The sequence below is a fragment of the Quercus lobata genome, chromosome 11 (genome assembly GCF_001633185.2).
Source record: "Quercus lobata isolate SW786 chromosome 11, ValleyOak3.0 Primary Assembly, whole genome shotgun sequence".
Classification (NCBI taxonomy): domain Eukaryota; kingdom Viridiplantae; phylum Streptophyta; class Magnoliopsida; order Fagales; family Fagaceae; genus Quercus; species Quercus lobata.
The window spans coordinates 48,144,466-48,206,590 of NC_044914.1; the positions used below are offsets into that span (position 1 = coordinate 48,144,466).

The window sequence follows — 62,125 nt, forward strand, 5'->3', positions numbered from 1 at the left end:
CTCTCTTCCCATTACTATCAGATGGAAACTCTGTCACTCTGTCTTCGTTCTTTAAATTTTTTCCCCTTGTACTGTTCTCTCTCACTCGTTACACCAACTCTTCCAAAACATGGTTTTGTAGACAAGACAACCTCTTATCCATTAGAATTAGGAACATAGTAAAAAAAAAAAATTTGATTATGATATTTCCCTACATTAGATATATTAGATTTAAACTCTATACACACGATAATTATAATTAGAATTTGGAGCCTCTCACCTTTATTGTACTTCTACACATGACGAAATCATCTTAAGAAACTTTTCCTCGTCTTTTTTCCAATAATTATAATTAGAAAATAACTTCCAAGGTAGATCTCTCTAGCATAAAACCATATTAATTCTCTGACATTAAGTTTCATTTCGTGTCTTAACCTATGTTCAATCACCCTCACCCAAAGTTCCATAATGTGACTTACAAAAAATATGTTATATCTAGAATATAATTTTTATAGCCTCAGACAGAATTAAGTTAATTAACTTATATACACATTTATGTAGCACCAATACCTTCTTTTGTAATGATTCAATAACTGCCTCTCGAGCTTTAAATCGTGGCATCCCTGCAAACTCTGAGCCACCACTGCTGTTTATTTTCCCATCATCAGTAAAAATGTTGATGGACTCACAATTATGACACTCTTTAAATTCAAAATCATTCAGGTCATGAGCCGGGGTAACCTGTAGGATCATTCATGGAATATGAGTTATTGCATCCTAGAAACATAAAATTTAGAAGGAAATTTTAATGCAAGTTTCGATAGCCATTAAAATAATTTTACCTTAACAGCACCTGTCCCAAACTTCGGATCAACAAGAGTCGCATCACAAACTATAGGAAGCTTTCTTCCATTAGAGGGATGAATGGCAAATTTTCCATGAAGATGATTGTACCTTGGATCATCAGGATGTATAGCAATTGCTGTATCTCCAAGCATAGTTTCCACTCTAGTAGTAGCCACAACAATTTCACCAAGCTCCCCTTCCAAAGGGTAAGCAAATGAAGTTAAAACACCAAATTCCACAGGTTTCTCATATCCTGGAACATTTAGTAAAGTCCTTTCTTTGATTTCAATATGCTCTACCTTCAAGAACAAGTAACTTCAATAAATTCAGAGTCCATGAAAGGCCTTTTTTTTTTTTTTTAATTTAAAAAAAAAAAAATCTAAAAGAATTCATTATAAAAACTGCATGCTAGAGGACATGACTTACCTCAATATCAGATATAGCAGTCCGTAACACACAATCCCAATTCACTAGATGTTCACCTCTGCGAGAAAAGGATGTAATAGAGAAACTTCAAACAGCAGACAAATAGCATTATAAGTCAATGAGAGATTCAAGGTTTTGAGGTTACACCAGGGTTCAACTAAAGAGCAAACCAAGATTCAACCGGAGTCATACCATGATGACATAATAATAACTAATTAATACGAAATTAAATTTGAAAAATTAGCAATCTTGACCAAGACAATATTTAGATAGGTTCAACCACTAGGCTTCACCCTGATGGGTAAAGGTGTTGTAAAGTTAAAAGAAAAATATGAATGCTAGGAAAGTTTAAAATTATTAACTTAAGAATTAATAACAATCATTTATACAATGAAATATGTAAAGCCCTCAAAAGTAAATTTAGCATATTTAATATTTCTTACAAACAACATGCAGTAAAAAGGCCACTTTTCTTTTATTTTCTCTTATTGGGCGATTTAAAAGGGATGGGGTTGGGGGGGGGGGGGGGGTGTTCGGAATCATCTCAGTAGGAAGCTTCTGATATTATTGTTGGCCAACACTAATTTACTATCTGTATCCAAATTTAGGTCAGAACTTTGAAACAGAACTTAATTCAGAGGCAGAACACATTTCAAAAATTATGAATAAAGCTATTTCAAAAAAAAAAAACATGGATGACCACCATGATAAAGAATACACAAGTTCCCCTGATGTCAAAGCATACCTATAAACAAGTTCTTCCTTGTAAAGCCTAACAAAAGCTTCGGTCACAGCTCTTGATCTTTTCTCATCCATTGTGAAGCACTGAAAAGAAGAAAAATGTGCAAAATCACTCAGAGAATGGGGGAAGAAGAAAGAATAAGAGATTCGTGACTGAATCTGATAGAAAAAAAAAAAAGAAAATCATTAAGAATGGTATGCTTTATCCATAGATGGTAGAGCAGAGGACTGAATGTCCTTGTTCACCAGTTCAGATTTGATTGCTGGAACATGATTAATTTGTATGAGTATCCATTTTACAGATTAATTGATATGGGCCAACATATACATTTATTAATATTATATATCACGATACATAACTATCTATGGACAAAGTAAAAATGGTTATATCAAACTGAACCCTTACCTCACAAGACCAATCTAGAGAGGCACCCAAACAACGTAATTGTTGTAAAATGGTGCCACCGTACTTGTTTTTCCAATCCCAGACCTTTCAACACAATATAATGGAAACATCAGGATAAATGTGTGCGTGTGTGTGTGTGTGAGAGAGAGAGAGAGAGGGAGAGAGAGTTTGAACTCACTTCAGATATGAATTTCTCTCGACCAATGTCATGCCTGGTTAATTTTCTTTCACGAATTATCTTCTTTTCCACAACAACCTAAAAAGATTAAGTAAAAAGAATAAAACACCTCAGATTGTGGCAAATAGCCTGTACTGTAAATAACATTCAAATTCATTTACAACTTGCAAGCATAAGTATATATTTGTTGGAAGGGTAAAGCAAGCTTGAAAATGGGCTATTAGCCAAAGATGCTTATTGAAAGGCATATGACATATAATAAGTTCAAGCCTGACAATGCCATCTAGTCATATGGTTGGACCCATTCAAAGGTCCTCCCTAGACACAGATTCGGTCCAAAGCCAATTCAGATTGATTTATGCAAAACATTGGGCGCAGAATGCAGAGGCCACATATAGCTTTCAGTTTCCTACAAAGCTTCGGGGTAAAAATAAGCAAAAGCAGCAGTCCTGATGTCTCTTTGGGGCTGAATGGTGAGGGCTGAATTCAGTCAATTAAAGGATGATAACATGTGTGAGGGTCAGTGCTGGTAGAACATCTTATAAATAAGTTGGATGCACACAGAGCCTTCTGTGTGCATTATGCTACCGAGTTATATGGCTCCTACCAATCCCCACAAACCTTTAACAACCAAAGATCTCACAGGATGTTGGATGCACGGATAGCATTCATACAGCATCATGCCACTGATTAATATGTGGCCTCACTCTCCCCAACCCAAAAGATGCCCACTAACATTCTCAAAGCTACATGTCATTGAGCAATATAGAACTGCAAAAAGCTAAATGCTCACTGTGATGACCCAAATTTGATTGTGTTCTGTGGGTGTGTAATGAGTACATCGAGCATATACTAGGTAGATCTAGTCTTTATTAACAACCACAAGAAGCTACAGTTGTGTCTAGTCCTTTTTGAGGTATAAGGCAGATGTTGGCACTTTTCCTTGGGTTGTTACACTCAAGGTCAACAGTAAACAGAAATTTTAAAAACCATAATATACTAACAACTTGTTTAAATAGGAAAAGGAATAAGAACCTGTGTTGCAATCCCAGCATGGTCCATACCAGGAACCCACAAGGTATTGTATCCAGACATTCTCCGCCAGCAAATAATCGTATCCTACACGTAGTATATACCAATTCATATTAAAAAAAACCCACAAGGAAGATGGAAGATGTATAGCATAAACATAAAATTTTAGGAAACCACAGGACCTCTACAGCAGCAGTAAGGGCATGGCCTATATGGAGGGCACCAGTCACGTTTGGAGGTGGCAAGATCTGCAAAATAAAAGAACTGAGTCAAGAACAGAAATTATGAGTACACAACCAGGTAATTTAATTAAATATACATACTTGTATCTTACTCCTTTCGGTTAAACTTGCATTTAACTTAATCAATTCGTCTTTACATGTTGCATAGCACGCTTCATACATTTCTTTTACATTTGTACATTTATACTTATGAGAATTCTCAAGATTATAATGCATTCATTTTTTATTTTTTATTTTTTATTTTATAGGTAAGATTATATTGCATTTATCAAATGGCTAAATTCTCAAGATTAAAATTTTTACATACATAATCAATTCATACTTCATAGGAGTTAAACAGACAGTTAGTACCAAAAACTCAAATGGCCAGAATGTATGGGCAAACTTAACCAGTCATAGCTCAAATCCTAATAAACTAATTGACAATGAATTGAGTAAAATTTTACAAGAAATAGTTTTTTGCCAACAAAACTTCTTGTTAGACAGGCAGAAAACAAATCATAGTAAATATTCCTCAGTCTCATCCATATTAGTTACTATTCTCATCTCTGCTATTCAAATCCCTCCAATTTACAACCTCATCCTACATTGCAACCAAATCCTAGGAGCTGGGCTTCAATTCTGTGTTGTCACAATTGCATCACTACTTGATAATTTCTTTGTATTCCAGTCAGTTGCAAAAATATACAAGCCCTTATCAATAGTTTGCTTTGCTTATCAATAGTTTGCTTTGCTTCTCAGAAAAATTTTAACCATATTCTTCAATATTCTAGAGATGTTAAAAACCACCCAAGATGCACATGAAAGTTGTTTTCAAATCTAATTCACACCAAAGTCACTATTTGTTTCTGTTCAAAATTTCCTTTGTGATAGGAAAACAAAAAACATTAACGAATGAAAATGTTCTTATAATTCCAGAAATTTTTTTAAAGAATTCCAGAAAGAAACTCACGATAACAAATGGGGGTTTGGAGCTCTTCGCATCTGCAACAAAGAACCCAGATTTCTCTCACCATGCATACCACCTAGATCAGCAAAATCAAGGATGAAAATACTACAAAAGTTTCAATTATGATCAATTTCATACAGGAAGAGATTAAAAGAAAAACAACACATACGATTTCTCAACTGCAGTAGGACTGTACTGCTTTGCCATTTGACTAGACAGTCTTTTCTTCTCGCCAAAAGGTGTTTCAGGGTCAAAAAAGTCCTCAGAATTCTCTTCCTTCCCCCCACGCTTCACCATTTTCTTTTCACTCTTTTTTCTATTAGTTGATGTTTGTTGCGCCTAAAAATAAATGGAACACACTAATCATTATACACAATCCTCATATGCATCAATAATTCATTAAAGCAAGTCATACAAATATATGATCCACTCTACAAAAAATATGTTCTTGTTACCTGCAGTTTAGCAGCTTTCTCTAAAGCCTTTTGCTTTTTCAATTCTTTCTCCCTTGCCTGCCAGAAAATTATGCATTCAATTTGACCAATAATTATCTTTAAAAAAGGTTAAAAGTTATTCCCACGGAGAAAATAACTTTCAAGAATAAAATGCAATGTTTTACTGCAAATTTAGGGGTCATTTGGTATATGTGTTTAAACACATGTTTTCAGTTCTTAAACAATATTTTATGCATTTTCACACACCTTTTCACCCACACGTATTTCTAAAAAATACAAACAACGCTACTAAAATAATGTTAACAAACGGCCCCTTACTTTCTATCCAATTCTTGTTCTAAAAGAGAAAATAATTGAAGTAAAGAAAAGTTACTATTACAAAAATATAATAAGAAAATGGAAGTAAGAAAACATAATATATACCATACTAGGGTTAAAGATATTAGGTTTATAAGTAAATTATGTGTAATGGTCCAAGAGATCTAATTATGTTGTAAGCTCAAGTAAACCTAACCCTAGCTTCTATATATACCATACTTGGGTTCATTGTAATCTAAAAAGTATGGACACTTCATTTGGAGTGTTGTACCCGCGTCAAATCCATGTCCTACCCACTGTGTCATATTATGATTTTTCAAAAATTGCTTATGCCGCACTGTACCATATCCATGTCCGTGCTTCCTAAATTGGAATGCACAATTGAGAATACAATAAAGATATATCCGCCAGGACTTTATATTGTAAACATAGGCCATAAGGCCAACCCACATATTTGAGCTCACACATCCAACGTTTTCAATTCAAACAAATGGAACCAAAATTACAAGGCAAGTAAACAAATACATCACAATCAGCAACTCACTTAGGAAGCATAAACATTTCATTTGAGATGCCATACACGTGTCCTACCAGTGCCCAAGCTTCCTAGCAACTCACTCTAATAGAAAACAAACTACACACACTCGTGTGTGGGTTGGGTTCAAGTTACCTTTATTGTACTTGTACACCACTTAATAACTTTTTAAATAATCAATATTTCAAAAATCCCACAGTTAAATTACATATTCTCTTTATTCTTAAGATGTTTCATGTGAATCAAATGCTATTTTTATTATTCCATCTACAATTTTAAATACAAAAAATTTAAATTTAAAGAATGATATGGCTATTAATCTTAGATTATTTTGAAATTTTGCAAGCATTTAGAGTATGAGAAAAAAAAGAAAAAAAATCTATCTAACTGTGGATTTTTTAAAATTCGCATTCAATAAAAAACATTGAGTGTTGTAAATATAACTTGCACTCAACCATATATATATATATATATATATATATATTAACAATTAATCAAATACATCACAATCAGCAACTCACACTCAGAGAAAACAAACTACACATATATAGATTAGCAGTTTGTCAAACACAATACAATCACTATCAGCAAACTATACATATATAAATGCATAGTAATATTGCGAATAAAAACCACAATTAAATAAAAATAAAAATAAAAATAAAATAAAAACCTTCTTTATTTTTTACTTCTTCTTCTTCTTCTCGTCTTCAATTTCCTGATTCTTCTCCGAAAGCACCTGAGAATGATAGGAACGAAAGGTGAGGTTGCATTTTTTTTCCAAACATAGAATTCAGAATCATCAAACACAAACAGTCATAGTGACTCCGCATTTGCGAATTGAAAAATTTTACCATTTTGTTATTTGTATTTGACCAATATCAGACATGCGATTGTGTACGCCTTGCTAACAGCCTTTCACAAACCCGCCTGCCTCTGCGTCAATTTCTTTCTTTCTTTTCTATCTTCTCCACTCTTCAGTTCTGTTTACATATATATATATATATATATATATATTCACACATATACATGCATTTTTAAAAAAGAGACGTTAGTGCACATATAACGCACATAGTAAAGTGCACAGAATGGTACATGTCACTTATGTGGCAATGCCACATGGTTTAAATACAGCCATGTCACTTCCCCACCCAAATAATTAAAGCCACTTCATTATCTCATTCTCTATATTGGATAAATCTTAAATGCTAGTATATTGTTACTTGCTGCTGCTGGTGAGAAAAATGTAATTTCAATAGTAAGTTTAAATCAAAATCAATAATAACTAAATTTAAAATTTATTGTAAAAATATTGTAAACATAACACTCCCTTTCGTTAAATCATTAGACCAAATTTGATTGGACAAGTCATTAGTCTCAATCAGCAATCAGGAGCGATTCCATGTTAAAGCAAAAAAATAATTATTATGGTTGTGTTTGGCATGGCTTAAAAAGCCAACTTATTTACTATTTAACTTATTTTTTTCTACTATTTATAAGTCACATAGTATTTTTTGATCCTATTTATGAGTTCATTATACCATTTTAACTAACTTTTACTTTTATTTACCGTATTTTTAACAAAAAAAAAATTTAATTTCAATTAAATAAATTGATCCAAAACGAACACGAGATATAATATTTTAAATTGTTATGATTTCTTTTCTCTTTAAAAAAATTTGTAACCCCTTCAATTTTTTTAAACACAAAATAATTAACTAATCTAAATTAAAAATATTATTTTTTGTCTTTGTCTCTCTGTCTCTTTATCTCTGTCAGACTGTCATTGTTGCCCCACTATCAACAAAAGTCTCAAACACCAGACAGTATTATAACTTTATTCACAAATCAAAACTCACTTCTCAGTTCTCACTATCTCAGACACTCTCAGCAGATGCAAAAACAAATAACACAGAGACTCCCTAACACACACACACACACACACAATCACAGATGACAAATTCACAAACATTATAATTGTACAGAGAAAAATCATACTTAAAGCAGATCGGGATTCGGGATGGAGGCTGGAGGCTGGAGGCTGCAGCGACCAGCGGCGGTGGAGGCAACTGGAGGCTTGTATGAACGCTATAGCGGCGACCGCGGCGGCGGCGTGGTTGGCGGAGTGAGTCACTCACTGTCACCGTCACCGTCACTCTCTTTTTTTTTCTTTTTTCTTTTTTTTTGATGAGGTCTCAATTTTATAGTCTCTCGTTCTCTCTCTTTTCTTTTTCTTTTTTCTATTATTATTATTTTCCTGAATAAGGTTAAGTTGTAACCGACCTTGGGCAAAATTTTGAATAGGGCTTTTAATTATTTTAGGTTGGGCTGTGTGGGCTTTTTCGGGAGAGGACTAAGGTTTTAGAAAAGAAGGGCCAACCCTAAAAAAAAGAGATAAATATACCCAATAAAAATTATTTCTTTTGGGCCAGGAGAGGCTCGGGCCCCGTTGGGCCCCTCTGGGTTCAAAATATTTACTTGAATATGGGCAAAACCTCTTAACTTTTCCACCGCAGTTTATTTTTGTAATTCAGGCTGATTTATTAGTCGGTATTTCTTAATTTTATGAAGTTCTGTCTTGTTTTTCAAAAAAAAAAAAAAAAAAGCCTAAACAAAAGTTAGTCCGGCTATGAGTCCAAACATCAGGGGCGTAGTCAAATTTTTTACATGGGAGGCCGATTTTCGACAACGATGATTATCATTGTTGTATAAACAATCTATATTTTTAGGTTGATATAGACCTTCTTTGAGATAAGCTTATCGGATTCATCTTGTTTGTTGATAGGAAATCCACATATTTGTTTACGTGATCCTAGATCACGATCTATCTCTTCAGATTGAATTCTTGAACATTTGAAAGGGTGTTCATTAGGCATTGAAGTATCAACATTTATTTCTACAGCCACATTCGTTTCTACAATCATAGGTGTCCTAAATTCTGAATTGCTAACATTTTTTTCTTAAAGAATGCATCAATTGTTTTTTGTTTGCCCAAAATTCTTTAAGATTTAAGAATATAACTCAAAAATTAACCTGAAAAGAACTTACAAAATAAACTCTTAATTATATGGATGTTATTCGTACTTAAGAAAAAAACAAAATTTCCATTGTAATTTAAACAGTCAACCTATCATCATTCCTATTATTAATTATATGGATGTTATTCATATCTCCCCATGCCTTCAATCATATATTTCTCTAAAAATCTATGAAAAATTAAAGTGCATGTAAATATTTAAGTAAGCGTATATAGTTGAGGAAAAAAAAATAAAAAATAACACACACTTAAAAAAGAGATGAAGGTGTAGTGCTGAAGAAAGAAAAGAAAACTGAAAACCATCTAAATGATTTATTTTAAGAAAGTAAGAAGAAAGAAAATAATGGTCAGTTTTTTTTTTTTTTTTTGGGATCGTGAGGACTGAGTTTGAAAGGAGGGCTAAGCTGAGGTTTTGTTTTGTTTGGGGGCTGCTGGTACCAGTGGAGTGGGCAGTGGCATGTACACAGAAGACAAGAAGAGAATAATAAAAAATAAAAAAAATGTTATGTCTACAATATTTTCACAACATTTTTATAACAAATCCTAAGTGGCAGGTTGTTAGTGATTGTTATTGTTGGAGCAAAAAAGTAATCTTAGTGTTAGATTCAAATTTGAACCAATAACAACTAACCACTTATGATTTGTAAAAATACTGTAAAAATTTTGTAGACGTAGCACCTCTCTAAAAAGAATAGCAAAAGAAAGGGTTCTAGTTTTGAGATTGAGAATGGGTGATAAAATATTATTTTGTTGGGTAGTGCCTTTGGGTATTTAAATATAAGGGAGCATAAAAGAGGCCTACAATTGAAACTAGAGCATGCAGGGGCCTGGGAGTGAATTGAACAAAAATGGGAGGGGGGGCCGGATGTACATCATTGGGGGGGCTCAATTAAAATTTCTATATAGGCTGGTGGACCTTTTTTTTTTTTTTTTGGCAGGGGCCATGGCCCCCCCAAGGGGCAACGTGGCTCCGCCCTTGCCAAACATTATGTCCTATCTTTCCTACTCCACCCCATTCTCCCCTATTTCCTAGCTCTGTCGCTAGATAGAGTATAATCTTGATGCATAGGTGACTCCATATTTAGGACCTTCAGGTGTTAGTGTTACTTTTGCCCTTACAAGTGGGGGCTTCCCTAGAATTAGTGTCCCTGCAAGATATGATAGTAAAAGGGTTTCAATTGGTATTTGTTCTGGGAGACTAAAAGGTTCAGAGCCAAAGTTGATTGAAATTGTATATGGCTTCAAGCAAGCTACTAAGATTAGGAAGCCTCCTTCATTTGAACCTAGTGATGAAGCCAAAAACGATCGTTAGTCGATGACCCCATCTAAGCTTGAATGAGGTAATGTTCCCTGTAACGATGAAAGAAAAAGACACCGAAGTGGCGTAAGCCAATGGTTTTCCAATGATTAAGTCAATAGGATCAATATCATTGATCTCTCAGAATAGGGATGTGTAGAAAACCCACTAACCCACCAAACCCAACCCGACCCGTCGGATTAGGTTGGTTTTTAAGGCTTGATGGGTTGGGTTGGGTTACAAAAAAAAATTTATAGCAGGTCAGGTTGGGTTTGGGTCATAAAATTACAACCCGCCAAACCCGAGCCGACCCAACCCACCCATATTTAATATATATTTAAAATATATTATATATTTAATAAATTTTTTTTAAATAAGCTGTAGGGCACTTATATAAATATATATATATGTATATGTATATATATATTATATATTCAATAATTTTTTTTTAAAAAAAAAAACCACCTGTAGAGCAGCATTTCCTTGATTCCTCCTACTGATAATAATTTAATATATATATATATATATAATATATTATATAATTAATAAAACTTTTTAAATAACCAGTTCTTCTTATCTTTATAAAAGCCAATTAATTCACACAAATCCTAATAAATTACTATTGTTGTTTAGTCATTAATGTTGTTTGCCTTTAAGGAGTTATATTGATATTAATCTTTAGGTTTTTTTTAATATATTAATATTTGTATTTTTTTCTACTCAATTTAATAATAATAATAATAATTTGACAAACCCATGGATTCAACCCGACCCATGTGGGTTGGGTTGAACTTATATAATGGGTTGGGTTGGGTTGAATTTTTTTTGACCCACCATGGTGGGTTAGATCAAAAAATCCCCTCAACCCGACCCAACCCGACCCATGCACACCCCTATCTCAGAGAATCCGAATGTAATTCTGTCTGTTTGTATTTGTGTACCTTTCTGTTGGTACTTGTGGCTTATTTATAGCCCTAGTACAACTATTAGGAGGCTCACTATGAGTGTAACTGATGGCAACCTCTTAATATCTCTTTTGGCTGTTTTGAGTAATGTTTATATAAACTTAAATGGAGGCTTAACTGGATCATGGTTGGCCTTTCTGACCATTGGAGCTCGTTGGTTACGAAACCATTTGTAATTGTGCCATTAATGCTGTGTAATCATCTTCTCATGGACAGTCCTGTGGATTGGATGCTCGTCATATGTATGGAGGAGCATGTAGGTTTAATATTTGTCCATTGCATTGACGAGCATGTAATTTTAGTATTGTCACCTGGTATGGTTGGTAACTTCTTAGACTTGTTTTTTGTTTGAGCTGTTTCTTGATGACAGTACAATTAGCCACGCATATTCCTCAAAAAATTATTGATGGTAGACCGAAGCATTATTGCACTCTGCACATTGGTCTAACTCTATTGCATTTTTTAAACCTGCCAAAAACCCGCCGAAAGTTTGTCCGCCTATGTAGGTGGAAAATATAAATAATGACTTTTTGGTCAAACCATGAGGATGCATGTGAAGAAAAAAATATATTGTATTTAATATTTGGGGAAACAAAAAGAAATATATATATATTTTTTTTTTCTTTTGTTTTTTGAGAATGAATATATATTGTAATTTGATTTGATTCTAAGAATGAAGAATAAACTGATATCATCAGCATGTCGGATTTGATTTTTGACACCAATAATTATAGCGGAGCACAACTCTTTTGACATCTTGATTCATATTAAAGATATTTAGTAACAAACTAAGTAAAAAATATTATCATTCCAATTACAATATGTAATATAAAAACTATTGTGTGCTAAACGTTAATTTTTTTTAATACCAGTTATTATGTTTCTGCTATCTGACACGTTTCAATCAATATTCTTGTGTCCAGATTCTTGTGCAATGTGTTCATAAAAGTTAAAATCGAGAAAATGTTTCTGCTTCTCCAAAATATATATATATATATATATATATATATATCTTCTACTATAAAGAGCCTCCCTACCCTCTAACTTTTATTGTGCGAGTGAAAGAGAGAGAATGACAAAGCTAGCTCTAGTTCTATTGCTTTTTCTCAATAGGCATTGCCATACCATTGTTGCACAGCACCAAAGAAGTAGATGAATGGATCCAGAAGCTGCATCATGCCAAAGAGAAAGTCTCTAGGCTCCATTTTTACTTTCATGACACACTATCAGGCAAAAACCCAAGTGCAGTGGAAGTAGCCGAAGCATCAATGACTAAGAAATCACCCTCCTTGTTTGGACTACTCAACATCTTTGATGACCCATTAACAAAAGGGCCTGAACCCACCTCCATGCTTGTGGGTCGAGCTCAAGCCTCAAGGTCTATATGGGTCCGCTGGGCAACAAGAACTAAGCCTACTTGTGGCCATGAGCTTTGTTTTCACAACTGGGAAATTCAATGGTAGCAGTCTCACTATTTTGGGCAGGAATGCAGCTCTGCAACCACTGCGTGAGATGCCAATTATTGGTGGGACTGGTGCTTTCCGACTAGCTCGGGGATTTGTGATAGCAAAGACTTATTTTTTAAATTTTACCACAGGAGATGCTATTGTCAAATACCATGCTGTGGCTATACATTATTGAGCTATAATAATGGAGTCCATTCTCTTTCAGAGGGTCACATATGTTGGGGGATAAATACCTTGGAGAGTTTCCAGTTTCCTTAAGTAATTAATATAACATATAGAGACATATTTTAACCCAAAAGGCTTAAACCCAATGGGTATGTGCTTAATTATGTTATATTAACTACTCATTCTTCTCATCTTTATTCAATGTGGGATTTCATTCACATGTGTAACCCAACAATCTCCCCCTCACGTGTGAGTCTCTGCCTCTCTATGGGTTTCAAGACCTCTTTGTGGGCCATGAACAAGTCCTACTCACTCCCCCTTGCCTAATGGGCTTTTCACTTCATCAACGCATCATTCATGGGTCTCTCTTACGCTATCCATAGGAACCACGTGTCAACCCTACACGCACATCCATAGGAACCCCACACATCCATGTCCATAAGAACCTCACACCACACCATTATTTAGCACCATTAGCAATATTTCTTTGTTGGGCTTTTTTTTTTTTTTTTTCTCTAGGATCTTTGTGTGTAAGCCACTTAGGCTTTTTCTGTCCCCGTTGGGTAGGGACCATAAACACCTCACCATCTTTGCCACACACCACTATGGGTTCTGATACCACTTGTTGGGGGGATAAACACCTTGGGGAGTTTCCTTGAGTAATTAATATAACATATAGAGACATACTTTAACCCAAAAGGTCTAAATTCAATGGGTATGTGTTCAATTATGTTATATTAACCACTCATTCTTTTCATTTTTGTTATAGGGAATTAACTCGAAATTCCCAACTTGTGAGAAACAAAAATAAAGAAAACGCTCGCCAAAGAAAACAATCACACGCACAAGACAATATTTACGTGGTTCAGCAATTTGCCTACGTCCACAGAGTTACAAGGATTTCACTATTATCAGGGGAAAAAATACAAAGTGTGGCTATAGTGTTTCAGTCTCTCAAGAACAACAACAACAACCAAAAAACCCTAATCACCAAAACTATGTTTTCTACATCCTGCGCACAAGATACACAATGGCGCTTCAAAAAATCTCCCATTAAAAATCACATAACATTATTTCAGGTCAGGTCCGGTCATCAACCGGATCAAACACAACTAGGCTCCACAAAGCCCAACAAATCTCCCACTTTGAGACTAGTTCAATCACCAACATCAGCCACTATCCTCCAAAAGCAATCCCTTATCCCTGCAACTCATCCTCCTGTCCTCAAGCTAGAAGACCAACTGAGGCTGCACACAGCTTTAGCTTCTCAATAGTGTCACCCTTAGTCAACATGTCTGTCGGGTTCTTAGATCTACAAATCTTCTCAAATATTACCAGCTTATCTTCAACAATGTAACGGATAAAGTGGTATTTTGGTTGTATATGCTTCAACTTTGAATGAAAAGCCAAATTTTTTGCAAGAAAAATTGCATTCTAATTGTCACTGTGTAGAATGCCCATCTCTTGCTTCTTACCTAATTCATCTAAGAAGCCATGTAACTAAATCATCTCCTTTTCAGATTCAATTGTTGCAATATACTCAGCTTCTGTAGTAGACAAAGTAACAATCTTTTGTAGATTTAAAGTCCATGATATAGTTGTACCACCCAGAGTAAATATAAACCTAGTAGTACTCTTTCTACTGTCAATATCACTAGCAAAATTAGCATCTACATAACCCTACAGTTTCAAACTTGCACCTGTGAAGCAAAAACACGTATCTAATGAACCCTTTGGATATCTCAAAATCCACTTGACTGCCTCCCAATGCTGCTTTCTTGGCCTATTCATGAATCTGCTCACAACTCTCACTGTATGTGCAATGTCTGGCCTTGTATACTCCATAGCATACATCAAGCTGCCAATAACTGAAGGATAAGGCACCTTGCTCATATGATCCCTTTCTTCTTCTGTCTTCAATGACTGTTCTTTACTTAGTTTAAAATGACTACCCAAGGGTGTGCTCACTGGTTTAGCTTCATTCATGTTGAACCTACTGAGAACTTTTTTCACATACTCTGACTGTGACCGTTTTAATGTACCATTAACCTTGTCTCTAATGATTCTCATACCAAGGATTTTCTTTGCAGCTCCCAAATCTTTCATTGCAAACTATTTTGACAATTGCTTCTTTAGATCATTAATCTCTTCACTGCTAGACCCTACAATGAGCATATCATCCATATACAACAGTATAACGATATAAGAATTGTCAAAGAACTTAACATAAAAACAGTGATTAGTTTCACATCTCTTAAACCCAATTCTATGCATAAAACTGTCAAATTTTTTTGTATCACTGTCTTGGAGCTTGTTTTAGGCCATACAAGCTCTTTCTCAGTTTACAGACTAGATTCTCTTGTCCCTAAACAATGAACCCTTCTGGCTGAATCATGTAAAGGTCTTCCTCAAAGTCACCATGAAGGAATGTCGTCTTCACATCTAACTGCTCAAGATGTAAATTTTCTACAGCCACCATTCCCAGTACTAGTCTGATTGTTGATATCTTCATAACTGGAGAAAATATTTCTAAATAGTCAATGCCCTCCTTCTGCTTGAACCCTTTAACAACTAATCTAGCCTTGTCATTCTTTATTCTGTATACCCACTTGTTATGCAAAACATTTTTTCCTACTAGCAATTCAATCAATTCCCATGTTTGATTCCTTAACATGGAATCCATCTTATCCTTCAGGGCTAACTTCCACTTGCTTGAATTTTCATCTTGCAAGGCTTCTTCATAACACTCTAGCTTACCACCATCAGTTAACAGGAGATAATTTAAAATGGGTGAATAACGCTGTGGAGGTCTAATGGTCCTAGAAGATTTACGGACTTCAGCTACAGGTGTACTCTGATCTACCTGTGAATCTACATTCTCCTTATCTTCTTTACCCATTTTCTGGATAGTACTTTTAGTCAATTCATCTAAGTTGACAAACTCAGATTTCTTTTGATCTATCTCTGTAACATCTGACACTACAATTGACCTATCCTTGTACATAACCTGTTCATTAAATATCACATTTATACTTCTGATGATTTTCCTGTTTTGTTCATCCCAAAACCTATAGCCAAATTTCTCATCACCATAGCCAATGAAAAAACATATTTTAAACTTTGCATCAGAATCAATGAGCATAAAAAACACAACCAAAAACTTTTAAATCTGAAAACTTTACCTCTTTACCGCTCTAAACCTCCTCAGAAAGTCTACACTCCATAGGAACTTATAGTCCTCGATTTATCAAGTAAGTTGTAGTGCTAACAACATCAGCCCAGAAAGTTTTTAGTAGTCCAGCATGCAACCTCATACTCCTAGCACGCTCATTGAGAGTTCTGTTCATGCATTCAGCCACACCATTCTACTGTGGTGTCCTAGGAATAGTCTTCTCCATCCTAGTTCCTTGTGCAGTACAATCTCCATCTATGTACTCTCCTCCATTATCTGACCTCAAGCATTTTACTTTTAAACCTGTTTCTGTCTCAATCATGGCCTTCCACTTCTTAAAAGTTTCAAATACATCAGGTTTATTTTTCAGAAAATAAACCCATACCTTTCTGCTTGAGTCATCAATGAAAGTGATGTAGTACATTGAACCTCCAAGGGATGCAACCGAAGAAGGCCCCTACAAATCAGTGTGTACTAACTCTAATTTTTCAGCCTTCGGTGTTCTGCCAGTTTTCAAAAAGCTCACCTTTTTCTGCTTTCCTAAGATGTAGCTTTCACACATGTCAAAATCAATGGACTTCAATTCTGGTAGTTTTCCTCTTGATAGCAACATCTTCATCCCTTTCTCACTCATGTGACCAAGTCTGTGGTGCCATAGGCTTGTATTAGTACTTGCTTCAGCAACTACAATTGTATCTCTTGGACTTGAGGTCTTGTATAGAGTACCGGTCTTCTTTTCACGAGCCAATACTCTGGCTCCCTTTGTAACTTTCCAAGTACCACCAATAAATAGTATTGCATGCCCTTCATCATCAAGTTATCCAACAGAAATCAGATTCCTCCTCAAGTCAGGAATATGTCGAACCTTCTCTAGTAACCAAACAAACCCATTGGGCAACACTATATGAACATCTCCCATACCTACAACATCCAAGGCTGTACCATCAACCAAATACACCTTACCAAAATCACTTACAACATAGTTCTGTATGATTTCTCGGTGTGGAGTGATATGAAATGAAACTCCTAAGTCCAAACTCAATCATCAAGTGGACTGTCTACTGCAAGAAGTAATGCATTCTATACCTCTTTTGTTACAGCATTAGCAGAATCATCTTCATTCTTCTTCATAGGACTTTTGCATTGCCTCCTAAAATGACCCGTTTTCCCATAGTTCCAGCATTGTACTTGTTAGCCTGATCTAGATTTACTTCTATTCCGATTAGAATTTCTGAATTTTGATCTACCCCGATTTGAATTTCTGTCATTACCTCTGCCTTTTGTCTCAAGGTTTAAGACAGAACCAGATCCTGAGCTTTCACCTGCATCTCTTCTGCGCTAGAATTAAATCTCGTTTATCATTATACTTCAGCTTTTCCTTTCCTGTTGAATTGCTTACTGCCATCCTCATTGCCTCCCAACTATTTAGCAAAGAAGCCAAAACGATCAATGCATGGATCTCATCATCAAAATCAATTTCTACAGACGAAAATTGATTTGTGATAGTGTTAAATTTGTTCAAATGTTGTGCTACTGATGCATTCTCTGCCATCTTCAAATTGAACAGTTTCTTCATCAGATGCACCTTGTTGTTTGCCGACGGCTTTTTATATATACCAGACAAAGCCTTCATTAGATCTGCTGTGGTCTTCTCCTTTACAAAATCGTGTGCAACAAACCTAGACAGAGTTAACCTAATAACTCCTAGTACTTGTCTGTCAAGAAAAACTCATTCCTCAGCTTTCATAGTCTCAGGTTTTGTCCCCAAAAGAGGCAGATGCAATTTCCTCCCATAAAGATAATCTTCAATTTGCATTCTACAATACGCGAAGTCTATGCCATCAAACTTTTCTATTCCAGACACCTTTTTTGCTTCCTTTGCCATTGCTCCCACTCAAACCTAACTCTAGGCTCTAATACCAGTTGTAGGAAATTAACCCGAAATTCCCAACCTGTAAGAAACAAAAATAGAGAAAAAACACGCCAAAGAAAACAATTACACGCACAAGACAATATTTACATGGTTCGGCAATTTGCCTACGTCTACAGAGTTACAGGGATTTCACTATTATCAAGGAAAAAAATACAAAATGCGGCTACAGTGTTTCAGTCTCTCAAGAACGACAACAACAACCAAAAAACCCTAATCACCAAAACTACGTTTTCTACATCCTACGCACAAGATACACAATGGGCTACAAAATGAGCTACAAAGAGCTCCGACTTGAGCATATCAACCGAAGCCTCCGCTCCATGGACTAAGCCTTAGAAAATCTCTCATTAAAAACCACGCAACATTATTTTGGATTAAGTCGGGTTGTCAATTGAACCAAACACAACTAGGCTCCATAAAGCCCAATAACATAGTGCTTGTTCATTTCAATACCAAATTCGTCTACTTTGTTGGACTTTGTTAAATTTTTCGGAATCTTTTTATGTTTTGCATTGTTGAATGTGTTATGCTCGTCGTGGAGTGTGAGCATTAGCCCATATGTTGGATTTTTGAAAACTGTTATTATGGGATACATTTAAAGCCATTGGAGATTTTATGAAGAATTGGATTTTAACTAGAGAAATGATATGTCCACAACTTTTTCACAACATTTTTACAATAAATCCTAAATGACAAGTTGTTATTGGTTGTTATTGTTGGAGTAAAAAAGTAATCTTAGTGTTAGATTCAAATTTAAACCAATAACAACTAACCACGTATGATTTATTGTGAAAATATTGTAAAAATGTTATGAACGTAATGCCTCTCTTTTAACTAAAGGGGCTTAGCTGCTTAGGCCTAAAGATTCTTTTTGATAAGCCTTTAAGATTTTGTGTTTGTTGTAAACCAATCAATTGTGGGAATAAAAAACACTCAGTATCAAGATATAGATCAGAGGGTTCTAATCGTCACAACCAATTTATAAAATAAGGAAGTGATCTACAATAGGAGAGATGAACAAGTAAAATCAAAGCTTGGGCAGGGATTTAGATAATGAAAGCAGACTAATTTGAAGCAAGGGGTTCAACTCTATTTTGTCTTGGGTCTGGACTAATTTTAAGCTATATTATATATGAAAAAAAAAAAAAAAATTTATGGAATGTCAGGAGAGCCTGGCCCCATACATGGGTCCATCCCCGATTATTATTGGCTAGTAGATAAAAAAAGTAATTTCAATTGTGAGTTCAAATTAAAACCGGTAACAACTTATCACCTAGGTTTATTGTGAAAATGTTGTCAATGTAGCACTTTTTTTTTTGTTAAAACCCTAGACTAAATTTGTCTATACAAGTCATTGGTCTCAATTTGTCCAGGTTTAATCTATCTTGTTCATTCCAGTCCAACTTTTAATCTTCAGCCCACATTCTTGGGCTATTTTTCCATCCAATTTGGGCTTTATTTTTAAATTATCAAAATAAATAAATAAATATATATATAATTTTTCTGTTAAGGTTTTCTCAAATATAAAAAATTTATATGTATACAAAATCAATTCGATCCGGTCCGGTCTAACCAATTATTCTAGTTTAAACGATTTTTTTAACACCCTTGGAGGGTACCTTGGCTGATGCTATAGCGTTCAGCAAGAGGTTCTCAGATTTGGTTAGTATAATCATATTAATATATACAATATGTTTAGAGCAAAAGTGTATTTCACAATTGTATCAAGGTAGCAAATTGTTAATAATAGACAATTTAGCAAGGTCAATGGTAAACCTATATGAGTATTAAGTACTAACAACAATTTCTCAATGGAAAAAGTTTACCTCCAACCCACTATGTAGCAATTAAAGAAATTAGGGATAATAACACTCTCCTCACTTAAAGTTTGGAGAAATTACACTCCATCCCAAACCTGAAGGGAAAAAAAACTTTCCCCCTTAACATCTGATTGACCAAACTTTGTTAAATTAATATTAAAAATGTTATCTATTAATTTGTCCTTTGTTTAAGGGCAAGTTTCAAAAAATATCTTTCATTTCAAAATTAAAATTCATTGTATTAAATTTTTAATTAAAGTGTATTTAAAATTTTTTTTTTCTTTTTTCAACAAATTATAGAGAGATTTGTTGTTGCAAGTGTTTTGGTGCTTGACAAATTTTACATTTTTATTCTAAATTTATCAATTATTTTTTTATTAACCATGGTTAAATTTTGTAAAGAGATTCTTATAGAAATTTAGAATATTTTGTTACTAATATAAACAAAAGGGAGAGCATTTTTTCTCTTCAAGTTTGGGGTTAAGTGTTATTCCCTCAAATCTCAAGGAAAGAGAGTGTAATTATCCTAAGAAATTATTCACATATATTTTTAGTCACTTGACTTTTCAAATGAGTTATATGACTTATCTAATCTAATCTAATCTAGTACTATATATAATAGCAGAAACCTTTTTCCTACAATTAAGGTGGTCAGAAAAAAGACCACTTAAAATCCTGCTACGTCTCCAAGGAAAAAGAAAAGTGTTATGTCCACAACATTTTCACAACAAATCATAGGTGATTAGTTGGTATTGATTCAATTTTGAATCTACCACTAAAATTACTTTTTACCCCCAACAATAACAACTAATAACAACCTACCACTTAGAATTTGTTGTGAAAATATTGTGTACATAGGATTTCTCAGGAAAAAAGAAAGTTTCAAAATCAATCATTACACCGGTTTGGAAATTCTTTTAACGTTTAACATACAAATAGTTTAAATTTTATTCGTTTGCAAAAGCCTAATCCTAAAATTAATCATTTAACATACAACAGAAGGATAGAGTTTGGTAAAAGAAAAAGAGAAAATGATAGAGACAGAGACCAGCCACTCTCCGTCTATACAGTTGTCACAATTAGACCACCGTAACTACTAGTAAACAAAGATATAGATTATAGTCCGTACGGCACACACATAGACAGAGATAGAGGAAGAGAAATCTAAGGGCCATCAACACCGTCACTTGATCACCCACCGTCAGGTCATAAATCCAAATTAATCTAAAGGTTTTTTTTTTTTTTTTTGGTTATGTTATGCATCTTTAATTACTGGTTTTTTGTTTCTGTAATGGACTCTGTGTCGAGGCTTTTGTACAAAGTGTTGTACTCTCTTAATTAATTTGGAATGTGTTGTGGTTTTCTTAATTAATTTGGAATGCGTTGCAGTTTTCTTAAGATTGTATATTTCTCACAAAAGCCACTGTTTTCAGTGATATCCAGTTTCCATGAAGAAGAAGGAGATAGAAGTGGTGAAAGTAGAGCTAGTGTTGCCAACCCACCTTTGTTTCAAGCAAATCCAAAGGCAAGCACTAGAAACATCTGAAGCAAATCTTTCAGGCCGAGAATTAGAAGAATTACCCTCCTTAAGAACCACCAGTAAGTTCTTGGAATGGAAGAAAATATGGGGAATCTTTTCTTTCATTGGCTTTCCTTCATTTTTGAAAAAACATATATATTAATTACTAGAAGGAATGACAAGAATGCATTATGCTAAACTTTGTATTACTCATGGTAGAAAGTTGTACTTGCTAAACGAATTGACCATGGCTTTATGTATTATATTAAATAAATAGCTCAGGATTTATATTTAAATGATTTTATTTGATTGTGGACTCAAATTCTCTAATTTTTACTAATGTAAATTAGAGAAAACAGAATTGATGGAAACAGTCCTCTTTTTTTAGTTCAAGTTAGCAGTTAGGACTTTTAACTGTTGCTACAATGTTGTTTTAATTTTTTTTTAATATGTTTTAAGTATGTAATGAAGAATTGAAGTTTTACCATCATGGGTTCTATTTGTGTGTGTTGATGCTAAGAAATAGAAATTAAATTGTTGATTGTTAATTTTTTTTAATTCCTAACCTACATGTCACAGTTTATTGTCATTTTGGAAGTGGTATTGCATTTGGTGGTGTAGAGTTTGAGGAGATCCTTATTCATATTTGTGTTTGGCCTCTTTGTAGTCTAACGAATTTGAAGTAATTAAACTTGAATTGTATATATAAGATCTACTCAGTGAAAGGGTATCTCTAAATTTAAGCTAAGCATATGGATATGATATCTAATGTAGAAAATATTTGCATATTAATCCTTTGAATAATTTACAAAATCATTTATTAAGGCTTAGCAGTCATAATTGGATGAAAATTGAAGAAGATTTTCATTATTTTAAATTGTGTTAGTCATAAGAGGATGAAAAATGAAAGAACAAGTTGCTTAATGCAAAAAAGACCATGTGGACACAGAAGCTCTTATTGTTTTTATGTGTCAGCATATGGGACACCGATAATGGTTTTGGATGCCACAATATTGATTGTAAATTTATAACTATCAAGACTTGATTTTACACAAATCTTTGAGTTTTCCTGTTAGGTGATTTCACAAATGTTAACACTCTGTTTGTTTCAGCGATAATGTTTTCTAGAAAATGAATCATTTTTCAAAAAGTGTTTTCTATAAAACTATCTCATTTTTTTATTTTTATGTTTGGTGGCAACCTTAAATGAGTTGAAAAATAATCTCCCAACTTCCCTTATTTAGCTTACTGTGAGATAGAGTTGCTTTCCAAAAAAATTTAGTGGAAAACAATCTCTAAAAATAAGCCTTACTTTTTCAGTTGACCAAAAATAGTTTTCCTTTGATTAATTTTTTCTTATGCTACCAAACACTGGCAAACATAGAAAACTATCTTTACACAAGATTTTCCATCGAAACAAATGGAGCATTAGAGTTGATTTATCATCTTCATTGCATGTGCATTATATTGTGATTACTTTCATATATTGTTTTAAGTCATCATACAATCCAGGATTTGTTAGCACTTAGCACAATTAGGCAATATAAGGAGTTCCTATATATTTAATTTTCAAATCATCATTTGTGAAATTATGTTAAGTTTATGAGAATGTTGTGGGCTAAAGTTTTCTAATACTTTTGGTAATACCCAAAAGAGAAAAGGGGAGGAATGGGGTTAAAAGTGGTGATAAATTGGGTTTAATCTACAAAAACATTAAGAGATATTTATTTTATTTTAACTTTTTATATGCTTCTTCATATCCTCGCACAAATTATGATACATACCTCAAAGGCTCTAACTAATATTATCATATAAGTTTTAGTTCGGTGTGATTCATTGTGGTTCTTAGGAATAGCAAATTTGATGCTTGAAATTGTCATTTAAGTTTTAGATTGGTGTGTTTCAAGCTTTTATGTAAGTTTTAGTAAATGCTTTAAAAGTAAAATGACCTTTGCAGATATTGGATTCTAAGACTTTAGGTTTAAATGTATTAGAACTTCATTTTGTAATGTTGGCAAACCATGATAAAAACATTTAGTCTTATTTTAGACTTGCTTAAAGTATGTTTATATGTAAAGTTGGAATCGAGTGTACTGCTTGATTGATCGAAAATTAGACTCGATTGACAAAGCTCATGCAGATTGTTTTCCTGCAGAATTTTCCAACTCAGCCCAAACTCGTTTGACATGTAGGATTTTATGTTTTGTCTTAAGTATAAAAATAAAATAAATAAATAAAACCCCAGCCACGTTTTGTAGTTGTTGTTTATGTTGTGTATGTGAATCTCTTGTAAGATCTAGAGGTGTTTACCTTCACATATACTTAAGGTTATCAAGAATCAAGATTATGTCAAGAACTTGATGATCAATTTGGTTGTTGCATAAAGAACTTAAAAATACACAAGCGGGAGTGCTTATACTTGTTGTGAATCTAAGAAAGAAGTAGTCCATGGACTCGAAGCTGTCACGTGATCGTAGTAGTAAGTTTCCTACTCGAGGTAGCAATAGGATGTTAGTGGTCTAAGTTGCTATTGTGTAAACTTCAATTCTTTCATAGTGGATTTGTTTTACCTTAAGGATAACTAGTTTAAATTCTCCCCAGGTTTTTTACCGGTTTGGTTTTCCTGGATTATCTTATCGTTGTGCTATTTATTTTCCACACTATTTCAATGATATGATATATTTGTGTTAACTTAGATTTGAATAATTTGACTAAGCAATTACTTGGCTAATTAACTAGGTTAATCTGATTGTGTTTTAAGGGGTCTAAAAACGTACAAGTGATATCAGAGCAGGTTAGCTCTAGTGTTTAGATCCTTTGATCTAAGAGTTGATCCTCGACCCCTGTTGTCATGGAACACGGTCACTCTCTTGTGATTCCACCTCACTTTGATGGGAACAGCTGTGCTTATTAAAAAGTAAGGATGAAAGCATTCCTAAAATCTATTGATGAGAGAGTTTGGAACTCCGTAAGGAGAAGCCTACTACTGTAGTTAGTGAGTGGCAAACTTCTCAGAAAGAAGCAATTGCTTTTAATAACAAAACTATGAATACTATTTTTAATGCTGTTTCTATGAAGGAATTCAAGGGAATCTCAAATGTTGAGGTTGCTCATACTGCATGGAATATTCTCCAAACTGTGCATAAAGGCACAATGGTAGTTAAGATCAATAAGTTGCAGCAGTTAACAACTAGATTGAAAGCATTAGGATGTATGATGATGAAAGTTTTGATGAATTTTATGCTAAGATTAATGATATTGTTAATTCTGCTTATAATTTGGGTGAAATCTATGATCAACCTAAGATTGTTAGAAAGATACTTAGATCTTTGACTAAGGATTTTAGATCTAAAGTGACTGCCATCACTAAAGGCAAGGATGTGGACTCCATCCTTGTTGACGAAATTGTAAGATCTCTTCAGTCCTATGAGTTGGACCTACCTAAGACAAGCAAATCCAAATCAATAGCTCTTAAGTCTGTTGATAATGTTGATGTGGATGGATTTGATGATGAGCTCTCTACTACAGAGATTATCTATCTTGCCAAGAACTTTAGAAACTTTCTTAGGAATAATAACAGAATGGCAAGAGGTAAAAACAATGTTTAACCTAGAAATTTTAGGAGGAATGATCTCACTGAGGTAAACAACACTGAAAAACCTAAAGAGAAAGTAGGTCAAACTTCCAATGATTCTATGGGTCAACAATGTTTTGATTGTCAAGAGTATGACTATGTGAAATCAGAATGTCTTACATTCTTAAGGTCTAAGGGTAAGGCTATGGCTGTAACCCTTAGTGATGATGAAGTTTCTAAAAATGAGTCTGGTAGTGATGAGGATGGAAACTTCATTGCTTTCACAGCTATTACTGTAGTTGATGAATGTGTTGCTGTTAAAGAGAACCCTTCTGATGGGGAACTCTATAAGGATGCAGACTTGCAAGAAGCCTACAATAAATTTTGCAAAGAATGCTATAAGTGTTGACTTAGGCTTAAAGAAAATTGCATTCTTGAACTTGATAAGAAAATTTTGCTTTTGAAACTGTTTGATGCTAATGAATTGTTAAATAATGTGAAGACTGAGAACATACTTTTACTTGAAAAAGTTAAGATTTTGGAACTTGAATTATCTGTTGCTAGAGAACAAACAAATAAATCTGCTAGTTCCAAACTTAATCACATGCTGAGTGTTCAAAAGTCTCCCTCAAACAAAACTGGTTTAGGTTTTATAGAAAGCATCTCTGTGCCTAAAACTCATTCCACAAACTTTGTTTCTTCTTAAGAGCCTCCCATGAGTAAAATTGTCAAACAAGCAGAAGTTACTTCTCCTAGGAAGATTAGAGTTGATCTTCAAGAGTCTAAACCTAAGACTTCTAACCCTTCTAAGGACAAGGCACATGATAGACCTGCATGGGTTTGTCATTTTTGTGGAAATTCAAGGCACATTTGTTCAAACTATTTCAAGTTGTAAGCTACAAAGCGAGCAAATAAACCAAAAGTATCTGTGCCTCAAGCACAAGATCCTATGATACTTATTGGTGAATTGGTAAAGGCTTTAAACCTTTATTCCAATTCTGGAGTTGCTCAGCATTCTAATGTGAATAATAACTCCAATTCTAGAGTTGCATCTAAAAAGTTTTGGATGCAAAATGCTCCATCTAATTAAGTCTTTCTGACATGGTCCTTGTGCTTCATCGCTCTACCTTTGTGACCATTCTTCTTTGTTGTTTTTTGCTCTCTTTGATTTTCTAGGATTTGCATTGCATAACATTCATGCATTTCATTCTAAGTTGTTTTTGTTATTTCTTTTCAAAAATTAAAAAAAAAAAAAAAAAAAAAAAGAGGAAAAGGGAAGCAAAATGTGTTTTGCATTATTTCTTAAATTTAAAATCAAGGTTGACCAATTTTTTTTTACATAACATGTCTTTGTACCTTATTTAGCTTGGATGAGCTTATTTATTACACTTTACTAGTTGAAGATTTGTAGTGCATGTTGTGTGGGAAGATGTTTACAGTTTTTGATTACATGATTTTAATCTTGAAGTCACATGCCTTTGATTGTTGGACTTAAACTTATTGAGAAAGTCATAAATAGCCATCTCAGCACTGTTTACTAGCCAATCATGAACACCTTAGTGCATATCATAAGATTTTGTGCTAGAAAAAGTGCAGCACATGAACAAAAAGAACATAAGCGGTTGAAATGCTAAAATTGGTGTGTATATTATTGGACTATAATTAATTCAATCAATTAAAATTGGTGTGTATATTATCTTGACTATTTTTAATAAGTTTCTGATAAAATAAAATTGGTGTGTACAATATGAGGCAAATTAAGAACCTTACATGATTACAAACTTGTTTTCTACGAGATGTAGGAGTTGTATGATGTAACTCTTTAGGTGATAGTCTTTTTCAAATTTATGTGATAAATTTTGTAGAAATTGTGCTTGATTACTATTCACATATCATCTCACATGTATCTTAAGTTTCTACTAGTTGCACACACTACACAAGTTACTCTTTGCTAAACCTTGTACATGTTATTGTATGTGATCTTGTTTTGGCCATCCAAGATTGAAAATTCCTAGATTTTGATGCAAGTTTGAAATTTGAGAACAAATTGATTGAAAATTTTGTTTTTGAAAGATTTGGGGTAAATTTCAAGGTTTTTTGAAAATCTTTTCATCTCATACTCATGCATTTCATTCATAAAACATTATTCTTTGAGGAGTTTCTGCATTAAACTACTTTGTTTTTCAAAAAATTTTATTTTTCCAGATTTTCAATCGATCGAACCTGTTGCTCGATTGATCGAAATTGTGATTAAAAATTTTGTTTGAATCTGCCTGACTTGATCGATTCTCGATTGATGTTGGATCAATTGAATGTAATTTTCGATCGATCGAACTTGTTTTTCGATCAATCGAAAATCATTTAGAGAGTTTTTTTTTTTTTTTTTTTAAACCATTAGCTTTACATGTGTTCAACACTTTTTCAAACTTTTCAAAAGCTTTTCTCTCTCTCTCTCCCTCTCTCTCTCTTCGATCGGTCAAGGATTCAAAACAAGATTTTTGTTGTTTTCCCTTAAATCTTTTCAAAGGTTTTTGTCTTCTAAGGCTAGTAAGACCTTTTTGCCCTTCCTTTTTCATTTATTTTCATGTTTCATGCATTTTTTTCATGCATTTAAGGGTGATTTTCGAACCTAAGAAAAATTGGGGTTTTGTTGATTTCAACCTTTTCTTTCAAAATTAATCATTGGGTTTTTGTTATGGGATGCTATTAAACTGTTCCTTGATGTTTAATTTGATCAATTTGTTGATTTTAGAAAAATTAAATTTTCTAGGGCTTGAAACTACCCGAATTGGGGATTTTGTTCAATTCAACATAATTTGATGAAGTTGGCTTGTTAGATTGATTCATTTGATTATTTTAATCTGTTATCTATCTTGTGTAATGATCAATTGGTCAGTTTGTTGGAATTTGTGAAAGTGATTTTTCAAAATTTGGGGTTTTTGGATAAAAACTCCATGCTCAAGCTAATTTTGTGATTTTACAGTGAAATTGAACTTATTCTCATTGCATTATAACATGCATCATATAGATTGTTATTTTCTATATTATTTTTGTTTTAACTTGTAGTCTGCCCTTGGTTTTTCTTGTTTTTGTCTTTTGTCTCTTTTCTATTTGTCCTTTCTACTCTTTAACATCATGGTTAGAAAGACTAGAGCCCATAGGACATCCTCTTCTTCTTCTACTCCATCCTTTGATATTGAAAGGTTTCTGAGTAAGAAAAACCAAGAGACGTATGAGAAATTGAACATTCTTAGGAATGTGTGGGCTGAGCGGAAAATAGTTTTAGATGAGCTTAACCCGGAGATTAGGAGAAACTTTGAGCGTAGGGGGTGGTTGCCTTTGTTGGATATTGATCATCCTCCTCTAGCTACCTTGATTAGAGAGTTCTACTCGAACCTCTCTGTCCACTCCTATGATTCCAACACTCTGGTGAGAAGTTGGATACTGGGTGAAGAGTACACCATTACTCCTGCGGTAGTGGCTTCTGCTCTTGGGTTGCCTTTGGTTCAACATCCTATTTATCCTTACAACGAGTCTCCTCCCCTGGATGACATCATGTCATATCTTACAGGATCTTCTATCCAGTGGGGTTCTGATTCAAGTTGACTAAGATTCATTATCTCTTTTTTCGGATTTCTTGCCATTCGATCTGGCCCATTTCTCATTTGCATACTATTCCTTTAGAGAGATGTGCATTTTTGTATGCTCTTGTCGCAGACGCTCTTATGAGTTTTCCTCATCTTTTCATTCGTTCTTTGATTGAGGTTCATAGGAGTATTTCTTCTGCTCATGCTCTTTTATTTCTTATTTTTTTTCATAGGATTTTATTACATTTAGGGTTAGAGCGTTTTCCAGCGTCTGAGCCTGTTCATATCATAACTCATATAGGTGCCACCTTCCTTAGGTAGAGGGCTGCTCAGATGCGAGCAAGCTCTAAACGCCCTAGGGTTGAGTCTTCCTCTGGTGCACCTCCTTCTCCTTTTCCTCCTCCATCTTCTTCAGGTGATCCAGCTACTGATGAGTTTATCGATCCAACTGCTATTGATGCTCCTCCACCTTCTTTTTCGGATGTTGCTAGCATTCGTCATACGTTGGATACTGTCATGACCGTTCAAGTGGCTCATGGTTAGTTTCTGGTGGACGTTCTTACTGAGCTTCAGGCTTTAAGGGTGGATTTGGCGAGTTTGAGGTGATCACCTCCACCACCTCCTTTTGATGATGAGTGATTGCCCTTTGGCAATTCATCACAAAAATGGGGAGTACATTTGGATAGGAGATTTTGTTAATAGGGGGAGATTTTTTGTTGTTTTGGAGCTATTGGAGCTTTTAAATTGTATCTAGGTGCTTCACCTTGTATTTGTATTCTTTGGTCTCTCGGAAAATGGAAGTACATACATGAAGTGATTTGAAGAGACTAATGTCTAAAATTTTTAGGGGATATTGGATACTATATGCTTAAATATACTAAATTATTTAGGTTTGAATGTATGTAGTGGAAGTGTGAGAACAAAGTTTATGTTGGATGCAGAGATCATTAATATGTAAAATGATCATGCGCATTGCATAGGTTAAACACTAGTTTAAATAATATGCATAAATAGTCTAATAAATTGCCTCATAGCAAGTTGAAGGAGATTATATTGGGAGGCTTGTTACTTCAACTAGTCTTCGTGTTCCTCGAATGGATCTCTTAATTGTAGAGAGGGTTTCCCAAAAGCCATATGTAAGGCATACCTAGTAAAACTTATAAGTAAACTAGATATAGAGATGGCAACCAGTTGGAGGAAAACTTTGTCCCTTGCCAATATAGCAATTCTGAAAAATGCTGTGTCTATAGCATTACTTAATAGGAAAAACTTAAATATAGATTTTTAGGAATTTTACCTTAGGTTCCTCAATTGAACTCAATTACATGATTGAATTGACCAATGTTGTAAAGATGGTGCTATTTCAAAGACAATTAATTTTAACTATGTGTTTCATTGGGCAATACAACTCCAATAGGGCAGAACTTAGTTATAATTATTAAGTTCTTAAACTCCCTAATTGAATTCAACTGCGTGGATGAGCTGACTAATGCAATGTATTTTTTTTTTTTAAAGATAAAAATATTACTACAACCTACAAATCTTATTATTCAGTTGTAAGTTGTAACACATGTGGCATTTAAAAGTAAAATGAATTCCACGTGTCGTACATCCAACTACAATTAAATGTTTCGATATTTACATTTTAAAAAAAAAAATTATTTGATAATTTTTGGTGCATGCATAGAAAGGTTTGCAACTAGTTATCATGAATTGTGCTAATGCGATTTCCTTGGTAATCTTAAATTCCTGTATGTGTCACGCAAATAACTAATAAACCTATCACATTTCCTGGAAGGGTGTAATTTTCATCACAACATGGAAACCAAATGCATGCTCTAAAGGACTATAGAGAGCATATTAAATTTGTATGTGTTCCATTGCCACCTACTTGTGAAAAAAGAAGAAGAGGGAAATCCAACAACTATTGCAAGAAATTTTCAATTCTTACTGTGCTTGAATGATTCTTTTTCTCTCAGCATTTTTTTTCCCCATGAGGAACACAAAAAATGAAATGGCAATTTTAGACTGTTCAGTCAATGGAAGTTCCAACAATGGAAACTTCCAATTTCAAGAAAATGCAATCATGCGGTGGGTGCTCGAACTACAAGGAGAGGCCTTGGACATGTGTGGTATAGGGGATCGACCATATTATGTCTATTCTAACTCTTTTAGGCACATAGGACACTATTGAAACCAATAATTTGAAAGGAAAATTATTTGATCCATATAATACTAATGGATTCTTATAATACCAAATTGCAGACTTTTGCTATATTGTACAACCACAAGAGCATAAGGTTAATCCACCCTCAGAACAAATTCCCTAAAATGAGTTTTATAATACCAGAGAAAAAAAAAAAAAAAAACTAAAGATATAGCATCACAAGATGAAACAAAATAAATACTACAATGAAATCTTTTACTTCAGCCTAATTAAAAAGATAACAGTGGGCAAGAGGTTGAAGATGAGGCTACACCACTGTCCACACCTGACATTGTTGATGTAGAAACTTCATCCCATTGCCTGTACTTGTCAGTTCTGGTATATTAAACCTCTTCATGATTTTGTTGAACATTCAGATTTTTTTTGCAATGTTTGGACTGCCTCCAATTGCATTGCAACTTCCTTCATCGTAGGCCGTTTCTTCCCTTTCATATTCAAGCACATTTTTGCAAGGTTTGCAATTGCTATGATTTCTTCTTGTTTAGCGTCCTTCATAACTCAAGCATCGATAATATCAAAAAAATTGTTCTCCTCCATTGAATGAATGAAATATGTGGCTAAACTTCTACATTCTTTTGTCCTTGTAGAAGAAATCGCTTTTTCTCCAATTAAGAGCTCAACAAGGACAATACCAAAACTATAAACATCACTCTTTTCTATAAACTGACTTGATTGGAAATACTCAGGGTCCAAATATCCAAAAGTGCCTTGTGCTACTGTGGTTAAGTGAGTTTGATCAACAACAATGAATCTTGAAGTCCCAAAATCTGCTACTTTTGCTCTGTACTTATCATCTAAGAGAATATTTGTAGCCTTAATGTCTCGATGGTAAATGGGTGTAGAAGTTACTGAGTGTAAGTAGAAAAGAGCTCCTGCAACTTCTGTAGCAATTCGTAAGCGCATATCCCATGTTGCTGGAAACTCCTCATTTTGGTCATGGAGATATTGGGATAGAGTTCCATTAGGAATGAATTCATAAACTAACAGAGGAACTTCTGTCTCCAAACAACAACCAAGTAGTTTAACCACATTCCTATGGTTAATTTGTGAAAGAATGACAACTTCATTAATGAAGTCTTCGAGTTTTCCTTCATCAATTACCTTGGACTTTTTTACTGCAACAATTTTCCCATCTATCAACATACCTTTATAAACAGTGCCTTGTCCTCCATGACCAAGAATTCTATTCACATTAAAATTGTCAGTGGCCTTTTCTAAATCCTTTGAATTAAACAATTTGGTGGTTTTCTCAACAGTAACTTCACTTGAAGACAATTGTTGTTGTAATAATAAACCACCATTTTGTTTGAAGAACTTCTCCTTGTGCTTAATATTCTTCCTTTTTTTTACCACTTTGTATGACCACCATCCACCAATAAACAGAAATGATAGCCCAATGATGCCTGTGCTAATACTTACTTAACACAATGAAATGAGACAAATTACTCCTAGTAAAGCTTATAATAGTTTTGAATAGAATAGAGAAAACTTCTTCGAATGCCAAAGGGCTAAACAAACTATCCTGTAACAAAAGTATGTTAACTTACATTGACAAGTAGTAATCAAAGAGAATGATATGCTAAAAGTGGGTCATAGATGAAGGATTAAAGATAATAGAAAAGAAGTTTAGTGAGAGAAAAAAAAAAAAAAAAAAGCATTAAGTTCTAAAGGGTAAAGGGTCCAATATAATTCAAGAGTCAAGACCAATCAAAGGCTTATAATAGTTTTGAACAAAATAGAAACAACTTCTTTGAATGCTGAAAGGCTAGACAAACTATTCCGTGACAAAAGTATGTTAACTTACATTGACAAGTAGTAATCAAAGAGAATGATACTCTAAAATTCTTGGAAAATTTGTTGAACATTCGCATAAATTCTTTCAAGGTTGCTTATGGGTATTTTTTTTTTTTTTTTGAATAAATAAAAACAACTTGTGGGTCATCTTCATGATTCCATTTGTTAGTATCTAGCTGGTTTTTGGATAGAATGAATAGTAAATGTTTAAAAATTTACTTGATTCAAGGGAGTCACCCTCTAAAAACATATTAAAGACATAAAAAGATTAAGAGAAAAAAGGGAAACAGTAAGCAACAATTGGGTTATTCTTCATTAAATATTATCCCTATGCCTTTACCATTTGGAGTTTTGAATCCACCTTCTTGTTTCAGGTAAATCTTTTTTCAATTATTGTAGATCTCAGAGGGTAAAAGGACATACCTATTATGATAATTTTGTTGCGAGACCTGTGATCAAAAACTAAAACACAATAGTATTCCCTAGGAACATTTACATAGCGATATCAAAGATTGAAAATTTTACATGAACTAGGATCTGTGCATTTGTCAATATCTGACGTAGTGGCATGTAATAACAAACACAACATTAGAACAGATGTTCAAAACTATCAACAATAAAACATGACAATGCAACACTAACATTCATCCAAAAAGTTATTTCCACTGTATAATACAACTAGTCAGTAGTCATTAAACAGTCTGATGTTCAAAAAATATTCAACAAAATATGGCTTTTTTCTTCTTTTTCTTTTTATGTTATTATTTTTATAAATATGATATTTGTTAACTATTAGTAGACATTTATTATGATTGTATTAATTTATACAATTATTTATTCTATAATTCAAAAAAATATATGATGTGACAAGTTCTAATAGAGAATATAAATATAGGAGATTTCATAGGGAATTTACACTTTAATTTAATGAGCTCAATATGACATTAGAGTAATTAGAAGAAACAAAAATAGATTAGTCACTTATATAAATACATTACATGTTTTTAGTAAAAATTTAGGAGGGCATTATTTAAATTTATGTCCAAATTTTTTATTTTTTATTTACCAAAAATGCAAGAGGATGGCAGAATTTTTGAAAAGTCAAAGGAGCCACCGCTATCGCCAACAATGAGGGAATTTCAAAGGTAGAAACTAGAAGTCTAGAAACTATCAAGGCCTAGAGGCCAGGATAGTAAGGAAAGTACAAGGTTGGAAAGAAATATTCTTTTTTTTTTTTAATTGTTTTTTAAAGCAAGATGAGAAATCTTGATAAAGACGATAGCACAAGCACACCCACCTATATTATGAGCTATTTTAAATTAGTTTAAGCAATGTGTGATGAAATTAATTCTACTATGGCAAGGATTATAGTATACACTTGCTAAAGTTACATAGAATATGTTAGGATAAGAAAGAGGGAGGCATAGGTTTTAAAAACCTTAATGCCTTTAATCTAGCAATGTTAGGGTTTTTCCTAGTGTAACCATATCGCTTATGTTAAAACTTATTTTTTTTTCCTTGTATGAAATTTAGAATTGGCAATGTGGTTGTGTCTATCACTTAATTAACTGGATCTTGAGATAGTAGGACTAATTAATTAACTTGGTTAAGTGATTAATTCAACTAGGGATAATATATAATATAACAAGTGGTATCAGAGAAAACACACTTTGATTAAGTTCTAATCATTGTTGTGTGATCATTAACCCATGTTGTCATAATGGAAGGTGCGCATAAGGGCTTTATTAAAGTCTCTTGATGAAAATGTATGCTTCTTAGTAGAGGTCAGATGGCAAAAGCCCAAGGAGGAACCTACAAATGGAACACTTGAGAAAAATAGTGTTGCAAATTTTAATAGAAGAGTTTTAAATGCAATTTTGAATGATGTGCCTGAAGAAGAAATTAGGAGGATACGAACTGTTGTTGTGGTAGGCAAGCACTTAGTTAATGATATTAACAACTTTCGTCATTAAAAAATGACAATAAGGACCAAAATGAAAACTTATTGAAGGGATTAGGCTAAAGTGCAAAATACACCGCTTAATTTTTGGGTCTTTGGATTTTGCCTCTTAAAGTTTCAAAATTTTGATCTGCACCCCTAATGTTAGAGTGTTGCTTTGATTGGTACCCCCTTTGTTGAAACTTGTGATGATGTGTCTGTTAAGTGACACCTCAATTTTCCACTTGTATTAGTTAATCCAATCAAATATTGCCATTTCAATTAATTATGCCACATCACTTAAATAATATAAAATAAAATAAAAACCTTGTAAAAATTAAAATAATTGTCTAACTGCATGAATTTCCTTTAGGGGTTGAACTATAGAAAATAATTTTATATGTTAGGACATATGTGATTTACTTGTTAGGAACATATGTTACTATTTTATGGAATTGGCTAGTCTTTTGACAAAATGCACTTTACTTGTATTTAGGTAGATCTAGGATGTGTTTAATACTTCAAGAAACTGTGTTTCAAGATCAAGTGTTAAAACCATGCAAGTCTGTCCAAGATTCAAGCTGAAAAGTGAAAGTTCATTAAAGCTCGACAGCTAGTATCTATCGAGCTTGAAGAGCTGTTCCAGCCTCGTGGCTTGATAGTTGCTCGACAGCTTCTCGACAGATGGCTATTTGTTGAGGTTTAAGAAAAACATATTTTCAATTCTGTTTTGACTCTAATATGTGATTATGTGTTTGGGCTTTCTTTTTTCACAATCCTAGACATATAAAAGAATTATTTTAAGGGCTGTCAAAGTGGACACAAGTTGCACAAGTGTTGAGTAAAGTTTGTTCAAGCAAATTGTGACCAGAGACAAAATTTGCCCTAGTTCATCGTTCTTGTGTAGAAGTTGCTATGTTTGTATACCGTAGGGTTTTATGACCAAGCATCTTCAAGATCTTCATTGTGTGATGAACTGAAGAACTTTGTAGCCAACAACCTTCTCTAGTTGGTGATTGAAGTCGCGTACTGGGATTCGCGCAATTAGTTAGTCACATACTGGGAGCTGTGCATTATAAGGAGAGATTGTCACTACAGAACAAGTCTAATTGGGTATTAGGGTAAGAGTTCAACTGTCGGTTGGTATAAGGTACTGTGATTCCTTTACTTATAATCACTTGTTTTGATAATAGTAGATCCTTGGAAGTGGTAATTTTAAAATCACCCAATGAGGTTTTTGCCGTATTGGTTTTCCTCATTCGTAAACAAATCACCGTGTCAATTTATTTTCCGTTGCATACTTAGTTTATTCGTGATTTATTTGTGCTATCACGCATTTGCATGTTAATTTGATTAATTAATAAACTTGGCTAATTAATCAATTAATTTATCACACGGGGTCGATTCGTTTTTGGACTATCATTATATGACACTTGTTGGAAAATGTGGACAAAAGGATTGCTAATGCAAATAGAATAGAATTTCAGGAGGTAAAATCCAAATTTTGAAATTTTAGAGTGTAAATTCCAAATACACCCAAATTTAAGAGAGTAAAATCCAAATTCAAAAAATTCTGGGTGAAAAATTTAAATACCCTCAAACTTCATGAGGTAAAATTCAAAATTTGAAATTTTAGAGTGTAAAATCTAAACATCCCTAACTTTAAAAGTGTAGTTTACAATTTAGCCTACTTAAAATTTAATTTACTTGTAATAGTCAAATGCACATAATTCTCATTCACGAGAGGGTTTACTTAAGTTGTAAGTTCAAGAGGAAATTGAGAGGGTAAAAAGGGCTAAGACTCGAGAGGATATAAAGCATGTTCATTTACTTATTCCATTAGTCCACTTTCTATATATAAAACAAAACAAAATAAAACAAAATAATAATAATAATAATAATAATAATAATAATAATAATAATTGAAGATGATGATGATCATCATCATCATCATCATCATTGAAGATGATTGATAAGCTTAAAAAAGGAAGAGAACAAACAAGAATAAAGTAGAAGAAACATATATACTTTGTCAAACTCTTTTTTTCCTAACATTATCAAACATAATTTTCAACAAATTATTTACCAAAATAAATTTTTTGGAACAAAATATTTGTCATAATTTGTGCTACAACTTAATAATATGTTCAATTTTGATTAATAAACCATCACTTTCAAATAGATTTTTTTTTTTTTTCAGCATTTATAGTCACCCATGTCCTAGTTGTGACACAAAAATATATTCATAGACTTCGTCATACCCAAAATGAAATTTTATGGCTCACCCAAAATATAAATGAAATTTTGTGACAACATCAAGATTAATTTATTTAATCCTTTCTCATGTTTTTTTAATTTAATCATTTTTATTGGTCTATGAAAATGAAACACACATTTAATTTATTAATAAATAGAATTAATAGAGTGCGAGAAGTTTACCTTGACATCCATCAAGAAGATAGGGATTTCCTTCGAAGCCGGAGTCGCAAGTACATGTAAAAGTTGAACTCACATTACCCAATAACGAAGAACCATTTGCAAACTGACAGGTAGAGTGAGATGAATTACTTCCCATTACAAGAGAAGATAAGTTTGCATTTATTTCCCAATTTAATACCACAGGAACGTGAGACATGTTTCGGACTTCAAAGATGTTTGTTAAATTCTCCTGGAACCACTTCTGATCTACTAAGCAGGCATAAATGCAATCTTCGGCGGTACTTTTAATAGATGGTTTGTACATGAACGCTATCCATTTGGTAAACAAATCGAGATCTGAAGGGATTGTGGTTTTGCAACAGCCGTTGCCATTGCAACTACTGCTGTTTGTTTGTAAGGTGATGTTTTTCTCACAAACGGACATGCACCCACAAATAATACATAATGAGAAATCATCGGATTGAAGATAAGCGAAGTTGTCACAACCCATGTCAATGAATATGTTTCTCAATTTTGAGATGACAAAGGGACTTGATGCTAAGCTCGCATGATCCCTTGCATTGCGAAGACCATTAGCACATATCCATGACATAGGATAATTGACGCGAAGTGTGCCTTCTAATGAAATGTCCAGCACCTCTAGATCAAAGCTTCTCAAGATAGGCTTTGGAGCGACAAGAGTGTAGTTGCAATCTATCGCAAACCAATCGTCAATGTAGCAACCAGGTTCAATTCCAAAAGGGTATGGAATTGTAACGTTCCCACAAATTGCTGCTGCTCCACTACATGAACTGTTTCCCAAACCCATTGCTTTTGTAAATACATTCTGTATGGTACGGGATTCCCGAACCCTTTGGGCCTTTGACCCCGGCCCTATGGTATGGTCCATAACCCCAACCCCTAGTATGGGGCAAGGCCCCAGGCTCGCTAAGCCATGGGCCGAGGCCTCGTGCCATGATGCTTGACCCAAGGCACATTAGGTCTGTAATCTTGACCCAGACACATCTTGGGGCGCAATCTGGGTCTTGCCCGATCAACTGCATCTCGGACAGGAAAGTGATTGCTTGGGGGTACATGTCTCGGCTGTTTGGTATTGTTTTGGGGAATATCACTGCCGAACAACCTTTAGGTGGTGGGAACCAATTCCAATGCCACTACTATCACTCCCAATGAAACAGCCACTTAGAAACAATGAAATTGGACCCCCATTTCCACTTATAATCAGGAATAAGCATGACACTCCCACTGATCTCACGCTATAAATAAGAGAATAGGATGAGAAGGGAGGGGGTTGGAAACTCTAAGAAGAAGACAGAGAGAGAAGGGTGACTACTTCAGAAAAGGGGGAGTGACTTTGTGAGAAAGGAAGGGAGAGGCTTGCAAAAACAAAAGTGAGTGGCTGGGTCTCCGAGCAAAGGACTACCCATAGTAGGAAACCCAAAACCCACAATACAAATAGGTTGTGAGCCCAAGTATTAGACAAGCCCATTGGCCCAATCTTGGGTGCTCACACATTCATTGACCACAATAGAAACACCATTCCCACCGCCATACCCATCTCTCTCTCTCTCGTGCTCTCTCTATCTGATAATGATGAGTCTCAATGGAAATAGCAAAGCCAAGCCCTAACTTCTTATAATAAGCCCCCCCTTCCCCCCCACCCCCACCCCCCCAAAAAAAAAAAAAAAAAAAAAAAAGATATTTCTATTGAAGTTGCATAGAAGACCAAAGTCAATTCTTATGATTAGTCAAAAAGAAAAACCCTAATATTTCTATGGATATTGCATAGAAGACCAAAGTCAACATCAAAGTCAGCAAAAATCTTGCTCGGATTGATATAGACGAGTATGGCTTTTAATTTGGAAATTGATCCCATGACCTACAACTGTATGTGGCTTAATAAATCAATAGTTGAACCTGTCCGCTTGTAAATAAATTTCATATCCATATGGGGTACTGTGGAGCGAAGTGGGTGGAGCGGTTTGGGTCAATTGAGTGGGTTGTTGCACAACCCCTGTTATGGCTGATGTTATTGGAGATCACAAACTTTTTACTTTTAGTTATCTTTCAAATTTGAAGTGATTTTGATTTTGTCTTTTAAAATTTAAATTTTTTATATAATCCCCTAATGTTGTCTATAGTTTTGATTAGGGCCTCTTCCATCAATGCTCGAGTTGATGTGTCGGTTAAATGACATCTATGGCTATCACATATGTTTAGTCCCACAAAATAAAAGACCAAAAAGAAGACATTAGAGAATGGAAAATATAGTTTGTTGAAGAACATTCCATACTGGCTGAACTAAAATGTTTCAATAAATTAAAGTAGAGTTGCCCAAAGCAACATATAGAAATCCGTAGGTGCTTAATTAGGATTTACTTAATGGTTTTTCTATTTCAGGCTGCTCATAAGTCATGCAATTATTAACAATCAGGAAGCACCAAGAATTTATAGAATATAAAGTATAAACAATAAAGAGAAGGGTAACCAACTACCCATGTCTTAGCTTAGAGGATAAATCACAACAACACAACCAAGCACAGTGGAAGCAATGAGAGAGAGAGAGAGAGAGAGTGTGTGTGTATGTGTGAAAAAATATAGTGAGAAATGATCGAGTTTTTGTTTTACACTATTGTCTAAAAAAATTAGGGCTTCATTTTTCCATTGGTACTTACTACTTACCATGTTTTGGACTTAAACTCTCACTTCAGCCTATGAAAAACTACCTTTTTAGTTTTATTAGGCGTCTTCATGAATCTAAGGAAAGCCCAGAAATCCATCAAAGACTTAAAATTTGTTTGTGTTATTTTATTATGATTTGATGATATCAGAACTTTGGTTTCAAGTTATAGGAATATGTTTAACAGTTTAGGTATGAGCTCCAATAGAGCAGATCATTGGAGGACAGAGACAAGGCAACACTTCTAGTGGTAGCTGTGTTTATTGAAGTGGTCAATGACTGCTTTTACAACAAAATGATAAAAATATCAAAGGTTATGTTAACCAGAGCCGTGCAACACCTATAAATGGGCCATGGGCCGCCCTTGTTTAGAAAATTGGTAAAAGTTAACCTTTCAAATAATATTTATTTCCGGCATTAATTTTAGTTTCTTTGATAATTATATGGCAAAAATGACCATTTAATACATTTTTCTCTATTTTACTTTTTTTCGTTTTTATCCATTATACTTTATCAATATTTTACTTTTCATCTCCTTTCACTTTACCAATATCAAACTCACATTCTTTCCCTTTACCATTATCAAACCCATTTCAAAGAAAAAAAAGAGACGAAGAAAAGTTCAAATGTTCAATGAAAGATTAAACAATTATTTTATAAGGTACAATAATTTTATTTTATTAAATTCATAACAAGAGTCGGGCAGCACATGTTAGTGAGCCAGTTGTTGAGCCCCACTTGTATAGGAAAATAAGTAAAAGTTAACTTTTTAGATGGTATTTATTTCTAGCATGAAGTTTGGTTTTTTTCTTTTTTTTTTTTAATGATTATATGACAAAAATATCATTTTAACATATTTCCCACCATTTCACTTTTTATTTCCCATCCAATTTCACTTTATCTATATTTTACTCTTCATCTCCTTTCACTTTACCAATATCAAACTCATTTTCTTTCACTTTGCCATTATCAAACCCACTTAGTGAGCCAGTTGATGGGCCCCACTTGTATAGGAAAATGGTAAAAGTTAACTTTACAAATGGTATTTATTTTAGGCATAAAGTATTAATGTCTTTTTTTTTTTTTCCTTTAATATTTACTTTTTCCTCACATATGTTTTCAAGATACAAAAAATATTTTTAATGACATAGTTGCAAATAAATTAAAAATAGTGAACTCCAATAATTTGTCAAAACTCATCTATCTCTTAAATTAAGGAGATTATCTTCATAAAAAAAATGATCACGCTTCAAATTTTATCATTATAAATATATAAATATATATATATATTTATAATGATAAAATTTGAAGCGTGATCATTTTTTTTATGAAGATAATCTCCTTAATTTAAGAGAATATATAAAGGTATATGAGCTCTATTACTTTATTATTATATATAAAAAAGTAATCTACACATTGCTTTTCATAAAATAAAAAATAAAAAAAACTTAGAAATGGCCTCCTAAACATCATTTTTTTTTTTTTTTTGGTATTTTGAAAACTGTTTTTAAAAATGGGAGCTAGACTTGTATAATGTAAAAATTATTATCTACACATTAGTTTCAATTTCAAAATTAAAATAATAAAAAAATTATTTTCATACCATTTTAAAAAATAAAAATAAAAGTTCTTCTACCAAACAAGCCCAATATTATAAAATTTGTAGCGAAAATCGTTTTCATAATATTTTTGTTTTAAAAACCGTAAGAACCTAGCATTACCCTTTTTGTTCATAAAGAAATGGAACCTAGCAGGCTAGCATTATTGAGAGAAAGGTAAAGATGTTAAAAGTTAAAACCAAAAAAAAAAAAATAAAAAGTCATTTCACCAAAATAAAAAATCAGGACTCAAGTCAAGATAAAGTCAAGTCTTTAAGTTTAAATATCTGATTTTTCACTATTGTGCATTTTTGATATGGAGAACTCTCTCCACAAATATAAATATTTATAAAATGTGAGAAATAAAAATTAGAATTCAAATCTTTGAGAAAGTGAGAGTAAAAGTTTTATCTCATATAAAAATAAAAATAATTCTCATCAAAACTAGCACACGCCTAAATACTTATTTAGCTTTTTCCAAATCCCCAAAAAGCATGAATATTTTATATATTTATACCACATACCGTACAGCACCCGTTGAACTTGCTTTCCATTAGAGAGACAGAGAGTGGTGGGCAAGAGCAACTTACTTTACAGCAAAATAGTGAAAGTATTAAATTATTAATCATGTAATGATTGTCCTCAGAAACTGTCCTCAAAATAGTGAAAGTCTTAAAAGGTTTTTCAAAAAGAAGCTTCAGGCCTAAGCTCCTTTAGTTTTAAACCTGTTCTTTGCAGAATCTCTATCAATTTTAAATGTATTCCACTTAGAGCAATTACTTCAGTAAGTAAAAAAAATTTCATCTATTTTACATAAAAAATTTACTTTTTTATTTTACATTATTATTTTTATAAAATACTCACATTAGTTTATTTATTATATACACTTTTTTTATTAAAATAATATTTTTCCTCAATTTTTTTATTATTTCCCACCTAACCCTCCTTTTTCCTCTTAATACACCCCCTTCTTCTTCACACAATCCTTATCTCTATCTCCGCCTCTCTGTCTTCTCCTCTTTTTTTTTTAGAATCTTTTTCCTTCCTCTTCTCCGTCAACCCATCACAACCACCATCATCATCACTACTTGATCGACGAACCACTCAAGATCAAACCAACCCAAGATCAGAAACCCACCCAACCCGAAACCCATTGATCAAACAACGAGAAATAAGTGAGTTGATCGGCAACGATTTGATCAGGCTTCGTGCAGCAGTGGTTTGATCTTGATCAGCGAGTTGATCGGCGGCAATGGTTTGATCTTGATCAAATGAGAAAAACGGAGAGTGAGGGAAGAGTGATAGGCGGCGATTTGATCAAGCAGCGTGTGGTTTGATGTTGATCGGCGGCAGTGGTGTGATGTTGATCGGCAGCAAGAGATTGGTGGCGATCGGCAATCGTGGAAGCTAGAGGATTGAGATGAGAGAAAGAGAGAGTTGACAGTTAAGAGTGTATTTCGCTGTTCTGATCTGATTGAGAAAACGAAAGAGGTGAGAGTCAAAGAGGATAGAGAGAAGAAGAGAGGGTGAGAGGGTGAGAGAGAAAAAAAAAATACTAAAATATGATATGCAAATGCTACAATAACCGTGCTTATATGCACAGTTACTGTAGCAATTGTGCATAAATGCACAATTTTGCCCCAACTGTTGTGGGTGTTTTTTGAGCCAAAATGTGTAAAAAGACTACCTTTTTCTATTTTGCACAAGTTTACACAACCTGATGTAATTGCTCTAACAGTTCTCGAAACCCAAACTATCCATCGAGGCAAAACATTAAAAGATTCCAATAAATTAACTAAGTCCCAATAAAGTAGACGAATTTTTTATTGAAATGAACAAGCATTATGTGGTCCTTTGAAAGAGAATATAGATTCCATTAATATAACTCAATAATGTATAGTCACAACATGGTACTCCACAATAGTATCCCCAGATGTAAGATTGAAAAAATGTGTCTTTGCTTGCATAAATCCACGTGCAAACTGGAAAGCCCCAGTCCCACCTATAATTGGCATCATCACACAGATTGGATGAAACATTGTATTCCTGCCCAAAATAGTGAAACTACTAGTCTGCTACCATTGAATTTCCCAGTTGTGAAAACAAGGTTAACCTTGTTTTCACAACTAACCAATATAGACCTTGAACTCGACCCACATGCTAAGAGGTGGGTTCAGGCCCTTCTGTTAATGGGTCATCAAAATTAATGATTCAAAAATATTGACTAGTCCAAACAAGGTGGGTGATTTCTTAGTCTTTGATGCTTCAGCTTTTTCCCCTGCACTTGGGTTTTTTCCTTATAGTGTGTCAAGGAAGTAAAAGACAGTGGAGCCTAGAGACTCCCTTTGGCATGAGTTTCAACATTCTTCTCCCATAAGGTTATAACTATTTCAAATGTTTTTAACTTTCTCTCAGCATACATGTATACATAAATCAATCCTAAAATATCAAAATCAAATTGAGCTATTTACTCATAGTTCACACCCAGAAAAAATATGCACTATAACAAAAAAAAAAAAAAAAAAAAAAAAAAAAGAATAGTTGCAATTGAAACATTAAATACTATTGTTTATATGGCTCAGATCGACTTAAGATGACCGACATTTGGTCCAAGTGGCACCTTGAAAGGTACTAAATACGATCATCTCTAACTATATATATATATATACACACACTTAAGATGTGTGCTGTAAAATATACATTTATTTAAGGCTAAAAATCCTCAATTGTCAAACTAGTTCTTGAAGTTTAATTTTTAATAGTTTAGTATGTCACTTTGTTAAAATGAGTCAATCGAGTTCTTCCGCCCAAATCTATTAGCAAATGAAGCCATTTAAATATCATATATAATTTTTTTTTTAAATAATACTAATCAAACAACATGATCTACCAAATGACACATCTAATGTATTCAGCCCAAAAAAAAAAATGACTTTTAGTCTTTTATAAGTGATTGACTTGTTTCAATTAAAAAATAAAAATAAAAAATAAAAATAAAAAAAGGAAGAAGAGGGAAATCCCACAACTAATTCAAGAAATTTTCAATTCCTAGTGTGCTTGAATGATTCTTTTTCTCTCGGAATTTTGTTTCCCAAGAGGAACACAAAAAATGAATTGGCAATTTAAGACTGTTCAATCAATGGAAAGTGCAACAATGGAAACTTCCAATTTCAAGAAAATGCAATTGTGCAATGGGTGCTCGAACAACAAGGAGAGGCCTTGGACATGTATGGTATATAGGATCGACCATATCATGACTATTGTAACTCTCTTAGACACATAGGACACAATTGACACCAATAATTTAAATGGCAAATCATTTGATCCATATAATACTAATGAATTCCTATAATACCAAAATGCAAACTTTTGCTATATTGTACAACCAAAAGAGTGTAAGGTTAGTCCACCTTAAGAACTAATTCCATGAAATGAGTTTTATAATACAAAACAAAACAAAAAAACAAAAACAAAAACAAATACAAAAAAAGAAGCTAAAAATATAGCATTACAGGATGAAACTAAATAAATACTGCAACAAAAGCTTTTACTTCAGCCTAATTAAAAAGATTACATTGGGCGGGCGCCTGAAGATGAGGCTACACCACTATTCACATGTGACATTGTTGATGTAGAAACAGCATCCCATTGCTCATGCATCTCAGTTATGACATATTCAAGCTCTTCGTAGTTTTGTTGAACGTTAGGAGTTTTTTGCAATGTTTGGACTGCCTCCAATTGCATTGTAACTTCCTTCATTGTAGGTCGTTTCTTCCCATTCAAGTCCAAGCACATTATTGCAAGATTTGCAACTGCTATGATTTCTTCTTGTTTAGCGTCCTTCATAACTCTAGCATCAATAATATCAAACAATTTGTTCTCCTCCATTGAATGAATGAAATAAGTGGCTAAACTTCTGCATTCTTTTGTCCTTGTAGAAGAAATCGCTTTTTCTCCGGTTAAGAGCTCAACAAGGACAACACCAAAACTATAAACATCACTCTTTTCTGTAAACTGACTTGATTGGAAATACTCTGGGTCCAAATATCCATAAGTGCCTTGTACTGTTGTGGTTAGGTGAGTTTGATCAATAGCAATGGATCTCGAAGTCCCAAAATCTGCTACTTTTGCTCTATACTTATCATCTAAGAGAATGTTTGTAGTCTTAATGTCTCGGTGGTAAATGGGTGTAGAAGCTGCTGAGTGTAAGTAGAAAAGAGCTCCTGCAACTTCTGTAGCAATTCGTAAGCGCATATCCCATGTTGCTGGAAACTCCTCATTTTGGTTATGGAGATATTGGGATAGAGTTCCATTAGGAATGAATTCATAAACTAACAGAGGAACTTCTATCTCCAAACAACAACCAAGTAGTTTAACCACATTCCTATGGTTAATTTGTGAAAGAATGACAACTTCATTAACAAATTCTTCGAGTTTTCCTTCATCAATTACCTTGGACTTTTTTACTGCAACAATTTTCCCATCTATCAACATACCTTTATAAACAGTGCCTTGTCCTCCTTGCCCAAGAATTCTATTCACATTAAAATTGTCAGTGGCCTTTTCCAAATCCTTTGAATTAAACAATTTGATCATTTTCTCAACAGTCACGTCACTTGAAGACAATTGTTGTTGTAATAATAAACCACCATTTCGTTTGAAGAACTTCTCCTTGAGCTTAATATCTTTCCTCTTTTTTACCACTTTGTATGACCACCATCCACCAACAAACAGAAATAATAGCCCAATGCCTATGCTAATACCTGGTTAATACAATGAAATGAGGAAGATTACTCCCGGTAAAACTTATAATAGTTTTGAATAAAATAGATACAACTTCTTCAAACGCCAAAATGCTAGACAAACAATCCCATGACAAAAGTATGTTCACTTACATTGACAAGTAGTAATCAAAGAGAATGATACACTAAAAGTGGGTTGTAGATGGAGGATAAAAGATAACAGAAAAGAAGTTTAGCAAAAAAAAAAAAAGGATAATAGAAAAGAACAAGCTTTAAGTTCTAAGGGGTCCAATATACCTCAAGAGCAAAGACCAATCGAAAGCTTATAATAGTTTTGAATAAAATAGAGACAACTTCGTTGAATGCCAAAAGGCTGGAATTACCATTCTATGATAAAAGTATGTTAACTTACATTGACAAGTAGCAATTTAAGAGAATAATAATCTAAAATTCTTGGAAAATTTGTTGAACATTCATATAAATTCTTTTGAGTTTGCTTGTGGGTCATCTTCATAATTCCATTTGTTAGTAACCAATTGGTTTATGGATGGAATAAATAGAAAATGTTTAAAAATTGACTTGATTCAAGGGAGTCACCCCCTAAAGAAGCATTAAATACATAAAAAGATTAAGAGACAAAATGGAAATAGTAAGCAACAATTAGGTTATTCTTCATTCAAATATTATCCTTATGCCTTTACCATATAGAGTTCCGAACTCACCTTCCTATTTCAGGTAAATCTTTTTTCAATTATTGTATATCTCAAAGGGTAAAAGGACATACCTATTATGATAATTTTGTTGCGAGACTTGTGGTCAAAATCTGGAAGACAATCAAAACCCCCAAGAATATTTACACAGCGATATTGAAGATCCAAAAATCTACATGATTCGGGATCTGCGCATTCGTCAATATCTGACATAGTGGCATGTAATAACAAACACAACATTAGAACAAATGTTCAAAAATATCAACAATAAAACATGACAATGCAACATTGACATTCATCCAAAAAGTCATTTCTGTTGTATAATACTACTAGTCAGTAGTCACTAAACAGTCTGACGTCTAAAAAATATTCAACAAAATATGGTTTTTTTTTTCTATTTCTTTTTATGTTATTATTTTTATAAATGTGAAATTTATTAATTATTAGTAAACATTTATTATGATTATATTAATATATGATAGGTCAAGAATGTATTGACCCCTTGTGATAAATTAACCAATTAGTTAGTCAAGTGAATTAATTAAGTTAATTAACATGCAATACGCGTGATAACATAAACAAATCACCAACTAAGTTAATATGCAGTGAAAAATAAAGTTAATACGGTGATTTGTTTGCGAATTGGGAAAACCTCCAAGGCAAAAACCGTACCGGGTGATTTAAGTTCACCACTTCCAAGAATCAATTATTATCACAACAAACGGTTACAAATAAAAGAATATCAATACCTTATACCAACCTATAGTTGAACCCTTACCCCAATACCTAATTGAACTTGTTCTATAATAATCTCTCCTTTCAATGCATAGCTCCTAATACGTGACTAACCGATTGATGCACGAATCCAAATACGTGACTAACCACCAACTTGAGAAGGATATTGGCTGCAAAGTTCTTCAGTTCATCAACACGATAAAGATCACAAAACTCCTTGGTTACAAAACTCTATGGTGTACAAACACAACAGCTTCTTGAAGAGGAAGATGAACTAGGGCATATGTCTCCAGTCACAATATGCTTGTGAAAAACTTTTGCATTTAGTTCCATTCGCTGTGATGACCCTCAAAATAATCTTTATATATGTTTAAGGTTGTGAGAAAAAAAAGCCTAAACATGTATACATGGATTGGTATGAAATCAGATCTGAAAAACTGATTTTTGTAAATCTCGACAAATAGGTTATCTATCGAGTAGCTGTCGAGTATTGGGTAAAAGTTGCCTTTCAAATCTCCATAGATGTTATCTGTTGAGAAAACTGTCAAGTTTTAAAATCTAGCACTTTTTTACTTGTTTCTTAGACAGACTTGCATGGCTTTGATACTTGAATTTAAATTATGGCTCCTTAAAGTATTAAACACATCCTAAATCTACCCAATTACAAGTAAAGTGCGTTTTGTCAAAGGATTAGCCAATTTTATATTGATATGTGTTCCTAACATGATTGACATATATCCTAACAATATATACAATTATTTATTCTATCATCTATATCTATCTATCCCCACACACACACACACACACACACACACACACACACATGTATATATACAATTTGGATCCTCAAATTGGAGGATGCATGCAATGAAGACACGTGTCTCTTTCTCAAAGCATACGACGACACATGTCATTTCTTCTAAATCTATATATTTATAATATATATTATAAAAGTTGGATCTCCATACTAGAGAATGCACATTATAGTGACATGTGTCCCTTTCTCAAAGCATAGTATGATAGCACATGTCATCTAGATTCACAAAGAGAATGATTATTCATCTGCTACTAAATCATTTCATTTTCTCTAAATTAATTTATTTAGGTGATGGCCCTTAAAGCCATTTTAGTTCATATTTGTTGTGATTAATTAATATTTTACAAAATCATAATTCTATTCATATTGAAGACAATAAATATCACCGTATATAAAATGTTTCCTTTTCATTTTCGTATGGATATATATTTTTTGCTTTAAGCCCACATGAATTACTATCTATTCACCCAAAAACGTTTTCAATTAACCACTGCACACCCTTGGTGCGATGGTCACTCTACAAGCATAAGTGTTTGTGGGCATGTGGGGGGCAAGAGTCGAGGTTCAAGTCTCTAGGAGGGAGTTTCACACATATATACACTTAGATTAAGTTAGAGTAGAATTCTATCTTATATAAAAAATAAAAAAAAAGGTTTTCAATTAAGGAAAAAAATTATAAATAAATCTAAATTATGTTATAAACTCTTTTTTTAGAAAAAAGTAATAAATGTGTTCATTCAAAAGGATAATGATTTGCTAGAAGACCATTTTTGCAAAAAGCTAATATTAGTATAAATTAATTAAACTGATTCCTCTTCTTCCGATTCTCAAAAAAGAAAAAAGAAAAAAAGAAAGATTCCTCCTCTTCCGGTTTTTTTTTTTTTTTTTTTTTTTAAATCCCCTTTACACCCTTACATTTTAATTTTATTAATAAGAACAATTTTTAAAAAGACAATATAACTATTTTAAATGGCTCATCAACAATTTTGGAAAAGAGAATATCATTATTTAAATGACTCATCCTCTACTACCTCTTTAAATATTTTTAATTATTACCTTTTAATGAGAACAATTATGAAAAAGAGCAAACTATTATTCACTTACCATATTTAAAATTTCACTAATAACATATTATTTCTTTGGTATAACGTTTTTTAAGGGGATAATGGAAGGACTCAAATATTTTCTATATAACATTTGTTTTGCACATAGTAGAGGGTTGCATGGCAAAACAATTTCAGACATTTCATGAAGCCATGGTAAGCTACCTATGGACATTTGTTGAGAGAAGAATGCACGTACAGGCACTTGTAGTTCTCGCAATTGGAAAGGAGAATTGCGACACACTATGCTTTCTGTATTGTTTCTAAGACAGTTTGGATAAGGGAAGTCTCACCAATTCCAGGTGATACTTGGTAATTGTTTTTACCTAATTATGCAATAAAATTCTATTTTTGCCATTAAAACCAAAAAAAAAAAAAAGTTTTTCTTTTTTCTTTTCTTTTCTTTTTTTACTTTAACTTTTAATTTTATGAATGCATCCTCTTTGAAATTGTCTGTTTAATTTGTAGTATAGGTTTTTTCATATTAATATAACATTATAATATATTTTAAGGTATTTTTATTCCTTTAAGGGAATTTCTATGCAATTGATTTGATTTCTTTTTGTTGTATGTGATTTTGCCTAATATGTTTTGCTCTGGTGTTCTATGTTAGTTTTTCTCAAAAAAAAAAAAAAAAAAGTTCTATGTTAATTATATTTTGTTCTATTTTCTCAATGAATGACCATCTATATGTCAAATTTGTTTGTACTTTACTATTTTATATAGAGTATCACATTTGTTTTTGTATTATACCTATTACTTCTCAAAATGTCTTTAGTCACATATTTTTATAAATTTACAAATATATGTAACTCATGCAAGCAATGAAAAATGAATATAAAAATATGTTTTGAGTATAAATCTAATTATAAATTTCACAATGAAAAAAAAAATTCTCAACCTTAAAAATTTTAGGTAGTCCAAGTTAAAAAAAAAAAACTATCAACAAACATTGAAATATGTATTGAGCTTAAATCTAATTATAAATCTCATGACGTAGACAATTTATTTATTTTAATTTAAATTACTAATTGGTTATTAATTCATAGTTATATAACAATAATAGAATGTGTTTTTTTTTTTTTTTTTTATGGGAATAATTGAATATGTGTTTGTTCATCTATTTGGGAAATCTTTACAATAATACTACGTTTATTACATTAAGAATTTTGGTATTGATCTTAGTAATTTTGAAAAAAGTCTATGGTTGCAATATTTATAAATTTTCAAATAGATGAAACCATGAAAAGCACAAGCACGAATATATAACTAGTATAATATAAATGTTAGATCCTCAAATTGGACGATTGGCACATCTCTTTCTCAAAGCACACAACGATAACACGTCATTCCTTTTAAATTTTTTTTTTTTTTCCTTAAAGTTGGATCCTCAAATTGGAGGATGCATGTAGAGATGACACGTGTCTTTTTCTCAAAGCATACAACAATGACACATGTCATTTCTTCTAATTTAAAATTTTTTTAAATGAAATAAATTTATTTTTTTGATTATGACATGACTTTTGAGACACTTTAATTCATATATTTGTTGTGGTCATTTATGTCAATTTCAAAAGATTTATGTCTTATTTTTCATTTTTTTTAATAATGTAAAATGACTAATACTATTCCTCTTTAAAAATTGACTTTTGCACTACCCTTTGATTTGAATTATTGTCATTTAGGATTATTTAAATTTTTTTTATGCCTTTTTTTTTCTTTAAAAAGAATCTGATAAGGTTTTAAGGTGTTTTTATGGCATTTTTCCACAATTATGGCACCTACCCAAAAAAAAAAACCAAGAATATCCCAAAATTTGGGTCAAAAAAAGAATATCCCAAAATTTACTTTTCACTTAAAAATACCAAAAAATAGTTACTTGGCATTATAAATTTATAGTACAAGAAACAATTGAAAAGAGTAGTAAAAAAATAGGATTATTTAAAGTTTTGTTATGCCCCCTTTTTCTATAAAAAGAATCCGTTAAGGTTTTTTTTTTAAGGCATTTTTTTTCCCACAATTATGGCTCCTACAAAAAAACCAAGAATATCCCAAAAATTACTTTTAAAATAAAAACTACCAAAAAAAGTTACTCGGCATTATGAATTTATAGTATAAAGAACAATTGAAAAGAGTAGTAAAAAATTAATAATAATTGAAATGATAAGAACCAAGAATATCCCCAAATTTACTTTTAAAATAAAAACTAACCAAAAATAGTTACTCAACATCTATATATTTGTAGGAATATTAGGCTCAGGAGTTCATTACCTATTTGTATATTGGGCCTATAGCCTAAGCCGAGGACGAGGGTTTGTCCAAGGAGAAGGAAGCTTTGTCAGAAGATATTGTGTTAGTAAATAAAGAAGTTAGTTTTGGTCATAATAGGTCAACAGGATGGACCAAGAATAAACGTCTCCTTGACTTGCCAAGGCCGAGGTCCGAAGAGGTAATCTGTCAACCAAGGTAACATTCCAGGAAGTTCTGTTGGTATAGATAAGCAACACAGAGGCATCAAACAGAGATGAGTCCTAAAATATTTAAGGAGAAAGTTGCTAACTCCGCATTAAATGCACTGCAACTAACTCCTTGGCCGCATTAATGTGGAGGTGATATTTGAATAGTAGATTTCAGCCTTACAGCTAATACATGAAGACTTATGGAAGGTGCTGATGGGACAAGTATCAATGCCAACGATCTATCATGCACGTAGAGCGAAAAGGATGATAGGAAGGAGTATAAGAGAAGGAGGAAGAAACGAAAGAGGGGGATCGAAAATTAGAAAAGAAACACTGTAGCAATTTAGAACCAGACTTGTGACCACATTTAAGAGCATTATATAAGAACCAGTCTCCTTGGACTTTGCCGAGGACATTTTTTCTTCAGTTTAAACTTGTCTATTTTCACTCTTTTGTCACCAGCCTACTTTACTTGTTGTTTGATTAACTAAAGCTCAGTTTTTTAACCCGTTTTCTAGAAATTCATTATTTTGGGTTTTTTGGGCCTAAGTCCATTCATACTTTGGGCTGTTTTTTAACCCATTCTCTACAAATTCATTATTTTAGGTTTTTTAGGCCTAAGTCCATTCATACTTTGGGCTAGGAATTCAAATCTGGTTCTTACAATATTTATTATACAAAGAACAATTGAAAAGAGTGGTGTAAAAAAAAAAAAAAAATTTTGAATGCAAATTGGACTCCTCAAATCTATTATATGTTAAGAAATTATTCCTATATTGAAATTAATTTTCTTTGTTTGCTCTTATAGGTGCACTAACCCACTAACTAATCCTTAAATTACCCCAATCATTATTCTATCCATTTTTCAGTTACAATGGTATATATCTTAGCATTTAACATATGAAAGACTCCCAACGGATATAAAACCTAAGACCCATCTAAACATGTTTCTAATATAACTGACATTATTAAATTCCTGTGAGTTGCTAATATAACTGGAGCATCTCCCAAGTATAAATAGAGAATTTTCTTATGCTGATAGAACACAAAGGTGGAGAAGAATAAAACTACACAAAAAATATTGGTTACTAAGAATTTATATCAATCTTCCATAGGTAAAAATATTCCTTTTTTTTTTTAATTTCTTATTTTAAACTCAATTTCATTTGCTATTAAGAAGTTTTTAACAATCTTCTTAAGGTAAGCGATTATTTGATTTTTGAATTATTGATACAATTTTACAGATCCAAAGAGCATGTTCATTGTTTGAAGATAGATTCACAAAGCTCAGCTATACGGTCTTATTACCTTATACCAAGACAAGCACTCCTTTCTGTTTTATATTTCTGATTTACAGGTACAACTATTTCAATTATATTTTTTTATTATTCTTAACTAAATTTCATTATCTATTAAGAAGTTTAACAATCTTCTTAAGCTAATCGATTATATTATTTTTGAATAATTTATGCAATTTTACAGATCCAAAGAGCATGTCCATCGTTTGAAGATAAATTCACACAGCTATATGATTTTATTATCTTGTACCAAGATAAGCACTCCTTTTTGTTTTATATTTCTGATTTACAAATAAGTGTCAATATCTACTACTACTATTATTATTATTATGGTGGTGGTAGAAATCTCCTACTTCCTACTTCCTACCCGAACCAAGGATGTCAATACCGTACCAGAGGCCGTACCGGTTTGGCCACCGGTACGGTATATTTCGGATACCGGCCAATACCGGTGTACCGTTTCGGGTTTACCACTATTTTTTATATTTAATATAAATATATATATATATATATATTAGTTGTATATCCATTAGTAAAGGCCCATATAATTTGTTTATAATATTTAAAATTATCAACTCATATCTTATTTATTAATTTAAGCTCTAGCTAAAATGTTAATTCATTATACTAGTAATATATAATATAAAGTATTCTCGGCAAAAAAAAATATATATCTATATATATATAATATAATATTTATAATAGAATTGATATTTTTTTTTTTTTTTTAGAATCTAATAGAATTGATATTGATACTTATAAATAAAATAAAATAAATTGATATTGATGTATTAAAATACTAAAATAAGCCTCTAATGAGTAGTCTTGATCATTGTACTTGTAGTGTTCTGATGTGTGGCAGAGCACACATAAATAGTTATAATGTTATATTAAAAAAAAAAAAAAAAAAAGGGTAGAGTTTGAATTTTTGACTGATGTTCACGTGAGTTGTAAGTGGCTTGTCACTTATCAAAAGCACACAAAACAACAAAAAGTTAAAAGATTAAAATAAAAGGAAACATAAAAGGTAGAATAAGATGAAGAACGTCTGTATAAGCCTCTGAGCAGACGAAGAAGAAGAAGAAGCAGCAGCAGCAGTAGCAGAAGCTGAAGAGAAGATCGCCAAATGGGTTGCTACAGGCAACGTGGTGGCGACAACGGCACCGTGTTAATGACGGCAGTGACCCAAGAGTAAGAGCAAGTTAGTAAGTTACTGAGAAAGGAGAGAGATTATTAGATCTAAAATTTTTTTGTTTGTTATTTCGGTCCGGTATGAAGTTTTCGGCCGAAATCCGGTTTGCTTCCCGGTATGACCGGAACGACCCGGTATAGCCGGTATTTAAACCGGTACGAAACAAACACATTTCTGTACCGTTTCAGGCGCCGGTGCGAAATATTCCGGCCATACCGGCCGGTACGGTACGAGATTAACATCCTTGACCCGAACACCTCTCTTGCAATTTACAAATGCCAACTATATTCTTGCATTAAATAAAACCAACTAAAGGTATATATATTTATTATAAACCAACAAGTAATTAATGCATTTTATGGTCCTTTAAGAATTAATATTCTCTGGGTTTTTATTTTTTTTATTTTTTTAAATAATAAGATAAATAATACTCATTACCTTACTAGAATGTAGCAAAAATATAACAAAAGATTCCCTTGATTGACCACTTGATTTTAATAGTAGTAATATCTCTAATGGAATAAATTCTAATATTAAAACCCATAATGATATGTAACATACATTATTTATATATAATTAAGCATTACAATAGTGGTTGAATAAGAGATCTAAGGTTTAAAAAGAGCGGAATTATAGGTTGAAGCTCTCTTAAAAATAGCATTACAAATATATATATATATTTTTTAAAAGGTTGCATACGTTTAGTGTCTCTAGAAGAAGAACCAGACTCACCCAAATTCTTTTTTCAAGATTATCACTCATTTTAAAAATATAGCAAAAGATTCCATTGAATATCACAATAATATAAAAGAAAGTTAGGATCTTAAAAAATATTATTATATTTATAATTACATGCACTTGGAGGACTACATGCGCACTGAGCAATATCCAGTGATCCTTTTGACTCCCACCCAATATTATAATATCATGTATGAAATCAATCCCAACCAACCCATCCTAATTAAATAAAAAATTAAAATATGCCATCAATACATTCAAAATATGATGGAAGAAAATAAAAATAAAATTGATTTAAACCATTAAAATTGCATTTAATTAAAATGAAACTATCATGTCGCTAAACATATTTTATGGTTGAAGAGTTTATAAATACTTACACTCAACATAAAACTTCAATTCAAGCCTAATTATTCCAATCAAACACAATATCTTGTGGGGTGTGAGAGGTAAGGGATAGAGTTCAAGTTTCTAGGAGGGAGCTTCACATACATATATACTTAGATTAGATTAGAGTAGAATTTCTATTTTGTATATATTAAAAAAAAAAAAAAACTATATCTTTTTAGAACATATGAGTGGAAGAACTATCGGACAAATTCACATAATCTTCAAATGCAATAAATAATTTCATGAAAAATGCAAGATGCATTATGATATTTACAACTTATATTCAAAAAATAATAATAAAATATTCATAATCAGTTTCACCTAAAAATTAAAATAAACCAACACAAAATAATAATTAAAAACTTCTCTCTATAATAATAAAAATTATTTTAATTTGTTATATTTACGAGCTTATAAACTTTATAAAAATAAAATAAAAAACCAAAGAAAAATAAAACTGTGCGAAGCACTGGTTAATAACTAGTTTTTTTTTTTTTTTTTAATGTGACAAGTTCTATAGAGAGTATAAATATAGGAGATTTTATAGGGAATTTACACATTAATTTAATGATCTATGTATGACATAAAAGTAATTAGAAAAAGCAAAAAACAAAATATATTAGTCAACTATATAAATATATTAGATATTTTTAGTAAAAATTTATGGGGGGAATTATCTAAATTTATGTCCAAAATTTTCTTTTATACCAAAAATACAAGAGGGTGGGAGGATTTTTGAAAATTCAAACTAGCCCTCCCACCCCTCCCTCCACCCCTGTTGTCAACAATGAGGGGATTTCAAAGGTAGAAACCTTCAGGCCTAAAGGACATGATAGTAAGGAAAGCACAAGGTTGGAAAGATTTGTTGATTCTGAAAGCGGATGAGAAACCTCGATAAAGAAAGTAGCATAAGCCATACCTACCTATATTATGAGCTATTTTAAATTATTTTAAGCAATGTGTGATGAAATTAATTCTGCTATTGCAAGGATCATAGTATACACTTGCTAAAGCTATATAGACTATATTAGGATAAGAAAGCGGGAGGCATAGGTTTCAAAAACCTTAATGCTTAATGCCTTGAATCTAGCAATGTTTGCCAAACAAGATGGAGGGTCATTAAGGACACCCACATACTAATGTACCAACTATATAGAGCCAGATACTTCTTATCATGCTCAATTTGGGAAGCTAAGCCTCAAATTAATCCATCCTATATTTGATGAATATCTGACTTCCTGTGAAAAATAGTGATGCAAATTTTAATAGTAGAGTATTAAACGCTATTTCATGCCTACGAAAGCAAATTTGGTGCATAAAACCATCATCGACATTCCAGGAGCTTGATTGACATGGAACCAGCGAAACCAAGTTCGGTTGCACCAACCTAGCCTACAGTCCCTATCAGATTGCCTCTGTGGCGAAAGATCGACTTGTAGAATTTCTGGCTGTACAGACCACCTCCTCGGCCTCATCCTCCTTTGACATGGGTTCAATGGAGACCTCCACCGTTGGGTGTGATAAAGAAATTTTGATGGGGCCATTCTCTCAAAAGGAGCACAAATCAGGGATTGGAGTGGTGCTTAGAGATAACCAAGGTTCGGTGTTGGCCTCTCTATCACGGCAACTATATAGTCCCCTAGAGATTAAAGCGATGGCAGCATCTTAGGCTCTTCAGTTTGCTTAGGATTTGGGGTTCACCCAGGTGGTTTTAGAGGGAGATTCTCGAGTACTAATGATAGCCTTATTCAACGATAGTACTTTCTTGTCCTCTAATGGTTTGCTGATTGATGATGTAAGGTATGTTGCTAGACTTTTTACTTAATTATGTTACTTTCAAGTTAAGAAAGAAGGTATAGAGGTTACTCATAATTTAGTTCAATATATTTTATGTATTTTGGATTTCATAGTATGGATGGAGGATGTTCCACTCCATTTTCTTTTTGTTTTTCAAACTAAATTTTTTGGTGTATATATATATATATATATATATACAGAAATTATACTCAAGTCTAATCTAAGTATATATATGTGTAAGCTCCCTTTTAAAGACTTGAACTCCGACCCCAACTCCTACATCTCACATTTTTTTTTTTTTTTTAATGAAATGCATTATGTTTTCCCTAAAAAATAAAAGTTTTAAATTCAATTTTGAATGATGTGTATAACGAAGAAATTAGGAGAATATCAACTGTCGTTGTGGCAGGCAAGCATTTAGTTAGCCATTTTAGCAACTTTCGGCATTAAAAAAATGATAGTAATTAAAGACCATACTAAAATGAAAACTTATTGAAGGAATCAAGTTAAAGTGCAAAATATACCACCTTAATTTTTAGGTCTTTTTGATTTTGTCTCTTAAAGTTTTAAAATTTTGATCCACTCCCCTAACGTTAGAGTGTCACTTTGATTGACACCCCCTTTGTTGAAATTCATGATTATGTGTCTGTTAGGTGACATCTCAAATTTTCACTTATATTAGTTAATCCAATCAAATATTGTTATGTCATTTCTAAAAAAAAAAAAAAATTGTTATGTCAATTAATTATGCCACATCACTTAAATAATATTAGAAACCTTGTAAAAATTAAAATAATGGTCTAACTGCATAAATCTTCTTCAGGGGTTGAACTACGAAAAATAAATTTATATGACATTTAACTACAAAATATGGACGAAAAAAATGCTAATATAGATAGAATAAAAACTATAGGAAGTAAATTTAAGCTACTCCAAACTTTAGAAATAAAAATTTAAATTCGAAAAATTTAAGGTGTAAATAAAAATTAAATTCTAAAAATATAAAATGTAAAATCAAACACTCAAACTTTATTAATGTAATTTGCAATTTAACCTATTTTAAAATTTAATTTACTTGCAATAGTCAAATGCACATTGTTCTCATTCACGAGAAGGTTTACTTAAGTTGAAAGTTCACGAGGAAATTGAGAGGGGAAAAAGGGCTAAGACTCGAGAGGATATAAGACATGTTCGTTAGTCCACTTTCTATATAATAATAATAATAATAATTTGATAAGCTTAAAAAAAGGAAGAGAAGTAGAAGAAATAAATGTACTTGGCCAAACTCTTTTTTTTTTTTTTTTTCTCTAAGATTATCGAACATAATTTTTGACAAATGATGTACCAGAATAAAGTTTTTTTTTTAACACAATATATGTCACACACGCCCTAGTTGTAACACAAAAATATATCTACAAACTTTGTCGTACCAAAAATGAAATTTTGTGACAACATCAAAATTAATTAATTTAATCATTTTTATTGGTCTATGAAAATGAAACACACATTTAATTTATTTATTATTAATAAATAGAATCAATAGAGTGCGAGAAGTTTACCTTGACATCCATTAACAAGATAGGGATTTCCTTCAAAGCCGAAGTCGCAAGTACATGTAAAAGTCGCACTCATATTACCCAATAACGAAGAAGAACCATTTGCAAGCTGACAGGTTGAGTAAGATGACTTACTTTTCATTACAAGAGAAGATAAGGATTCATTTATTTCCCAATTTAATACCACAGGAACTTGAGACATTGTTTTGACTTCAAAGTGGTTTGTTAAATTTTCCTCGAACCACTTCTGATCTACTAAGGAGCCATAATTGCAATCTTTGGCACCTGTAAAATTTCCATACTTTCCCGTTATATCTGCGGTAAACACATCGAGATCTGAAGGGATTGTGCTTTTGCAGCAGTCGATGCCATTGCAACTGCTGCTGTTTGTCGGTATGGTGTCTTTCACATCACAAACGGACATGCACCCAGCAATTGTGCCAACACTGGATCGAAAAAGAGCCAAGTTGCCACAACCCATGGCAATGAATATGTTTCTCGATTTTGAGAAATAAAAGGGACTTGATGCTAAGCTCACATTTTCTGCGCTCCGAGTCGCATTCTTAGTCTCATTCATAGGACACCACCATGACATAGGATAGTTGACGCGAAGTGTGCCTTCTAATGAAATGTCCAGCACCTCCAGATCTAATCTTCTCAAGAAAGGCTTGGGAGAGCCAAGAGTGTGGTTGCAACCTATCGCAAACCAATCGTCAATGTAGCAGCCAGGTTCAATTCCAAAAGGGTATGGAATTGTAACGTTCCCACAAAATGCTACTCCACTACATGAACTGTTTGCCAAACCCACTGCTTTCATAAATACATTCATTGACCACAATAAAAACACCATTCCCACCGTCATACCCATATCTCTGTGTGTGTGTGTGTCTCTCTCTCTGATGATGATGAGGAGTCTCAGTGTGAAACAGCAAGGCCAAGCCCTGACTTCTTATGATAAGCCAAAAAAAAAAATATATATATATATATATATATATTCTAGAAATTTCTATGGAAATTGCACAGAAGACCAAAGTCAACAAAAGGGTCCGTTTGGATTGAGCTTATTGTTGCTGAAACTGAAAACTGAAAACTGAAAACTGAAAACACTGTAGCAAAATAATTTTTAAATGTGTAAATAGTGTCGTGGGACCCATGAATAATGCATGAACAGTGCGTAAACAGTGCGTGAATAGTATTTTTTGTCCCCTGTACAGTGCTTTTACTGTTCACGTGCAGAGGAAAAAAAAAAAGGTAGGAAAACGTAGAGCTGAAACGCAAGTTTCAGCTTTACCCAAACGGGCACAATAGAGCTTATTTTTGCTGAAACTGAAAACTGAAACTGAAAACACTGTAGCAAAATAATTTTTAAATGTGTGAATAGTATTGTGGGACCCGTTTTTAATAAAAAAGTTGCTGAAAAGTGGAATATGTGGGTCCGTGAACAGTGCATCTGTGCACTGTTCACAGTTGAATTGGTCATATTATGCGGCTGCCAAAAAAAAAAAAAAAAAAAAACAGAAAACGCAGACGCTGGAAAACTCTCAGCCCAAACGGGCACAAAATCTAGCACGTTTAAGGGCTACGTTTGCGTTTTCTTTTTCTTTTTCTTTTTCTCTTTTTTCTTTTTTTTTCTGCCGCAACTGTTGATCGGTCTTTTATAAACAGTATATAAATATATTGTTTACAAGTCTTACAAACTTCACTTTTTATCAACTTTTTCATTAAAAATAGGTCCTTTGACATTATTTACATATTTAAAAATTATTTTACTACAGTATTTTCAGTTTTCAATTTTTAATTTCAACTAAATAACTTCTATCCAAATAGAATCTTAGAAAAACGTAACTTTTAATTTGGAAATTGATCCCAGGACCTACAACTGTCGGTAGCTCTTAAATTGGTCACTTTAGTAGTCCATGTCCTATTAATATTAGGACTTTCTCTACCATGTATGTTGTGGTTAAGGGTGCCTGTAGGCTGGATTTGGTGGGGTTTTTTTTTTTTTTTTTTTTTTTGGGAGGTTAGTTTTAGTTGATTTTATAAATAAATAAATAAACTAAAATTTGATATAAGATATAGCAATAATATGAATACCGTTTTCAAACTAGTTTCAATTTGTCTATTGAAATGGGATATTTCAGTACTAACCAATTTTAAATACTGTTTCAAAAACCATTTTGAAATTATTGCTAAAATATATATTTATGTATTATTATTGCTTCTATGTAAAATAATGAATTTAATATAATTTTCTATTAAAATATAATGGGATTATTTAAAAAAAAAACATTTATTTTATGGTTTTTTAAATAAAACTCACATAATTGTACACAAATGAGCTTCCAAGAAGCTTCCTACTAACTACTTTTTCCCATTTCCCAACCACCCACGTGACTAGTACACTGTAACCTACTAATGCTACTTTTATCTTTCATTATTGCAGATTGCTAGTCTTTCACTCTTTTCATTCTTTCACGTTTGATCTCCTGTCTCCACTCATTCTCATCTTTTTTTTTTTTTTTTTTTTTTTTTTCACACAAGTCACACCATTTTTGCTTCATCTTGCTCTTCAATTTTATTTTCAACTTCTTTATCATAATTGAGAGGGTCAGATAGTGAGAGATGATAGAGAGACTAGCAGATACAGGATGCTGATCAAGTTCAAGAAGGGAAACTAACAGGCCGTTTGGTTTGTATTTTCAAAACACAGTGTTCAGTGTTTAAACACTGGACACTAGTGTTCAAAAATAAAAACTTGCGTTTGGCAACATATCTGTATTCGTGTTGCTTGAAAATTGTTGTTGAAAATATAGTTTTTAAATGATGCTTTTTGAAATCACCCGTGGCCTCTTTTTAAACAACAAATAACATTTTTTTGATAGGAAGTGACAGTATCGTAAATACCTTCAAACACCGTGGGAACCACTTGATGTGACATATCCGTGTCACTTCTCTTCCTCTCATCAGACCATCTGCCCTCATCAAATAAAAAAATTTATTTTGTATAGGATAGATGTCAGCCTTTTTTTAAATTAAACACACACATACCAGTTTCTCAAAAAAAAAAAAAAAAAACACACACACATATCAAACATATATTTATTTTTTTCGAACACTGAAACATGTTATTTAAACTATGATACTAAACACTTTTTTTTTTTTGTTTTATAAACAATAAAACACGTTTTTCAACAATACTTTTTAAACCACAATTTTCACATCTTTTTAAACAACAATTTTTAAACTCTATGACCAAACGGGCCCTAAGA

At 32.8% G+C, this 62,125-nt stretch overlaps 1 protein-coding gene, 1 long non-coding RNA gene and 3 pseudogenes across 3 annotated transcripts in view; 1 reads left to right on the top strand and 4 right to left on the bottom strand.

Annotated features, from left to right (window-relative positions):
- LOC115968807 overlaps window positions 1-5,310 on the bottom strand; it is a 15,061-nt pseudogene extending 9,751 nt beyond the window's left edge. Inside the window, exons 1-11 of the transcript XR_004086799.1 lie at window positions 5,255-5,310; window positions 4,969-5,138; window positions 4,803-4,875; window positions 3,791-3,856; window positions 3,612-3,695; window positions 2,577-2,654; window positions 2,399-2,482; window positions 1,997-2,076; window positions 1,252-1,309; window positions 822-1,124; window positions 550-720 (exon numbers count right to left, since the gene is read on the bottom strand). The product of XR_004086799.1 is annotated as a valine--tRNA ligase, mitochondrial 1-like (transcript). The remainder of the gene's footprint in view (window positions 1-549; window positions 721-821; window positions 1,125-1,251; window positions 1,310-1,996; window positions 2,077-2,398; window positions 2,483-2,576; window positions 2,655-3,611; window positions 3,696-3,790; window positions 3,857-4,802; window positions 4,876-4,968; window positions 5,139-5,254) is intronic.
- Window positions 5,311-6,798: 1,488 nt separating this feature from the next.
- Window positions 6,799-8,284, bottom strand: LOC115968808. Its single transcript, XR_004086800.1, has 3 exons — window positions 8,106-8,284; window positions 6,962-7,090; window positions 6,799-6,846 (listed from the first exon to the last, which is right to left on the bottom strand). It is a non-coding gene; the product is annotated as an uncharacterized LOC115968808 (long non-coding RNA).
- Window positions 8,285-11,530: 3,246 nt separating this feature from the next.
- On the top strand, window positions 11,531-13,047 carry LOC115967019 (annotated as a pseudogene).
- An 18,145-nt stretch (window positions 13,048-31,192) lies between these two features.
- On the bottom strand, window positions 31,193-37,849 carry LOC115967020 (annotated as a pseudogene).
- A 6,819-nt stretch (window positions 37,850-44,668) lies between these two features.
- LOC115969403 (wall-associated receptor kinase-like 3) lies at window positions 44,669-59,818 on the bottom strand. The gene is made up of 3 exons (XM_031089031.1): window positions 58,860-59,818; window positions 46,846-46,977; window positions 44,669-46,082 (listed from the first exon to the last, which is right to left on the bottom strand). Exons 1-3 carry the CDS (start codon window positions 59,722-59,724, stop codon window positions 44,890-44,892), a joined length of 2,190 nt encoding a protein of 729 aa, XP_030944891.1. The 5' UTR covers window positions 59,725-59,818; the 3' UTR covers window positions 44,669-44,889.
- Window positions 59,819-62,125: the final 2,307 nt, after the last annotated feature.

Excerpts from the sequence above, each read along its gene's own strand:
- LOC115969403 (XM_031089031.1), bottom strand. The coding sequence starts at position 59,724 with ATGGGTATGACGGTGGGAATGGTGTTTTTATTGTGGTCAATGAATGTA. Across the intron at positions 46,978-58,859 it reads TCTTGTTAATGGATGTCAAG|ATATTGACGAATGCGCAGAT; the intron begins GTAAACTTCTCG and ends CCACTATGTCAG. Across the intron at positions 46,083-46,845 it reads CAACAAAATTATCATAATAG|GTATTAGCATAGGCATTGGG; the intron begins GTATGTCCTTTT and ends TGTATTAACCAG.